Source organism: Ceratotherium simum, chromosome 33 (assembly GCF_057802395.1).
Source record: "Ceratotherium simum simum isolate JZ-2026a chromosome 33, ASM5780239v1, whole genome shotgun sequence".
Classification (NCBI taxonomy): domain Eukaryota; kingdom Metazoa; phylum Chordata; class Mammalia; order Perissodactyla; family Rhinocerotidae; genus Ceratotherium; species Ceratotherium simum.
This window is the reverse complement of record NC_141932.1, coordinates 22,926,851-22,995,876: the sequence shown is the minus strand read 5'-3', so window position 1 is coordinate 22,995,876 and position 69,026 is coordinate 22,926,851. Positions and strand designations below refer to the sequence as shown.

Here is a 69,026-nt window from a genome sequence, read left to right as displayed (position 1 = left end):
AGGATTCCAAGGAGGAAAATGACATGTTTAAAAATCTGACTTTTTCTGAGCTATAAAGTCCATTGGAAATCTTACAGTTGTATTTATAGATATAGGAGATTGTGCCAATCCAATCACTGCTAATGGTTTGGTTCTCTGTCATATTCGGTTCCATTGATGAACTGGGATCATTAAGCTCTCTTCAAGATTTTAACCTGCCTATGGGATTTTATTTTTGCCTGTTATATATCATATATTTGCATGTATTAAGTTGTAAGTATTCCCATTTTCCAGTAAACTCTGAGCCGTAAGTCATCCTTGTGCGTTTCCGTGCTTGAATTGTAAATACAAGGCCTGGCTCTTTCTTTTCCTCCTCCTCTCCCCTCCTTCCCCTCCTTTGCTGAGCCATGGGGTCCTCCAGCCATCAGGCGGATGAGCAAGCGCCCCTTTTGGGGGTGGTGGGGCCACGGGGGTCTGAGTGGGTCGAGGGGCGCCGCTCTGCCCGGGGGGTGGGGGTGGCTGAGTCCAGCAGGGGGACAGAGTGAGCAGGTGAGGAGGGCGCTCAGCAGAGGCTGGTCCTCAGGGCCCCGGGGTCAGGAGGGTGCAGGACACGGGGGAGCCCCGCCCCCAGCAGGAGGAGGTGTCTGTGCAGGGGTGGGGCCCCCTGAGAGGTGCTGAGCCCGCGGGGCGGGGAGGACATCCAGGGGCGGATGTGGGCGTGGGTGTCAGCGATGGAGGACGAAGCCCCTCTCACTCTCATAGGAGGAAGGTGTAGATACGGAAAAGGGGAAAAGGACCGTGGACCCTGTGAGGTTGGGTTGGAATTGGAGGCATCCGCGTGAACTAATGGTTTCCTGAGCTTGGTTTCTTGTTGTTTTATTTGCAGGGGAGCAGATGTCTCTTTTTAAAAAAAAAGTTTTTGTGTTAAAATGGTAAATAACATAGTATTTACCATTTTAACCATTTTTTAAGTGTACAGTTCAGACACTAAGTGCATTCATTGTTGTGCAGCCATGGCCGCCATCCCTCTCCAGAACTTTCCACCTTCCCCAACTGAAACTTTGTCCCTATTAAACGCTAGCTCCACATTCCCCCATCCCCAGCCCCTGGCCACCACCATTCCACTTTCTGTCCCTATCAGTTTGTCTACTCCAGGTCCTGTAAGAATGGAATCATACAGTATTTGCCCTTCTATGAGACATGAGTTTTATATACATATAAAAGAAATAAATATAGATGTAAATCCGTGTGTCTGTATGTTGGTGGATGACAAATATGCCACCCCAAAATCCTTGGCATAAGGATTATTTTGAGCTAAAGGCACTTGCAAGACAGCAGACGCGTGAAGAACATTCTCATCTCCCTTTTCTTCCTGAAAACAGGGGATAAAATCTCCGTGTGAACGATGCCTTCCCTGTACCAGAGGGAAAGTAACATTCTTATCATCGGGTGGAGACCTAGAGAATTCTGTACCAAGAGGCCTTGTTAAAATAATTCTTATTTTCCTTTAGCCTTCCTACATATTAGTTTAGTTACTTTTCCACAATTGCTTCTATCGTTCAACTGAATAAAAGCATGTAGGGTCAGCCATTTCTTTGAGTCTTCATTTCCTTATGGTGGTTCCAGTGCCACGTAAAACTGATATAAATGTGTGTGCATTTCTCCCATTAATCTGTCGGTTTGATACATCAGTTTAACTCTCAGGCTCAGCTGAAAAATCCTGGGAGGGTGGAGGTAGCATTTTGCCTGCCCTACAATGTATAGACACGTCTGTACTCATGTGTCCCCTACCTCCATCCCTGAGAGGGCCAGGGAGCAAAGACACCTGAATAGCAATGGGCACCCCTGTGCCCAGATCTTGGTTCCTAGGACTGTACCTCTCTGGGCTAAAGAACTCTTGTGGAAATGGCTGTTTCCAAGGCTCGGACTGGGAAAGTAGAAGACGGGGCAGAACTTACTGTGTCAGAGAAGAAGGGAGTGTTCACAAGGTGCTGGGTGTGGTGGACGGCTGCTAGGTGAGCTCGCCTGAAGGACTCCCACAGGGAATCTGGGAAGTGGGGTCCCCCATGACAGCGCCAGGAATGAAATAGGAAGGTATGAGTCTTACTCTGTTAGGGCTGCTGTAACAAAGATGCCATCAACTGGCTGGCTCATAAACCATAGAAATTTATTTCTCATGCTTCTGGAGGCCGGGAAGTCCAAGATCAAGGGGCTGGAACATTAGGAGTCTGGTGAGAACCCGATTCCTGGTTCATAGACGGCCCTCTTCTCACTATGTCCCCACGTGGCTGAAGGGGCACCAGAGCTCTCTGGGGTCCCTTTATAAGAGCACTCACCCCACTCATGAGGGCTCCACCTTCATGACCTCATCTCCTCCCAAAGGCGCCATCTCCTAATCCACTGGGGATTAGGTTTCAACATGGGCATTGGAGGGGGCACAAATATTCAGTCTATAGCAGCTGTGAATAATGAAATGATAAAGGTTTGATGAAGAATAGGATATTTGCATAATTTCCAAGCACTTCCCCACAAAATGCTTATGAATGACAAGGGACAAAAGGGTAACTTCATGGTGGAGAAGCCTGGCAGGGACCACTGATCACGTGATGCAAGTCAGCATCTCCAGCATCGGGACACGTGGAGGGCGTGGGCAGCTGGGTAGGGTGCACAAGGGTCACTTCCGCAGATCTCCTCCCCGAAGTGCATAACCTGAACCTAATACAAGGAGACATCAACCCGTGACCTTCCCAAGTGTCAAGGTCATGAAAGACAAAGGAAGACTCAGGAGCCATTCCAGACTGAAGGAGACAGAAACCAAGATGACATGACAACCAAACCATCACCTGGCTCTGAACTGGATCTGCTACAGGGGACAATATGGGACAACAGGTAGAACTCGGATGGGGTCTGAAGATCAGATGGCAGTGGGGGCTCAGTGTGGAATTCCTGATACGGACGTGTAGGCAAATGTCCTCATTTACAGAAAATACTTATCAGAGTGGTCAGGGCTGATGGGGCTTCCTATTGACAACTTACTCACAAAGTGCCATATTTGCAACTAATCTGTAAATTTGCAATTGTTTCAAAATGTTTAAGTGACATGAAAATATAGTGAGTCTTAAGTACTTTTAAATGTTCCACTACTGTTTTTAATGTAATAGGAATCATATTTTTAAATTAAATTCATAAGTCTAAATCATTACTCAATTACTATATACTTTAAGTTGGAATCACCAGGCTACTCATTTAGCTATTTTAATATGCCAGAGTTCTTTAAAACATTATATATACTTAATACTTCAAAGCTAACATCCTTTTTATGAATCATTTTATAATCATCCCACTTGAATTACTATAATAAAAAAGACAGAGAATACACTAAGTAATAATAAGTATAAGTAAGGATGTGGAGAAACTGGAACTCTCATACTCTGCTGATGGGCATGGTGCAGCTGCTGTGGAAAACACTCAGGCAGTTCCTCAAAGATTAAACATAGGGGCCAGCCCCGTGGCGTAGCAGTTAAGTGCATGCACTCCACTGCTGGCAGCCCGGGTTCAGATGCTGTGGCGGCGTCCTATATAAAAGTAGAGGAAGATGGGCACAGATGTTAGCCCAGGGCCAGTCTTCCTCAGTAAAAAGAGGAGGATTGGCATGGATGTTAGCTCAGGGCTGATCTTCCTCATAAAAAAAAAAAAAGATTAAACATAGACCTACCAAAAGACCCAACAACCGCACTCCTGGGTATATACCCAAGAAAAATGGTAACATATATCCACACAAAAATGCATACATTAATGCTCATGGAAGCATTATTTATAATAATCGAAACACTATTTATTATAAAATGTGGAAGCATTCCAGTTATATATCAGCTGATGATGGATTAAAAAAATGTTGTATATCTGTACAATGGAATATTAGCCATAAAAAGGAATGAGATACTAATACATGCTAGAACAGGGATGAACCTTGAAAGCACTATGTTTCGTGAAAGAAGACAGACACAAAAGATGACATATTGTATGATTCCATATGAAATGTCCAGGAAAGACAAATCTGTGGAGACTGAATGTATTTTGTGGTTGCCAGAGGCTGGGAGAAGGGGAGAAAGGAGAGTGGCTGCTAATGGGTATGGGGTTACTTTGGAGGTGATGAAATATTTGGAACTGGATAGTGGTGATGGTTGTACAACTTTGTGAATATAGTGGAAACCACTGAATTGTGTGCTTTTAAAGATTGAGTTTTATGGTATAGGAACAATGAATAAAAATAAAGATAATATGGGAGGTAGAAGGTGGGTGGGCATGCAGATGGGGCCAACTTGGCTGTGGTTTGGCAGGTGCACTGGGTGAGACGTTTGGGGGGGCTTCATTACACTATGCTCTGTCTATTTTTGTACATGTTTCATAGTCTCCAGAATAAAAAATTTTGCAGATATAAACAATTAACTGAGAAAAAAATGTTCCCCATGATAACAACAAAGTGCATGATAAAAGCCTGACCACACAGCCAGATAAGACAAGATGTGTAGACCCCAGTCAGATGTCATTGGAATATCTATAAGCATTGTGGCCCTGCCTGGTAAGAAAAACAGGAAAGGAACTCAGCTAGACAGAATAGTACATCAAGCTGATATATGGATCAGGCAAAGAGGTCCTCTGAAGGAATGTGGCTGACACATCAAACTTGAGCTGGTGTCATTTGAATCCAAGGGACACGGGCTGAGGATAGACTTGGAGACTCTAGGCTTCATCAAGGAAGGTTTGAGAAATGTGGCAGACTGTAGTTTCCAAAGATAGCTACAATAATATCTCCTGTCCCACAGGCTCTTTCTCATCGACTGTGTGTGTGGGGCTTCTAAGTCTCCTCTGCTTGAATCAGGGTGGGCTTCTGACTCATTTATAACCAGTAGAATGCAGCTGAAGTGATACTGTGTCAGAAATGGCTGCCATCTTGTGACCTGGAACCCTGAGCTGCCATGTCTGGTTATCCCGAGGCAGCCATATTGTAAGGAAGCCCAAGCCACCTGGAAAGTGTAGTGTCCACAGGTCCACACAGCTGAGATCCAGCCGCCTGCAGCATCAACTTGCAGATGCACATGTGAGTGAAGAAGCCTCCAGATGATCCAGCCCCAAGTTTTCACATCACCTCCAGCCGTTGAGTCTTTCCAGCTAAGACCCTAGACGTTGAGAAGCAGAAACAAGCCACCCCCACTCTACCCTATCTGAATTCCTAATCCCACGACCCTTGAGCAAGATAAAATGGTTATTTTAAGTTTCTAGGTTGGGAGTAATGTGTTAAGCAGCAATAGTGTGTAATATGTCTCTCTTCCTAAAACCCACTGACAGTAACCACTCACATGCAGATGCCATGTCCTGCCATGTGTCACACGGCTGTGGGCACTTTACCAACATCAACCCTTTAGTTGAGGTAGGGACTCCTGTTATCCTGTTTTGCTGATATAGAGAGAAAAGCACTGTCTTCAGATTGTGCAGCTAGGAAATGCAGAGCCAAAAAATGATCCCAGACTTCTTACCCTTAACCACCATGTTTCACATGATGTTTTTTAAAGGGGTAAACCCTCAGGGACAAAGAAAAGGAGAGAGAAGACAAGTTTAGGTACTGGACAAATAGACCCCAGAAATTGAATCCTAGGCTGGAGGTGGGAATGTAGAGAAGAAACTCGTTTAACCCAGAACCCCAAACAGCTCAGGAATCCGTGGCACTGGGCGCTTCTGGAGGTGGGACTAAAAGCAGGAGGATGAGACGTGGAGGAAATCCCCAGGATGGTGGTAGAAGAAGAGTGAGGATTACAGCTGCCTGGGGGCTCCACCTTTCCCCCAGGCAGAAAATGGAGGGCCAGCACAGGGGACAGTCAGGGGCAAAAAGTGAAACTGACAGAACTCCAGATGCTTCTGAACATGTTGAGAGATTTAGTCAAGGAACAGAGAGCCCAGGATTCCAATTCATGAGAAGTACAGAGAAAACTATACAAATACAGAACAAGATGATCATTAACTCCAGGGAAAATATAAAGTTATGCAAGAAAGGAGAAGTCATCACAGACACACCACATGGCTGGGTGGGGAATGGTGCTAATGGCGCAAACATAGTGACAGGGAGGTACACACTGAATATCGATCTAACGAAAATGACTTTGTAACTCTATTGGCGAACGGTGGGAGCGAGGAGGTGAGGAGATGAAAGAAAGCTACATCCTCTTCCTCTTTAGTGGAAGTCAACAGACAATGCCCCAAATAGAAAAATCCAGAAGTAGCACTAAGTAGATTATTTAGAGCCATGGAGGAAAAGATCCAGCTAAAAGTGTTTTACCTTCCCAGAGTGGGGAATGAGGAGGTGGGGTGGGGAGAAAACTGCTGTTTTTCACCACAAGCTTTGTAAAATTGTGTCTTTAAATGTTATGCACGTATGTTTCTGGCTATATTAAAATTGGAGGGAAAAGAGACTCAGCACAACCTCTGTGGGCCATGACAAAAATTGGGTGTCTTCAGGTATAAGTTTTACTTCCTGACCCAAATTTCTGACCATGGTATGTTCCAGACAAGAAGAATGAGTAATATGGAGGGTCAATGACCCATGGAGGAAGCTGACCCACTCTTCCTCGGGTGGGTCAGTTTCCTGCAAAGAACTTTCCAGAAGCCCCCCCCAGAACATCCACTTACACGCCGTTAGCTATCTGCAGGTGCAAAGGAGGGTGGATGTTGTGATTTTAAGATACATCCACCAATTCTTCAGCACTCCTGTTGCCTTGAGGTGGGGTCTTGAACGCAGGCCAGCCTCAGTAATTCACTCACTGCAAATAGAACGTGGAAAAAACGGATTTGGCATGACTTCCCGGACCAGGTCAGAGAAAATGAGGCAGCTTCACCTGGTGAGCTGAAGGGCACTTGCTTTTGGAGCCCTGAACAGCCACGGAGGAAGCCTGGCTACTCTGAGGATACCCAGGCCTCCTAGAGAGGCTACGTGTGGGTCCCAGACATGATGTTTCCCAGACATCACGGAACAAAGACAAGCCATTCCCACTGTGCCCTGTCCAAACTCTTGACCTACAGAAGGCATAAGCACATACACATAAAATGGCTGTTTTAAGCTGCTAAGCTTTGGGGTAATTTGCTTTGCAACAAATGTAACTGTAACCGGGAAATGTAGTAAACATATTGCCACTCTGCACTGAGTCAGGAGTCTTTGACTAAGAAAGACAGTGGCAATGGATATTGGATGGTCAACTTGTGCTCCCTGTTACAGTCCACCCCTTTGGCTACAATAATACTCACATACACTCTTCCTCCCCGTACCCAGAGCACACTACCCCAGTCTTCCAGTGGAGACCATATTAAGCCCCGGTCTGGTTACTGTGTCCAGATCAGAGTCCAGGATTTAGGAGGAAGACACAGTCCTCCTCATCAGGCCCAGACGTGGCTGGCCCAGGACACCCAATAAACAAAGGTGGAGAAAGAATTCTTGTTCAGAAAAGGGGGAGAATGGAAACACACAACAGACAGTTGCCTTTAGCAAAGACTAAGCCCACTGGACGTGAAGAGCAAAGACTGGTTCTGGTCCTGCCTCCAGGGAGGGTCTTCTTTGTCTCCATGGCTCTCCATCGCCTTGTCTGGGGGTGGGGATGTTGGAGCGGATGTTCTTTTCTTGGGGACTGCATAATTCCTGATGATGAAATATCAGGAGCTCAGGTTTGGTTTAGATTCCCCAACGTTTTGAAAATTTTCACGCTTATAGAAAAGTTAAAAGAATAGCACAATGAACACCTGTATAGAAGTCACCTAGGTTCCCAGTTGTTAATATTTTGCCACGTCTGCTATTTCTCTCTCTGTGAACAATTGGAAGGCAAGTTGCAGAGATCATGACACTTCACCCCTAATTACTTCAGTATGCATTTCTGAAGGAGAATTCTCCTGTATAACCACAATACAAATCACACCTCAAAACATATTTTAATCATATTCAACTTTTCTCAATTGTTCCAAACATAACCTTCCTAATGAACCATAATTGACATTGACATTTTATTTTTGAAGTACAAAGGTTTTCTTTCAATTTTTACTTCCCCTCCCCAATTCAGTGGTTTCTAGTATCTTCACAAGGCTGTGAAACCATCACATCACCTCTTCTATGTTTAACCTTTTGAGGAGCCACCAAACTGTTTTCCAAAGTGGCTGCACCATTTGACATGCCTACCAGCGGTGTAGGAGGGTTCTAATTTCTCCACAGTCTCGCCAACACTTGTTATTTTCCAATTTTGATTATAACCATCCTGGTGTATTGAAATGGTATCTCATTGTGGTTTTGATTTTGATTCTCCTGATGACTGATGATGTTCAGCAGCTTTTCATGTGCTGATTGGCCACTTGTATATCTTTTTTGGAGAAATGTCTCTTCAAATTCTTTGCCCATTTTTAATTATCTGTCATTTTATTGTTGACTTATATAGCACCAAACTTTTGACACCATGGCTTCTGATTTCACTCATAACTCTGTACTGAATTCTAAACCTTCCCAGGGTTAGAGACATTTATCCCCTATGTAAGTTAATTATATCTTCCCAAGTAATTTGGTAACCTCCCCCTGGAGGTTGGCCCACACAGCATCCGCCTTATTCCCCTTCTGGTATGCCTTGTCGAACTGGAAAACGAAAAACTACATTTTCCAGACTCCTTTGTAGCTAGATTCACGTATGGCTGCGTTCTGCTAAATTGATTTTGCACCCCTGCGAAACTTAGAAGGTGGAACTGAGATGGTGGTTGTGGGGACAGAGATGAGCCCCGATGGCAAGTTTGGTGGTGGGGATGTTTGTGTTTCTAAAGCAGGGAGAGAAGCGCTGGCAGCAGAGGTTTCTCTAGATCAATCTTCTGGCTTTGTAGCGTTGAAGCTCGTTCCCTAGTCCTACTTAAAATTCTGTAAGTGGGTTCTGTTGCCTCCAATCAGGATCCCTGAAAGCCACAATTTGTGGTAGCAGAAGTGGTGTGATGCAAGTAGCAGAACTTAACATGTGAAATTAGTCAAATGGAAATAGAGGAGAGGCAGATATGAAGGACTCGGATATTGCAGAGTGGGAAGCTGGCGACCCTTGTTATGTGGTGACAAAAATATTTAATCAAACTGTCACCTGCTGTAGCAGGAAAGGCAGATCATGAGCTGGTCGAGGCTGCAGCGTAAGGAAAAATGGTAGAGACGCTTGACAATGGTGAGATGTTGTCGCTCCTTCCACTCTTGGAAAAGTCCTCGGCAGAGGACTAGAGCCTGTGAAAAGAAACGGAAGGAATTAATAGATCTTTCCTAAGGGGGGGGCGGTTCTCTCGCTGCACACTGCAAACTGGAATGGCCTGAGGGTCCTGTAACTTGCAGCCTTGAAGTGTTGAGAAAGTAAACTACTTCTACTCTCCAAACTGGAGCAGGTACTGCGATTCATCTCTCGAGTCTTTTGGTTCCCAGAATGAGATGAAGGAGAATGTAGACAGTGAGGGATTCCTGTTCAAGTATTTCCCTGGATAACTGGGGAGTGGGCAGGAGATAAGATGGTGGCAGTGAGCCTGTTTCAAACCCCTTAGCAGATAAGGACTGGGAGACCACAGCAAAAGCCAGATGAAGAGGGTTGCCTTTCACTGGAGCCGATTATCTCAAATGGTCTCAAGGTAAGCACCAATAATTTCATGATCAGGAAGGATCAGCAGGTCATGGAGACCAGTAAAGAAAAAAACAATACCATTCAGATCTATAAACTATTTCTAAGCAAGCTCATTGTGGAATAGTCTGGAAGCCTACTACGCTTTTGCAAGATCTGAACTACCAAAAATACCTCAAGTCTGGATGTCAATCCTTAAAAGCAAATTGTATTACCCTTTTGCAATCCCAGTCCAAGAATGGATTCAGGCAGCTCAAATCACTGGGTGAAAGATGATAAAAGACATAGTTTCAAAGTGGCATCCACAGATTCCTTACCAACTGCAAATGGGAAAAGGTACCTTTAAATGGAGAAATCTGGTGGTCGAGACCTTAATGCAACAATGAAACTTATCACAAAGAGCGACACAACCTGACATCATGTGCATCCTGATGTGAACATAACCACGAGGACACAACCAGAAATTGGGACATTCTACATAACTACTGCTCTGGAGTTGTTTTTAAAACATCAGTTTCAGGGGCCGGCCCCGTGGCTTAGCGGTTAAGTGCGTGCTCTCCGCTGCCGGCGGCCCGGGTTCGGATCCCGGGTGCGCACCGAGGCACCACTCCTCCAGCCATGCTGAGGCCGCATCCCACATACAGCAACTAGAAGGATGTGCAGCTATGACAGACAACTATGTACTGGGGCTTTGGGGGAAAAATAAATAAATAAAATCTTTAAAACATCAGTTTCATATAAACCAAAAAGGGTAAAGGACTGTTCCAGACACAAAGACAATGACAAGACAACCAACCAAAATTTATTAACCTTTATCGGCTCCTGAATAAGTGATGACGGCCGTGATATCAGTTCCCTTATGTTAAACCCAGCATATATGGGGTTAAAACCAAAACCACTCATCTCCTTTCCCTGCTTTTCTAAGTTACACTCATATGTAAATATAGATTTTTTTATCCTTTGTATCCCTGAATTTCACAAGGCAAATGGAAGTAACAAATTGTTAACGTGCATGTGGCCTCACACTGGGGCTCACACTGAAGTTCAGCTAGTTATGGGTCCTTTGAAGTTTTGTTACAGGGAAACTGATATCCAGAGAATATCAAGCTTCCCCAACTCCTTGGCTTCCTGATGCAGACATCCGCCATTCATCACGGAGGCAGACAACCAAGGACACCCCCTCTACAATTCCCTTATCTCAGCCAAACGCAGGCTGGTGGGCGGGCACCAACCTGCAAAGCCACAGCTCCCCCTTCCCTATCTAAAACCTTGTAAACTTTGTAATTATTAACTGGCAGTGGTTTCCTTCCTCTCCCCAGGGCCCAATTTCAGGTGGTGAGGGAAGATTGATCAATGGAGCCCTGGACCTCTTGCTGTAAATATCGATAACAGCTGGCCCCGTGCCAGAATGTCTGGGGCCCTTACAATATTACCGCCACCAAATTGTTACAGTCACATAGACAACACATTCTTTCCCATAGATTTTCCTTTAAAAACCCCAACTTCTAATGTTTCAGGAGGACAGTGGGCTTTGAGAGGCTGGTCTCTCACGTCCTCATTTGGCTAGCAAAATTAAAAATTACTCTTTCTTTTCCTCAACTCCTTGTCATTGTGTTCACTGATACAGCTACAGTAACAAGGTCCTGGTTTTTTGGCAACATAAGGAGGTAAAAAAACATGGCTATATAAAATATTTTGGGCACCCAGCAATTCTACTCCTAGGTTTACAATCAAGAAAAATGAAAATGTGTTCATACAAAAAAATTGTACAGAGAATATACAGAGCAGTATTATTCATAATCGCCATGGGGTGGAAACAACCCAAATATCCATCAACTGATGAATGAATAAACAAAATGTATATTTGTACAATAGAATATTAATCAGCCATAAAAAGGAATGAAGTGCTGATCCATGCTACAACATGGAGAACCTTGAAAACATTATGCAAACATTATGCTAAGTGAAAGAAAAGGTCACATATTTATGATTCCATTTATATGCAATGGCTAGAACAGGCAAATCCATGGAGACAGAAGTGGATTAAAGGTTTCCAGGGACTGGGGAGAGAATGAGGAGTGATTATTTATGGGTACAGGCTTTCTTTTCAGGGTGGTAAAAATGTTAAAATTACATAGTGGTGATGGTTGCAAAACATGATGAACATATCAAAACGCGCTGAATTGTATACTTTAAAAGAGTGTATTAATGGTATAAGAATAATATCTCAACGAGCTGTTATTAAAATGATGTTAATTTTGATGCATTAAGTATATGTAATGTTTTAAAGAACTCTGGCATATTAAAATAGCTAAATGAATAGCCTGGTGATTCCAACTTAAAGTATATAGTAATTGAGTAATGATTTAGACTTATAAATTTAATTTAAAAATATGATTCCTATTACATTAAAAACAGTAGTGGAACATTTAAAAGTACTTAAGACTCACTATATTTTTATGTCACTTAAACATTTTGAAACAATTGCAAATTTACAGATTAGTAGCAAATATGGCACTTTGTAAGTTGTCAATAGGAAGCCCCATCACCCCTGACCACTCTGATAAGTATTTTCTGTGAATGGGGACACTGTCCACATCAGGAATTCCACACTCAGCCCCCACTGCCATCTGATCTTCAGACCCCATCCAAGTTCTACCTGTTGTCCCATATTGTCCCCTGGAACAAAGGATCCAGTTCAGAGCCAGGTGATGGTTTGGTTGTCATGTCATCTTGGTTTCTGTCTTCTTCAGTCTAGAATGCTCCCTGAGTCTTCCTTTGTCTTTCAAAACATTGACACTTTGGAAGGTCACGGGTGATGTCTCCTTGTACTAGATTCAGGTTGTGCACTTCAGGTAGGAGATCTGCAGAAGTGACCCTGTGTGCACCCTACCCAGCTGCCCACGCCCTCCACGTGTCCCGATGCTGGAGATGCTGACTTGCATCACGTGATCAGTGGTCCCTGCCAGGCTTCTCCACCATGAAGTTACCCTTTTGTCCCTTGTCATTCATAAGCATTTTGTGGGGAACTGCTTGGAAATTATGCAAATATCCTGTTCTTCATCAAACCTTTATCATTTCATTATTCACAGCTGCTATAGACTGAATATTTGTGCCCCCCCCAATGCCCATGTTGAAACCTAATCCCCAGTGGATTAGGAGATGGCGCCTTTGGGAGGAGATGAGGTCATGAAGGTGGAGCCCTCATGAGTGGGGTGAGTGCTCTTATAAAGGAACCCCAGAGAGCTCCGGTGCCCCTTCAGCCACGTGGGGACATGGTGAGAAGAGGGCTGTCTATGAACCAGGAATCGGGTTCTCACCAGACTCCTAATGTTCCAGCCCCTTGATCTTGGACTTCCCAGCCTCCAGAAGCATGAGAAACAAATTTCTATGGTTTATGAGCCAGCCAGTTGATGGCATCTTTGTTACAGCAGCCCTAACAGAGTAAGACTCATACCTTCCTATTTCATTCCTGGCGCTGTCATGGGGGACCCCACTTCCCAGATTCCCTGTGGGAGTCCTTCAGGCGAGCTCACCTAGCAGCCGTCCACCACGCCCAGCACCTTGTGAACACTCCCTTCTTCTCTGACACAGTAAGTTCTGCCCCGTCTTCTACTTTCCCAGTCCGAGCCTTGGAAACAGCCATTTCCACAAGAGTTCTTTAGCCCAGAGAGGTACAGTCCTAGGAACCAAGATCTGGGCACAGGGGTGCCCATTGCTATTCAGGTGTCTTTGCTCCCTGGCCCTCTCAGGGATGGAGGTGGGGGACACATGAGTACAGACGTGTCTATACATTGTAGGGCAGGCAAAATGCTACCTCAACCCTCCCAGGATTTTTCAGCTGAGCCTGAGAGTTAAACTGATGTATCAAACCGACAGATTAATGGGAGAAATGCGCACACATTTATATCAGTTTTACGTGGCACTGGAACCACCATAAGGAAATGAAGACTCAAATGGCCAACTCGACATGCTTTTATTCAGTTGAACGATAGAAGCAATTGTGGCAAAGTAACTAAACTAATACGTGGGGAGGCAAAGGAAGATAAGAATTATTTTAACAAGGCCTGTGGGTATAGAATTCTCTGGGTCTCCACCTGATGATAAGAAGGTTACTCTCCCTCTGGTACAGGGAGGGGATTTTTTTTTTTTTTCAGGAAGATTGGCACTGAGCTAACATCTGTTGCCAATCTTCCTCTTTTTTTCCTTTTTTTTTTTCTCCCCAACCCCAGCACATAGTCGTGCATCGTAGTTGTGGGTCATTGTAGTTCTTCTATGTGGGACACCACCTCAGCATGGCTTAATGAGTGGCGAGTAGGTCCGCGCCCAGGATCTGAACTGGTGAACCCTGGGCCATTGAAGCAGAGTGCAGGAACTCAACTGCTGCGCCACCTAGCCAGCCCTAAGGAGCCCATCTTTCACACGGAGATTTTATCTCCTGTTTTCAGGAAGAAAAGGGACATGAGAACGTCCTTCACCCATCTGCTGTTTTGCAAGTGCCTTTAGCTCAAAATAATCCTTATGCCAAAGGGGCATATTTGGGGTGGCGTATATGCCCCCTCCAACATGCATACACAGATTTCCATCTATATTGATTTCTCTTTCATATGAGTATAAAGCTCCTCCGTCATAGAAGGGCAAATACTGTATGATTCCATTTTTACGGGACCTGGAGTAGGCAAACTATCATGATAGGGACAGAAAGTGGAATGGTGGTGGCCAGGGCCTGGGGATGGGGGAATGAGGAGCTAGCATTTAACAGGGACAGAGTTTCAGTTGGAGAAGGTGGAAAGTTCTGGAGAGGAATGGCGGCCATGGTTGCACAATATGAGAAAGTACTTAATGCCACTGAACTACACTTAAACCTTTTTTTAAAAAAGAGACATCTGCTCCCCTCCACAGAAAACAACAAAAAAAACCAGCTCAGGAAACCATTAGTTCACGCGGATGTCTCCAATTCCAACCCAACCTCCCAGGGTCCACGGTCCTTTTCCCCTTTTCCGTATCTACACCTTCCTCCTATGAGAGTGAGAGGGGCTTCGTCCTCCATCGCTGACACCCACGCCCACATCCGCCCCTGGATGTCCTCCCCGCCCCGCGGGCTCAGCACCTCTCAGGGGGCCCCACCCCTGCACAGACACCTCCTCCTGCTGGGGGCGGGGCTCCCCCGTGTCCTGCACCCTCCTGACCCCGGGGCCCTGAGGACCAGCCTCTGCTGAGCGCCCTCCTCACCTGCTCACTCTGTCCCCCTGCTGGACTCAGCCACCCCCACCCCCCGGGCAGAGCGGCGCCCCTCGACCCACTCAGACCCCCGTGGCCCCACCACCCCCAAAAGGGGCGCTTGCTCATCCGCCTGATGGCTGGAGGACCCCCTGGCTCAGCAAAGGAGGGGAAGGAGGGGAGGAAGAGGAGGAGGGAGAGCCAGGCCGTGTCTTTACAATTGAAGCACGGAAACGCACAAGGATGACTTACGGCTCAGAGTTTATTGGACAATGGGAATACTTACAACTTAATACACGCTGACATCTCACATGCAGCTTAAAATATTGGGAGGAGGGTTTAATGATCCCAGTTCATCAATGGAACCAAATATGACAGAAAATGCTGCCCCTTTGCAGTGACTGGATTGGCACCATCTCCTATATTTATACATACAGCTGTAAGGTTCCAATGGACTTCACAGCCTACAAAAAAAGTCAGATTTTTAAACGTGTCATTTTCCTCCTTGGAATGCTCGTTTACAAAACCAAGGGGCCTCCGAATTATCTTCACTCTGCACAAAATACAACCCAAAGTCACCAAGAAGCTGGCATTGACCGAGCCTGAGATTTCAGTTCCTACAACCACGGTGGGCGCAATTAGTTGCTTTTCAGTTGAATTATTTCCTGAAGGAAGACAAAAATCAGCCAACTCAGCCTGCCGGCCATCCCTCTTCTTGATTTTCATGGCAAATGAACTTTGTGGCTCTGAAATGCTGGGGGATGACTGGTTTCCTGGGGCAGGTGGAGGAGGGCTGGCTGTGTCCGGGGCTCGAGGAGACTTGATGGGGGTGGTGAGTGCACAGCTGTGTGTGTTTGTCAAAACTCATCGAAGTATTCTGTTAAAATCTGCACAATTTATGAATGTGAAATGTGGCTCGAAAACAAGAAGAATAATGGGAAATAAATACATTCACTAATTAGTAGGAAATGTAAGAAAAATGCTCCTGAAAAAATTATTCCAGGACTGATAAAAGGATAATCACCACAAATGAATAAGGATCCATCAAGGGTGAGCATGTGTGGGTGAAATGAACCTATAATTAAACTGATAATAGACTGAATGCGAACATTTGGCCAAACACCGAAGTCGAGTGTGGACTTGCAGGTTGGCAGCACGTGAAGAAATATCCAGCCACAATGAAGAAATCGGGGAAAGATGAGTCACGGGGATGCAGCAGTGATCCACAGAATGAGGCCTGAAACAGTGACAGCCTTCTCTGTGAGAGGAATGGAGGCAATCATCCTAGGAAAGTCCCCACCCCCCGGGGGCTCTCGGTGTTATAAGCTCAGACTCACTGTCCTCTCTATTTCAAGTCCCAACGACGACGAGCCCTTGGCACTCAGACCCGACCTCCAGCCCAGGCCCTGGCCCCTTCCTTGCTGTGTGGCTTTGGCTGAGAAGCTGCCCCTCCCTGAGCCTCAGTTTTCTCCCCTGCAATATGGGCATGTTTGCATCCCCCACCTCAATGCAGCTGCCCGGCCTCCCTCTCCGAGGCCCTTGCTCCCTGAACTGCATCACTGCCAGGGGAGCCTCATGTGTGGGGGGCGTGGAGAGAGTCTGGGAGGCCCCGGGGGTGGTGGGGCGGTAGATCAGGTTCTGAGTCTGGTGTTTGCGTCCAAACTTTCCATTCCCAACCAGCCCCTGCCCCAGGCCTCTGCCCTCTGTGGGGTGGGCAGAAATAGGGGTGTGGGAGGCGGGAGGGGGAAGTGGGGAGCAGGGCGGTGAGGCTGCTAGGAGGGGATTCTGTTCAGAGCCCCCACCCTCCCACCTCCCTGCCTTCCAGAACCATCTTTCAGCATGCTCCCTCTGACCCCACCCTTCCTGGCCTGGACTCGTCTTCTGGAGTCTTGGGCTCCGGGCGCTGGAAATGGGCCTGGGAGGAGGATCCCCCTTTGTTCTCTTCCTCAGTCTGGGTGGGGGGTGGTCCTAGGACACCCTCTACTCCACCCCTGTGTCCTGAACACCAGGTGGGAGAGGAGCAGTTCTGGGAGGTGGGACAAGAGAGAAACAGGAACACGTGATGGACAGAGTCAGAGACAGGGGGAGATGGAGACAGAGGGAGAGACTAGGGCATTCACAGAGAGGGGATAAACAGAGAGAAACTTCCAAAGACGAAGAGAGAGAGAGTCACAGTCTCCAGGCTATTGCACAGCTGTGCGCTTTGGGAAAGTTGCTTCCGCTTTCTGAGCCTTGGTTTCCCCGTCTGTAAAATGTGGGTGCTAGATGCCCCTCCCTCACGGCCCGTATGGAGCATCCGTGATCTCTGGCATATCCGAGGCAGGCCCAGAGGCTCCATAACTGGCGGCTGTTGTTATTTCCTATCCTTCTCTTGCCTGTATTTCCTGAGCGCTAACTATGTGCAGGTGCTGCTCTCAGCGCCAGGAGACGGCGGGGACAACAGGCACAAATCCTGCCCCTTGGAGGCCCCTTCTCTGTTATGACTGCTGTTGCCGTGGTTATTATTCTATGACAGAAGCATAAACCGGAATTTCCGGGGAGACACCTCCTCAGCTCGAGGCAGCAGGGCCACACCTGGGAGGGGGGTCCGGAGCTGCAGCCCCCGGCGTGGCCTCTCAGACCCACGTTTTCCAGGATCAAATGGGCACAAGAGTCTATTCTCTCTGCCGGGCAGCGGGAAGGAGGGCTGGTGCAGGGGTCTCAGCGAGCCTCCTCTGCTGCTGCTGTTGTTGTTATTATTATTATTATTATTATTATTTTTGCTGGGAAAGATTCGCTCTGAGTTAACATCTGTTGCCAATCTTCCTCTCTCTCTCTCTTTTTTTTTTATCTCCCCAAAGCCCCAGGACATAGTTGTATATTTTAGTTGTAAGTTCTTCTAGTTTTTCTGTGTGAGCCACTGCCACAGCATGGCTACTGACGGACGGGTGGTGTGGTTCCGCACCTGGGAATCAAACCCCGGCTGCTGAAGCATAGCACGCCAAACTTTAACCACTAGGCCATCAGGGCTGGCTCTGTCATTATTAGCATTAACTGTCCCCATCATTTTTAGGTCAAAGGATCAGGCAGTCTGCCTGGGAGCCCTCAGTGAGGGGCAGGGGTCAGAGGCCCCAGAAAGAGGCTGCGGGGCCAGCCTGGCCCCCGGGGTGGGGTCTGTGCCAGGTGTGGGCGGTGGGTGTGGACGGGGGGAGGTGAGTCAGCAGGGCCAGCCACACCCTGCTTTTACTTAAGGCCCCAGCAGCCATACTGCCACCACGTTGCCTGTGCCACTGTCCCAGCCATGGCAGGGAGCTCTGTGAGTGCCTCGGGGGCTGGTGCCTAGGGGGTCTTGAGCCTCAGGCTGCACCCGAATGGGGGAGGGGCTGGGGCCTGCTGAGGTCTCCTGTCTCAAGGGAGAAAGGGGTGCTGGGTGTGCTGTGAAGTGTGGGTGGTGGCTTCTGGGTTGTGCAGACCCGTCCCCAGGCTCCCAACTCCTCTTGGTGCCTTCCTCTGGGTTCCCCTCTGGAGATTTTTCTGTGGATTCTTTGTGTCTCTCTCTGCAGCTCTCTCCCTGTCTCGGGCTCTCTCTCCTCGCTGTGCCCTTCTCCCTGATTCTGCTGCTCTGGGTCCTGTTCATGGCCCCCTGGGGCTGACCCATCAGTCTCCCTCCTCTGTCACCCTGTTCGATGCACCCCCGGCCCCTTCCCCGCAGGACGTGCACCACAAGACCCCGCTGCCCGAGGGCATCCGAGTCGGCACCGTGATGAGGATTCGTGGTGTTGTCCCCAACAACGCCAACCGGTGAGACGCCGGGTCCCAGTAGGAAGGGGTGGGTGGTCTCCAGGCTCAGGTGACCGCAAGTCCAGAGGTCAGGGCCCCGGAGCGACCTTTGCCCACCAGGGTCTTAGAATCCCCAGGCCATTTCTGACCTTCTGGAATCTGATGTCTTCCCTTTTTGCTCCCCGACTGTGGAGCTGGGGTCCCCATGTCTCCTGACGCGTCTGGGGCTCCAAGGCCATCTCAGGGCTCCTAGTCTTACGGCTTCCAGTCTGCGTCCCAGGAACTCTGGAGGCACGCCCTGCGACCTGGAGGGGCCCTGGCATCTGGGAGGCCTGGGCCATCAACCCTGTGACTTCCTGGGTCCGGGAACTCCAGGCTTCCTGGGAATCTGGGGGCCTGGAAATATTGGGTCCCTGGTATTGTTCCTAGCCCCCTGGGAACTGGGGGTGCCCCGGGAATCGGGGTACCCTGGCCATCGGGGCACCCTGGCCATCGGCACCAGGAGTCCATGGCAACTCCCAGACTCCAGAAATTAGGGGACCCAGGCCATAGCATCGTGGCCCCCTTGCAGGCCCCCAACAAGATTTTGGACGCCCTGGTATCAGGGCTCCCTGGCCACCAGTCCCCAAGCCCTCCTTCGGTGGTGTGTGACATTCTCAGGTCCCTGTAAATCTGGGTGTGCTCTGGCAATGGCAAGTCCTGTCCACTGGCCGCTGATGTCCATCCAACACCCCCTCTCCCCCCACCACCTACCAGGTTCTTTGTGAACCTGCTGTGCAGCGAGGGGCAGGATGCTGAGTACGCCCTGCATTTCAACCCCCGGCTGAACGAGTCCACAGTGGTCTTCAACACCCTGGAGCAGGGCGCCTGGGGCCCAGAGGAGCGGGGCAGTGGCATTCCCTTCCAGCATGGGCAGCCCTTCGAGGTGCTCCTCATCGCCACGGAAGACGGATTCAAGGTGTGTCTCTCCCTCAGGGGTGGGCGCCAAGACCCAGGTTCCTCTGCAGTTGGGGGAAGGCCCTTGGTGGAGGTGGCCAAGGCTGGGCACGTGTCCCCAGGCCCTCTCCCTCCCTTGGCACAAACGCATTAGTGTCAGAGGGCAGGTGTGTGGCAGAAGCGGGACCAGCGAGCAAGAGCCAAGTGCCCAGAGGGTGGGTGTCCCGGCAGGGAGGCGTGGCCCACACTTCTATCCAGACCCCACTCCCTGTGGTTGGTGCTGAGCTCAGGGCTCTGCGGCGGGGGCGAGGCTGGGCTGGGAGACGGGCCCAGACACAAGTCCCTGCGAGGGGTGGTCGCCGCAGACCCTCCACCACCAGGCCGTTCCCTACTTTCAATCTGCGCGTCAGGGGTGGGGCCGTGGACGCCGTAATCGGGGACTCACAGCCCCGCCGACCCTTCAAAAGCCCCCTGTGCAACAGTAAGCTCCCTTATCCTCCGACACGGTTAGACTGGACACCAGCCCCCTCTTCCCATGGGGCCTGGGGCCCGGCGGGCTCCGAGTGGCCCAGGTGACACAGCGTGGCGCGGGGTCGGGACTGACCCGCAGTGCCTCCGATCCTGAAGCCCCGATCCCCCCGCAGGCGGTGGTCGGGGACTCGGAATACCACCACTTCCGCTACCGCATCCCGCCGGCGCGCGCGCGCCTGCTGGAGGTGGGCGGGGACCTGCAGCTGGAGTCGGTGAAGATCTTCTGAGCGCCCGGGGCGGGGCGGGGGCGGGGGGATGCGGTCCCGGGGCCTCGGGTGGCAAATAAAGTCTGAGCCCCCTCCTCTGTCTGCGTCTCCTTCACTTGACGAGGAAAGCAGGTTCAGAGAGGTGAAGACACTGACTAAGGGGCACACAGCGACCCCGTGGCCGAGGCGGGATCCGGAACTGGATCTCCGAGGGCCATTTCTGTCCGCGAGGCCTTAGGAGGGTCGCGAAATGGTAGGGGTGGGACTTTGGCTCGTCTTCACGCCGCACTTTGCACAGCAGCCTGGGGCCATGCCGCAGGGGTGATGTGATGGGGTCTGCAGGCGGCTCACGCCCTCCCTTGGTGGCCCCTCCGCGGATCTGTGGACCTCGGTTCCCCTGCAAACAGGGGAACGAGTGCGCCCCCGCCCGGTCCCGTGGAGACCCCCTCCCCGCGGCGATGGTGCCGGAACCGTCTCGGGCTCCTGCGCCCCTGCCCCCCTTCTCCCCTCTCCCCCTCCCCCGGCCTCTCGGCGGGAGGCGGCCGCGCGGGGAGGCGCTGGGAAGCGGCTGGGGCGTCGCCGGCCTCCCCGCCCGCCCCCGAGTCGGGACAGGTCCCCGCTGGTTCGCGCCCCGGGGCAGACGCGCACCGGAGCGGCAGCTGGCCCGCGGAGGGGACGGGGACGCGAGGGGCCGGGCTCCCGGGTCCCACACTCTGCCACCTCCGCTCCCCCGACGGCCGAGCCCCCGGCCTTCCCCGGGGATTCTGGAGCGGGCGCGCACACCCAGAGGCCCAGTTCACACCTCACTGCCAGGCAGTGATTTTCTGGTCGGGGGGCAGTAGGGTCGCAGGGTCGCCACTTCATTGCGGTCGGCTGGGCGGAGCCGGGACCACGCGCGCCTCCCCAAGCCCCGCACCCTCCGCGAGGGACCTGCAGAGGCCTCATTTCTCCGCTGTGGGATGGAGCCACGGCAGGGGTCAGCGATCCAACCCCGCACGGTGTGTTCGGGTCCCGGTCTCGGGAAAGCTCGGGGCCTCGCCCCTGGCGGGACATGCCCATGCCCCTCCTCTGGGCCGCTGCAGACTTTGCATCTGCACAAAGGGAGGCGCAGTGAGCTCGGGCCGGGTCCCCACTTAACCTAAGCAGAATCCAGGGCGGTGGAAAGACCGGGCCCTGCCGGGAGGCTGAGCCTGTTCAGGTCCCATTTTTCTGTCCCTTGAGACTCTTGGGCTGAAGCCACCCCACCTCGTGCCCTACCCTTGAGAGTGTATCTCTGGGTGGGCCGTGGAATGAGGGGTCCCCTCTCCCAGTAGAGGACCCCGGAAAGTCTGAATTCCCCTGGTCCCCAGCACTCATTTTTGCATTACTTAGTTTTCATTTTTATTTGCCTGTGTCAAGTACCATAAATATTTTTTTAAACTTTTTTAAAAGATAGCATATACATACGGTACAAATTTCAAAAATGTACAGTGCGAAGTACAGTCACGGGCACAGCTGGTGTAGGTGGTTGGGGTCGTCGGGTTAGGCGGTAATGATCCCTCCATCTTCATTTCCTGATTTTCACTGTGGCCTTACAGTGGACATGCAAGAGAATGTTCTCATTTGAGAAAATAGGCAATAAAGTATTTGAAGGTCGTGGGGAGCCATTTTGACAACTTATTCTCAGATGGGTGTAGGAAAAACTGTTTGTACTGTACTTATAACTTTTTGTATGTCTGCCATTTCAAAATAAAAAAATGTACATACTTATATATGCAAAAGAAAGTCCTCCTTTATGAGAGTAAACTGCTGTTACCCGTGTGTTCATTTCTTATCTATCTTTCCAAAAATCTCTATGCAGTTCTAAACACAGGCATATGCGGGTTTTTCCCCCTCCTTGCATAAACGGTAACGTCCTCCACCCACCAACCTCGTTTTGTCACCTACCAGTATATATGTGTCCAGGTTCATTCACTTCACTGGCTGCCCAGTGCCCCACGGTAAGGAGTAACACAACGAACGTCACTTGAGCCCTCCTTGGTGTCTGTTGGTGTCACATCATCCACTACATCCAAACAATGCTGCCCGAGTGTCCTCGGACCCACGTCAGCCAAGAGCTTTTCATAATCTCCGTTCTGATTATAAAATGTAAGCATGCTTATTCCAGAATTTTTTTTTTCTTTGCTGAGGAAGATTCGCCCTGAGCTAACATCTGTTGCCAATCTTTCTCTTTTTGCTTGAGGAAGATTCGCCCCTAGCTAACATCTGTGCCAATCTTCCTCTATTTTGTATGTGGGTCGCTGCCACAGCATGGCTGACGGGTGATGTAGGTCCACACCCAGGGCCCAAACTCAGGCCTGAAGCAGAGCACTCCGAATTTAGCAACTAGGTCATGGGGCCGGCCCCCCGAGAATTTTGAATAACAAATTTAAAATCACCCACAATTTCATGATCCAGATAATAATCACTGTTAGTATTTTAGTGTTTTCCTTTCTAACCTTTTTTCTATAATAGTTTGCATACACTACACATTTGGGGCAAAACTAGAGTATATATATACGTATATTTGGATATATATATTTTTTGAAATATAAATATTTCCAAATATTGTAAAATTGGAATATATATGTATACCCATATATATCTGTCAATAGCTAATATTTCCTGAGTCCCCACTAGATGTTGGTCACTGTGCTAACCATTCTTTCAATCCTTAACAGGACCCTCTGGGGTAGATCCTCTTATTATTCCTACTTTGCAAATGAGGCATCTGATGCTCAAGAAAGTTCAGTGACCTGTTCAAGGTCACACATCATGTAGATGGTAGAGCAGGGACCAGAGCCAGGTGAACGTGATCTAAAGCATTGGGAAATCATGTTTCGTTTTGTTTTTTAATATCAACTCTATTGAGGTTGTTTTTAATATCAACTTTATTTATATACATAGAATAAAATCCACCCTTTCTAGGTGCACAGTTCCAGGGATTGTGACAAATCCACACAGTTGTGTGACCAGCACCACAGTCCAGGTCCAGGACGTTTCCATCCCACCTTTCCAAGCACACTCCTCGCACCTGGCAGCCACTGATCTGCTCTCTGTCATCATATTGTAGTTTTTCCTGCTCTAAAACTTGGTATAACAGTACAGGAATGCTCTTTTGTGTCTGGCTACCTTCATTCAGCATAATGGTTTTCAGGTTCATTCATGCATTTGCATGTCGTAGTAATTCCTTCCTTTTTGTCTGAGTAGTATTGCATTGTATGAGCAAACCACAGTTTGTTTATCCACTCACCTGTTGAGAGACACTTGAGTTGTTTCCGTTGGTGATTATGGATTAGAGGTGTATGAACAAGTTGTTATGAAATGAGTCTTTAAGAAATGAGTGTGGACTAATTTCTTATTACATGATTTTATTTTCTGATATTAAACCAACCTTGCATTCCTGGGATAAATCCCACTTGGTTATGATGTATAATCATTTTTGTATGTAGCATAGATTCAGTTTCCAAATATTTTGTTCAGAATTTTTGCATCTATGTTCATGAAAGATGTTGGTCTGTAGTTTTCTTTTCTTGTGATATCGTTGCCTGACTTTTGTATCAGGGTAATATTCATCTCATAAAATAATTATGGAATTGTTCCCTCTGCCTCGATTTTTCTGGAAGAGTTTGTATAGCATTGGTATTACTTTACTATTTAATAGTATAGACTGGTTAAACTGTCTGGGCACGGGTTTTTCTGTAGGAATATTTTTAAATTACTCAATTTCTATACCAGCTATAGGTCTATTAACATTTTCTAATTCTTCTCTAGTCAGTTTAGATGATTTCTGACTTTCTAGGAATTTGTTCTTTTCATCTAAGTTGCCTAATTGGTTGGCCTAAACTTGTTTATAATATTCTTTTGTATTCTATTCTATTTTCTGTAGAGTCATGAGTGGTGTTCCCTCCTTCATTCTTGATTTTGTGTCTTTTCTCTTTTATTTCTTGGTGAGTCTAGCTAAAACTTATTAATTTTGTTGGTCTTTTCAAAAAGCCATCTTTTCGTCTCATTGATTTTCCCTATTGTTTTTTTTTTTATAATTTTATTTTATTTATTTTTTCCCCCAAAGCCCCAGTAGATAGTTGTATGTCATAGTTGCACATCCTTCTAGTTGCTGTATGTGGGACGCAGCCTCAGCATGGCCAGAGAAGCGGTGCATCGGTGCGCACCCGGGATCCGAACCCGGGCCGCCAGCAGCGGAGCGCGTGCACTTAACCACTAAGCCATGGGGCCAGCCCGTCCCTATTGTTTTTATATTTTCTATTTCATTGATTTCGACTCTGCTCTTTATTATTTTCTTCTTTCTATTCACTTTGAGTTTAATTTACTCTTCTTTTTCTAGTTCTTGAGGTGGAAACTTAGATTATTGATTTTAGGTCTTTTTTCCTTTCTAGTACACACATAAAGCTACAAATTTCCCTCTAAACACTGCTGGAGCTGCATCCTATACATTTTGTTATGTTGTATTTTTTGTTTTTATTCAACTCAAGGTACTTTCTAAATTCTCTTTTGATTTCTTCTTTGACACATGGGTTATCTAGAAGTGTGTTGTTTAATTTCCACATATTTAGAGATCTCCTAAATGTCTTTTTGTGGTTAGTTTCTAATTTAATTCCATTATTATTGGAGAACATACTTTGTATGATTTCAATTTGTGTAAAGTTATTAAGACCTATTTTATTGCCTAGCAATGGTCTACTCTGGAGAATTTTCCAAGTGTGTTTGAAAATAGTGTATATTCTGCTTTTATTAGGTGGAGTGTTAGTTACTAGGTCAAACTGGTTGATAGTGTCTATGTTTTCTATATCCTTACTCATTTCTGTCTGGTTGTTCTATCAATTACTGAAAGAGGTGTATTGAAATTTATAATTATAATTGTTAAATGGTCTATTTGTCCTTTCAATTCTGACATATATTTTGGGATCTGTTGTTAGTATACACTTTTACTTGATATATATATTTAATAGACACATATATATCTGATGTATTGACCCTTTTATCACTAAGAAATGTCCATCTTTGTCTCTAGTATAATTTCTTTTAACATCTATTGTGTCTGATATTAATTTTGTCCTGTTTACATTCTTCTGGTTACTGTTTGCATGTATATCTTTTCTCATCCCTTTACTTTCAACTTATTTGTGTCTTAGATCTCAAGTGTGTCTTCTGTAGAGACAGCTTGGATCTTGCTTTCTTATCTAGTCTGACAATGTATTAGTTATCTATTGCTTCATAACAAATTACCCCATAACTTAGCACTGTAAAATAATGAATATTTATTATATTACACAGTTACTGGAGTTAGGAATCCAGGAGTGCTTACCTAGATGGTTGTGGCTCTGATTTTTCATGAAGTTACAGTTAAACTGTCAGTGGAGTTGCAGTCATCTAAAAGAAAGTTTGGCAAACTATGGCTATGGGCCAAATCCATCCATTGTCTATTTTAGTATATGGCTCACAAGCTAAGAATGGTTTTTACATTTTCTAAATAGCTAAAAAAATAAAAAAAGGAAGAATATTTCATAACACTTAAAACTGCATGGAATTCAAATTTCAGTGTCCATAAAGTTCTGTTGGAACACAGCCACACTCTTTCATTTACGTATTGCCTAATGGCTGCCTTTGTGCTTCATCAGTGGGGTTCAGCAGTTGTGACAGAGACTGGATCACCCACAGTGCCTAACACATTTACCATGTGGCCACTATAGAAAAAGTCTACAACCCCTGTTCTAAAGGCTTGACTGAGCCTGGAGGAGCATCTTCCAAGAAGGCTCACACACACAGCCCTTGGCAGGAGTTTCCAGTTTCTCGTCACATGGACCCTTATGTAGACTGTTCCAGAAGTTACTGACTCCTACCAGAGTGATCCAGGAGTGAGAATGCAAGAGAGCAAGCCCAAGACAGAAGCTGCAGAGTCTCCCATAACCTAGTCTGAGAAGTGGCACACCATCACTTCTGCCATAGTCTCTCAGCCATGCATTACCAGCCCTGGGACAGTTTGGGAAGGGACTACACAAAGGTGTGAATATCATTGGAGGCCACTTTGGAGGCTGACTACCACCAACAATCTCTGACTTTTGATTGGAATGTTTATTTCATTCACATTTGATGTAATTATTGATATAGGTGGCTTTATGGCTGCCATTTTGCTATTTGTTTTTACTATCTGTTACTCCTTCACCTACCTTCTTTTGTGTTAAACAAACAATTTTTAGTGTACCATTTAAATTCCAACTTTATTTTTTCAATTGTGTCTTTTGCAAGTTGGTTTTTAAGTGGCCACTCTATGGATTACAATATGCAGCTTGTCATAGCCAACTTTAGGTTAATACAGATTTAATTCCAGTAAAATATGGCAGCTTTGCTCCATCATATCTCCATTTCCTACCCTCTTTTGTGCTATCATTGTATATATATATCACATCCATGTATGTTATACACTCTGCATTATAGTGTTATAATTTTCACTTTGTACAATCATATTTCTGAATAAATTAAAAGAAGAAAAATATATTTATACAATTTAAAAAATATGTATCCACATTTTATAGTTTCTGGGGCTCTTCATTTCTTTTTGTGGATTTGAGTTTCTGTTTGATGTCATTTTCTTTCAGTGTGAAGGACTTCCTTTAGTACTCCCTATAGAGCAGGTCTGCTAGCAATGAATTCAGCTTTTGTTTATCTGGGAATGTCTTTCTTTTGCCTTCAATTTTGAAATATAGTTTTACTGTATATAGAAATATTGGTTGACAATTTTATTTTTCTTTTAGCACTTTGAATAAATCATTCAAATGCCTTCTGGCCTCCATTGTTTCTACGAAAAGTTAGCTGTTTATTGTGCTGCTGTTCGCCTGTACGTGCAGACTTGTTTTTCACTTGCTGCTTTCAATGTTTTCTCTTTGTCTTTTTCTCTTCCAGCAGTTTGACTATAATGGGTCTAGACATAGATCTCTGTATTTATCCTAACTAGTTCATTGGGCTTCTTGGATCTATAAATTAATGTCTTTCATGAAATTTGGTAAGTTTTCAGCCATTATTTCTTCAAACATTTTGCATCAGCACTAGAAAACTAAACATGATCTCTCCAGCTCTTCCAGGGCCTCGACCTCTGAGAGGAGCTCTAGTCTCAGCCCCTCTCTCTGGACGCTTTCAGGCTCTGTGACTGATGTGTCTCCCCTCTGCTGTTCCTGGGATGCACCACCCTGGTCTTCAAGTGTCTGGTGAGGGAGGGGGGTGAAGAGGAGAAGGAGTCTCCCCTCCCATGTGTCCCAGAAGGAGGAAAAGAACACCTCAGACTGGAGGCTGCCCAGGTCAGCCCTCCGCCCTTCCCGACCTCCTCAGGATCCATCCTGGGTCTCAGGGCCCTCAGAACATCTTTGATTGGTGTTTGCCAAACCTGTAGAATCATCTGGAGAGTTTAATAAAAATATTGATGCCCAGGACCCACTACCGACTTACTCGGCTAGAACATATGAAATTGTTGATATTTTATCACTTTTAACCTACAAAAATGGCATTTTTATATGGTTCAACTTGATAATGGTCTGAGTTGGGGTCAGGTATCGATATTTTTTAAAAGCTCCCAGGTAATTGCAATGTACAGCCAAGTTTGAGAACTAAACTAGATGAATGAATGCAATAATAAACAGAATGAATGAATGAACAAATGAACAGACATTGACAAATGACTGAATAATGGATATGTGAACAAGTGATTGAGTGATGAAGTGTAAATAAGTGAACAAATGGTTAAATCAACCCAAGAGTAACTTGATAAAAGGATGGTTGGATGGATGGCAGATGATTAGTGGACAGACGGAAAGATGGAGAGATAAATGAATGGATGAATAGTTGGAAATGGATGGAGGAGTGGAACATGAAGAGATAAATGGATGACTGGATAGAAACAGAATGGAGAAATGGATAGATGGCTGAATAGAGGGAAAAATTATCATACGGAGGACAAATGGATGGATGGATGTGATGGAAGGCAGAGAATTGCATGGACAAATGGAGAGATGAAGAGATGAATGGATGAATGGAAGTTGGATGTAAGGATGGCTGAATGGATAGACAGATGGACTAGTAAATAAATAAATGGTTAGATGTTTGAATGGATGGATGGTCAGATGGATGGGTGAAGGGTTGGATGATGAAAGGATGGACAAAACAGCTGGATAAATGGAGAGCTAGATAGACTGGTGAGTGGATGAATGGTTGGATGTTTAGATGGATAGATGAACACAAGCTTGGATGGGTGCTTGGAGACACTGATGGATGATGAGATGGATGGGCCGAGAGATAAATGGATGGGTGGCTGGATAAAGGGTTGGATGAAAGGATGGCTGGACAAACAGATGGATAGATGAATTGATGAGTGGCTAGATGGCTGGATGTTTGCTGAATAGATGGATGGACTTTTGGTTGGATGGATGCATGGAAAGATTGATGGATGGTGAGATGGATGAGTGGAGAGGTGGATGCATGAATGGATGGAAGAACAGGCTGTACAGTGGTGAAGTGTGTGGCCTTGGGAGCCAGACCACTTCAGGATTTGAATCCCGGTTCTTCTGTTTATGGGCTGTGTGACCTTGGGCAATTTGCTTTATTTTTCTTTGTCTGTTTCCTCATCTTTTACAGAGGGATGATGATAATAGTTCCTACCTCTTGGTGTTTTTGTGAGGAATGAATGAGTTGATACACATAAAGCCCTAAGATCAGAGTCTGGAGCATACCTAGATTTATTATGATGGGAGGATGGATGGACTGATGATTGAATGGCTGAATGGGCATTGCATGGTTGAACCAAAGAAGGAAGGAACAGTGAGGGAGGTGAATGGAGTCACGAACACTCATGAGACACCCTCAGGCATTTTATTAGGGGCTTAGAAGGAATCTTACAGGATCTTTCTTTCTGCTTTCCCAAGGATTATAGCCCCAGGAATAGATCAGACCTGGACGTAGGACAACGTGACATCACCCTGGATCTCCAGCACATCCACCCTCTGGAAGTCGGGAAAGCGATGGGAGAAGTCAAAGAGGTGCTGGCCGTTGACATAAACCTTGAAGCGATCCGTGCCACAGCGAATGGACAGCTGCAAGGAGAAGGGCGGGCATGAGGCCAGGCCCAGGACAGAGGCTTTAGAGGGAAGTGGCAAAAGAGACCTCAGACTCACATCAAAAAACTGTCCAGCACCAAACGGGTTGTGGGAGATCTTCCTCTCCTCGGATCCCCAGGAGCCGTTCAGAAAGCTGTTCCGAACCACAACGCCCTCGGCCACGCGGGGGTTAATGTGCAGAGCCACATCCCCTGAAGATCCCGCCTTGAAATTGATGACAAATCTGGGGGCAAAGAGGGAGAGAGGTCAGAGGTGGCTGGGAGCCAGCACCTGGTTCTCCAAGGAAGGAGGAGACGGGGGCCTAGATTCCTGGGTCCCTAATGGAGGAAGAGGCTGAGGGCCCAGACTCCAGGGTGTGAGGGAGAAGGGGAGCTGAGGATTCCCACCTCCATCTAGATTCTGTACCTCCTGCTTGTGGGGGGTACAAAGCCCTTGATTATGATGGTTCTTCGGGGTGTAAGCCCCCCTTGCAGTCTCCTCATAAATGGCACAGGCTGTGGGAAGAGAGCATGGGGTCCCACCATCTCTCAGATCACCAGAAGCCAAATGCAGGGACAAATTCTCAGAGAGGGGAACCCACTCAACCTAGGAAATGTCCCCAACCCCCATCCCCTTCCCACTCTGACCACTCCTCCACCCTCTCCCCACCTCCCACCCCAAACACCTTCTGCCCACTCCATTTCCTACCCTCTCAGGGCTCCCCATGGATCAGGGCCCCCTACCCACCACTGGCTCCTGCTTCCCCACAAATCGCCCACCACAGGGCCCTGAACTCTCGCAGGAGGCCTTACCGGGTTGAAGGCCGGGGGGCCCTCCATGGTCTGTGAAGTGAGGAAGAAGAGAGATTATTCTACAATACTGGACAAACATTTCCAGCACACCTACTACATGCAGGTGTATCTCTGGGTGCTGGATTAGCGCAACCTCTCTGACCACCCCCCCCCCCCCGCAATTCTCGCCACCCCCCCCCCCCCATGGCCACAAAACCCTCGCACTTACAGGCAGGACATTCTGATGGTGGTGGCCATGTCCGGGGGGACCCTACATGGACAGAAGGAAGGCAGGAATGGTGAGAGGAGCCAGGGATCCTTCTGCTGTCCAGAGAGACCTCCTCCCCAGCCCCCAAACCCCCACCCTAAGGGGAAGGCCGTCGCCCATGAGCAGGTACTTACTGGGTGTGGCGGAAAACCCCTAGGTTGCTGTGGGCACAGAGGGAGAAGGAGGTGATGAGGGGGACATCAAACTAGGGCCTGGAGGGTGTCAAGGATGCCTGCCCCGGGGCAGCCCACCACCACCGCCTGAGAGAACTCTGCGGTCAAAGATGGTTCATTGATGAAGACGGACTTCCTGTGTTTAGGGATCTCCAGGGCACAGTGAATCTCACTCCTTCCCTTTAGGACAAGCCTGGTACATTCTATTCTCGTACCCTCCCCTATCATGGCTTCCTGCTGTCTCAGGATCCTCATGTGCCCCCTCCTCCCCCCTCAACCCAGAAACTGCGTGATAAAGTGTACACTCCTCAGAACATCCCCCCAGGCCCCCACGATACCCCTGCTCACCTTATCTCTAACTACGATTTGCCCCTCACTCCACGTGCCCACCACTGGGGCAACTAGGAGTCCTTGGACCCAGCCGAGATCCTATCCCTCCCTGTCTGTCTCAGGCTCTCTTAGTCTGTGTGTGAGTCTCTCTCTCTGTTTCTCAGTCTCTGTCTCTCCCTGTCTCTATCTCTGACTCTGTTTCTCTCTCTCATCCACACCTTCTCACAGGTAGTTCCCTCTGCCAGGAACACCCTTCCCTTCCTTAGATAACTTATATTCACTCTCCTTCTCTCTGTCTCCTCCTCTTCCTAATGAACTCCTTTCTGCCTCGACTTCCATGTTAAGTCAGCTATTCTGAAGGCCCTTTGAAAATAGCTTTATTGGGGCTGGCCCGGTGGCATAATGGTTAAGTTCATGCACTCTGCTTCAGCGGCCCTGGGTTTTGCGAGTTGGGATCCCGGGAGTGGACCTACACACTGCTCATCAAGCCACGCTGTGGCAGCGTCCCACATACAAAATAGAGGAAGATGGGCACAGATGTTAGCTCAGGGCCAATCTTCCTCAGAAAAAAAAAAAAAAGTATTGATGAAGCACGATAGGAAAACGAACACCCGTAGGCCCGTGGCCGCCTCACGGATGAAGACATTCCCGATGTTTCCCATGCCTGCGTTTGATCAGCTCTGTGACCTTGGGCAGGTTACGTAAGCTCTCTGTGTCTCAGTTTCCACATCTGTAAAAGGAGGCTGCTGATTGTCAGGGACTTTCCCTGTGGAGGCATGGGGGGCTTACAAGTTGGGCGTGTGGAGCCCTCTGCTAAAGGACGTGTCAGGAGTCTGGGGTTTGGGCTTCTCCAAATAGCGCTGTTCTGGGTACCCAGTGTGTGTATTTTGGTGCCCATTCATTCACTGTGGACCTGGGAGTGGGGTGTGTAGGGTGCTGGGCGCATGTCTGTTCAGCTTTCACAGACGCTGCCCAGTCATCTCCCACAGGATGGGAGTGTCAGCCAGGCCACAGTCCCACCACCCATTGGCACTGTGTGCCTTCTCGTTGGAGCTCTGCTGGCGGGTGTGTGGCTGTGGCATCACATCACTGTGATGTGATGAGTTTCCCAGGGGACTAACAATGTTGGGCAACTTCTCTTGAACTTTACTATTCCTGTGTTTTTTCGATTCTCCTTATCTTTACTTCCTGACTCAGCTTACACACCTCCTCCTCCTCCAGGAAGCCCTCCTCCCCCAACCTCCCACATGTCTCCCAGCCTGGCCCTGACTGCTCGTGGCCAACACCATCTAGTGACATGTCTGTCTTGCCAGTGGACTGTCTTGGTTGCCTCTGGGTCCACGGCCTTACCCAGCAAAGGGACTGGCACAGAGCAGGAGCTCAGGAACTAAATGACTATGGGAATGCACTAAGGAAGGGGGCAAGCCAAGAAGAGAGGGAGACCCCACACACCTGGTGTGGCGGGGGCTGGCCTCCGATGAAGTTGATTGATTGAAGCTGCACATCCCCATCCACTTGCAGGTGGGTGACCATCTGGAGGGGGAGCCGGTGCCTGAACTCATAGAAGGGACTTCCATTTACCACCACCTGGAGGGCAGGCAGGGGTGAGGTCAGAGTCGGCACTCACAGCCTTGGGAAAGCAGAAACAGGAAGCAGGGAACAGGGATCTTTTTAACATGGGGTCAAAAGTCTTGGGGGCGAGCTTGGATGACCTCAGACTCAGGAACCTTGGAGACCACAGGTCAGAAGTCAAGCCGGGGTCAAAAGTCAGCTCCCAGAACCGTGGATGGGAGATGATAGAGAATTTCATCTGGGGTTGGAGATCAGAAGAGAATCGAGTCTGAGTCCAGGTCTGGGCATCAAATGAGTTGGGTCGGAGGTCTAGCTCTGACATGTCTTGGCTGTGCGACCTCAGGGAAGTCACATCACCTCTCTGAGCCTTTGTTTCCTCATCTGTAAAATGCGGGCTCGCTCTGGGGTTGTTGGGAAGAGGAAAACCCAGCAAGGCGTGTCAGAGGCATTGTGGAAAGCCTGGGGAGGGCCCTGCCTTGGGATCACAGCTCAGAGGACTTGAGGTCATCACGGTTCTAGTTAGAGTGGACACGGGGCTGAGAACCAGATCCGCAGGACTGAGTGCTCCCCATGTGCTAGTACTTTCCATGGTAAGATCAACGTGGTGATTCTCTCAGCAGCTCCATGAGGCAGGACAAAGGATTGTCCCTGCAGTTCAAGAAAGTGGAGGCTCCAGGCGGTAGAGTGACCAGCTCAAGGTCACAAATGGGGGCGTGGCAAAGCCCAGATTCCATGTCCAACCTCAAACCATGATGTCAACCTCAGTGATGAGCTTAGAAACGTGGTGCCCATCTGACCGGGCAAGAGAAACAATAGAAAAAATAAACAAATGGGACTACATCAAACTAAAAAGCTTCTGCACAGCAAAGGAAACCATCAACAAAACGAAAAGACAACCTAACAATTGGGAGAAGATATTTGCAAACCATACATCTGATAAGGGCTTAATCTCCAAAATATATAAAGAACTCATGCATCTCAACAACAAAAAAACTACCAACCCGATTAAAAAATGGGCAAAAGACCCGAACAGACATTTCTCCAAAGAAGATATACAGATGGCCAACAGACACATGAAAAGATGTTCAAAATCACTAACTATCAGGGAAATGCAAATCAAAACTACAATGAGATATCACCTCACGCCCGTCACAATGGCTATAATTAACAAGACATGTGTTGGAGAGGATGTGGAGAGAAGGGAACTCTCATACACTGCTGGTGGGAGTGCAACCTGGTGCAGCCACTATGGAAAACAGTATGGAGACTCCTCAAAAAATCAACGATAGAACTACCATATGATCCAGCTATTCGACTGTTGGGTATTTATCCAAAGAACTTGAAAACACCAATTTGCAAAGGTACATGCGCCCCTGTGTTCATTGCAGCGTTATTCACAATAGCCAAGACTTGGAAGCAACCTAAGTGCCCATCAAGGGACGAATGGATAAAGAAGCTGTGGTATATATACACAATGGAATACTACTCAGCCATAAGAAACGACGAAATCCAGCCATTTGTGACAACATGGATGGACATTGAGGGTATAATGCAAAGTGAAATAAGTCAGAGGGAGAAGGCCAAATACCGTATGATTTCCTTCATTAAGTAGTAGATAATAACAACAATAAACAAACACATAGGGACAGAGATTGGATTGGTGGTTACCAGAGGGGAAGGGGGGAGGGAGGAGGGTGAAAGGGATAATTCGGTACATGTGTGTGGTGATGGGTTGTAATTAGTATTTTGGTGGTGAACATGATGTAGTCCATGCAGAAATAGAAGTACAATGATGTACACCTGAAATTTTTGCAATGTTATAAACCAATGTTACTGCAATAAACAAAAAAATTAAAAAAAAAAAAAAAAAAAAAAAGAAATGTGGTGCCCACATGAGGGCGAGCCAAGTCCAGGGAGGTCCCCCAGCCCTGCAGTCCCCTCTAGGACGCTCCTCCAGTGGTGCATGTGGGCACAAATGTGCACCAGGACACCCCCTGCAGTGTCATTTATCAGAGCCAGACGCTGGGACGGAGTGACCTCAGAGCAGGGACGAGGAGGCCTGCAGAGCCATCAGCGGGCGCAGACCAGGTGTGATAATGGCATCGTGACTGTGTTTTTATAAGCAGAAACATTTCTGAACGAAATGATCTGGTATCTGGGATTTGCTTTTAAATACTCTGGGAGGGGAGGAGTGAGATAGAGAGGAAAGCAGGGTGACCGCGAGCTGACGGCTAGTGCCACTGGCCCAGGAGACGGGCTCACTGTCCCGGTGCGTGCATCCTCTGCGTGAGCTCAGAGTTCTCTACGAGAAACTGCAAAACTAAACACTCTAGAGAGCACAGAGGGACAGGATGATGGACATTCAACGTACAAGAAGGGTCTCTGGGGCCGGCCCCGTGGCTTAGTGGTTAAGTGCCCGCGCTCCACTACTGGCGGCCCGGGTTCGGATCCCGGGCGCGCACCGACGCACCGCTTCTCCGGCCATGCTGAGGCCGCGTCCCACATACAGCAACTAGAAGGATGTGCAACTATGACATACAGCTATCTACTGGGGCTTTGGGGAAAAAAAGGAGGAGGATTGGCAATAGACGTTAGCTCAGAGCCAGTCTTCCTCAGCAAAAAGAGGAGGATTAGCATGGATGTTAGCTCAGGGCTGATCTCCCTCACAAAAAACAAACAAACAAACAAACAAACAAAAAACACAGTTAAAAAAAAAAAAAAAGAAGAAGGCTCTCCGCAGCAGAGGAAGGGGAGTGGGAAAAAGGATGAGGGAATTTTGTCATAGGCAGGAAAGAGGGATAAGAAAAGAAAAGTGAGGTAGGAAGGGAGGGGAGGGGGAAGACAGAGGGAAAAAGAAGGAAGGGAGGGAGAGAGAGGGGGAGGAGGGAGGGAGAGAGAGGAAGGGGGGGTGGCGGCGCCCAGGGGCTCCGACCTTGTAGTGCTCCGCCTGGACCATGAACACCAGCTCGAAGGGGGCGCCCTTGTGGAAGGGCATTTCCCTTTTCTTCTCCTCTCTGCCCCACTGGCCGCCCTGTTTCGCATTGAAGACCACCTTGTCCAAGCCATCAAAGCGGGGGTTGAAGTGGAAGGCGACGTCCGACTCCGGGGACTGCCCCACCATGAAGTTCACGAAGAACCTGGCAGGACAGGGAAGAGCTGGTCCCCGGCCCCACCTGCCAGAGCAAGGGGTCCCCCTCCGGGAAGCCCTGTCTGTCCCACCCTGCTCCAGGTTCCAGATAGAGGGCGACCTTAGCACAGCCAGGGGGACCCTGTGAACACCCAACTCAGCACGCACATTCCACACCTCTCCTCACGCCAGCATCCCCAGAGTGATCTTATCGGGGCAGGCACACATCTGTCACAGGGCCTTTGCACTGGCTGTTCTTTCTGCCTGGAATGCCCTTCCCTCAGATACACCCCAGGCTCCCTCCCTCACCTCCTTCAGGTCTTTGCTGAAATGTTCCCTTCCCAGGGAGGCCTTCCCCAGCCACCCTGTTTAAAGGGACAATGCCACACCTCCTCCCCACATCCACTCCCCATCTCCCTCCTTATTTGTTTCCATAGCACTTATCACCATCTGACATATTATAGACTTGATTTGTTTATTTTTGATCTCTCCCCTCTACCAGGATGTCAGCTCCACGAGGACAGGGATCTCGGTCTGTCCTGTTGACTGCTCTGCCCTGAGTGCCCAGGCACAGAGCGGGCACTCAACGAGCAAAGAAACAATGAACGAAGAAACAAAAATCCTATGAGGTCAGTTCAATATGTATCACCATTTTAAGGCAATAAAAAGGCTAAGACTTATTACAGCACTTACTTTACGGTCCTACATCTTATACACGTGGAATCCTCAAAACAGTCCCATTTTACAGACGGGAAACTAAAGCACAGAGAGGTCCAGCAGCTTTCCTAGTCACACAGCTGGTAAATGACGAGCCGGGATGTGAACTCAGGGGGCCCTGCTCTAGCCTGTGATCTTAATTCATGCTATCACACCCATCAATTCCAATCCAAAGTCCCAACTCTGGGGCCACCTCTCATGGTGAGCGTCCCTGACCCCTCCCAGCCCCCAGGGTCCCCCTTCTGATCTGATCACCAAGCCCTGGACTCCCCAGACCAGGGCCGCTCTTTGGCCATTGGGGGCCGTGACATAGAGCCCCTCCCCAACCAGGGTGGAGGAAGGGAAGACGGCCTTCTGCACCTGGGCCAGAAGCCCCGGGTTCATAGCCCCCTCCTAGCCTGGCCTGGCATGGGGGAGAGTCTTACCTCCTCATGTGCTCGCTAGGCACTCCTTGGATGTAAACGGACATTCCGACGCTGAGACCGCCTGGGATGGGCTGGTTGTAGGGCAGCGTCTGGAGAAGGGGCCGGGTGAGGGGCCTCGAAGGCCATTCGCCTACTGCAGCCTTTACCCTTCATGGCAAGCCCCCCACTCCTTTAAGCGAGGGAGCGGGAGTAAGAGGTGAGGGATCCATGTGGGGATGACGAGGGTTAGGGATGACATGAATGGCCCGAGTGTCAGGGCGGGATCAGTACTGGGAAAATCAGCCCAAGGGTTGGGTGGGTGACTCCAAGGATCAGGCTGAGGGTAAATTGCGTGGGGGTCGGGGTGGAGCTAAGCCAGGGCCTGGGGTTAGGGCCTGGGCTGGCATCTCACCGGGTTGTAGGTGGGCTGGTAGCCTGGCGCAGGGACAAAGGCCATCCTGAGAGGCTGGGCTGGTGGCTCGTCCTGTGAGAAGAGCGGCAGGAGTGGGGAATGGTGGCAGATGACAGTGGTGGGTGGCTCTTATACCTGCGGGTAAGGGAGTGGCTGACAGGGCAGGGTCCACGGGATCCCTTTTCTAGGCATCCCAGGCTCACATCTTACCTAGGGCATCCTCTACACTCCCTTCTCTTACCAGCCTCGCTGATAACTAGCCAGAACCCAGGTCATCTGGACCAGGCCTGGGGGCCTGAGCTCAGGGCCCCCTCCTCTAGGCCTTTCTGCAGAGGAGGTGCTGGTGAACTTCGGCCCTGCCAGGGCCTTATCAGAGCCCATAAAACCCTGCCCGGAACTTTGTTAGCAGAGGGAGGGTGAGGTTGGGCGGGCTGGGCAGGGCAGGGCTACAGGAGTGGCCCAGGACAGATGGGCAATGGAAGCGAGAGAAAGCAGGGCAGAACCGGGTGCTCTAGACACTCCCAAGAACTGTGAAAGGGCCTAAATTTATTGCGCGCCCACTACATGCCTTTACCATGTACATTAATTATATACATGGTGGTTCAGATCATTGACTTCTGCAGCCAGAGGTTCTGGGTTCAAATCCTGCCTCTGCCACTTGCTGGCTGTGTGATCTTGGGTCAGTGCCTTAACCTCAATTTGCTCGTTTGCCCATCTATAAAATGGGGATATTAATAGTCTCAACCTCATAGGGTCCTTGAAACGAATCACTAAGTTAATAAATGCTCAGAACAGGACTTGGCATACAGAAGGCCCTAAATTAAGGCGTGGTCTCTTGCACTCATCCCAAACATAAATTCAGGAGGTTGGGATTATATGTGGATAAGAATACCCGAAGCTTAAAAAAAATGAGGCAGCGGGCCCAAGATTGGGTAGCAATGGAACTTTAGCCAGCCCCCTGCGCCGGATCCCACTCTGCTGAGCAGTGATAAGGCGCCAGGCACGGTGCACACGGCCCTCGAGCCCGGAGCAGGCAGACCGTCCATAGCCTTTCAGTCCAGAGGGAGCCCTGTGACTTTGGCTCCATCCCCGCCCAACTTTCTATTGGTCCTCGCCGGCCCACGGCCAGCTCTGAATGGTCGTCACCTGCGTGGCTCCCACTCTCATTGGTCAAATCTCTATCCCCGACCTTCAGTGCAACTGAGGTCGTTGGGGCTCCCGGGCACATCTTGGCTCCTTTCCGCCTCTCCTGTCTCCAATAAGGGCACCAGGTTCTTTACATTGCTTTATTGTTCGTAAGGCAAAGATAAGATGAGGAAATCAGTGTCATAAAGTTATAAACGGGGAGGGTGGCTGAGAAGGCGGCGAGGCGACCATCTTCACCAGGCCTTCCTCTGTGGATGAGGAAACACAGGCACGAGGTGGATCAAGGCCAGACCCGGGGTTAGGGCCGGCGACGCGGGGGCTCTCAGAGCTTGGAGAAGGTGACGCTCTTCAGTTCCTTCTTCTCCATCGCGGCCTGGACGGACTTAACGATGTCCTCGGTTTGCAGCATGCTCATGTTCCAGGACGCCTGCATCGAGGGCGGCGGGGCACGCAAGACAGGGGACGATTGGAGTTGGACCAATGAAAAACGGGAGGGAGACAGCAGCGCACCAATCAGAGGGCAAGGCCTGCAGAGGGCCGCTGAGCCCTGATTGGTCGCTCTGGGATCAGACAAGGGCAGGGATTGGCTGGGCGGAGAGCCTCACCATGTAGTTGAGGCCTTCGGCCACCGAATGGTCACGGGAGTAGAGCAGGTGGATTTTGGTGCCCTGCACCGCCACCGGGCTCTTGCTGGAAATCTCGGCCGCCAGGGCGAAGGCGGCATCAAGCATGGCCTCCTTGTCTGGGAACAGCCGGCTGCGGACGGAGGGAATCAGGTTCTCTCCCCTCCCGCCCACGGATGAAGAAGTGGCCAATCACAGGAGACAGCGGGAAGCAGCCCCCCCCCCCCCCGAAATGGACCAATCAGTGCAGGGCACTAGACTCCAGCATAAAAAGCTGACCACCCAGAGAGAGGAAGCCACTTGGATCCGTGAGTGAGGAGGCACGGAGACCCAGAGAGGCCCACCCCCAGGCCTGGCCGCCCTGAGCTCTTGACCAGCACGGGCCTTGGCCCCTACCTGACCAGCCCACTGCCCAGGGCCTCGTCAGCCATCATCTTGCGGGCGGTGAAGGCCAGCTCGTTGACCAGGCTGCAAGAGGGCGGGGCGTGTCAGGGGACGGCAGTCATCCCCCGTCCAGGAGGCGCCTGCGGCCCCCTCCCCTGGGCTCCCCACCCACCTCTGGTTCCCAATGACTCTGGGCAGGCGCTGCAGGGTTCCCACATCGGCCGCCAAACCTATGTCCACCTCCTGCGGGGAGCAGTCATGTCAGTGCTTGGTTTCTGCCGAATATTGTCCTCCGTGCAACATCAGTGCCGATGAAATTCGGCAGAGGTCCCACTCCACCCCCACCTCAGAGACTCCCCCCAAATACCCCATTTCATTCCCATCCACATCCTTTCGCCCCTGTAGGTTCCTTCAGTCTAGAATAGAGCCCACCCCACCCAATTCCTCTGCCCTCCCAATTCTTCGGGGTCAGCCACGTCTATCTTCCTAGGGAAGCCCTCCAACCCTGCCCATCCGACCCCCTTCCTGCATCCCTGGGCTCCATCCTACCTCCCGCCCTCTCAGCACTGACCCCCTCCCCATCCCCCGCATCATCCCTGCTGCCATGCCTTTACTCACTCCTGACCTCGCCTGGACTGCATGACCTACCCTTGACTTCCTCCACGGCCAAGTCTTACTTTTTAACGTTCATTTCTGAGTAACTCTTCCATGAAGCCCTCCGGGCTTACTCCAGGACCTCCCTCCCCACCCCCACCCCTTAGCCTGCCCTGTCTCTGCTTCGCCCCCGCTCTGCTGCTCATCGCCCAGCTATAAGCAGGTCCGGAGGCAGCAGAGCTCGGGAGGATGGCTCACCTTCACCTGGAAGAAAGCATCCTGGGCACAGTAGCGGATGTCACAGGCAGTGATGAGGTCCACGCCTGGCAGGTAGAGGCCAGGGACACTAAACAACCACAAGGACCAACCCCTCCTCCCAGGTGCTGGGGAGGCACCTTGGGACAAACTCTAACTAGCAACAGATCTGAGGCTGGAGGCCATTGGCTGAGGAGGAAGGGCAGCAGCCAATAGGCGCCAGCCAGTGAGCATCCGGAAGGGCAGCAGCCAATAGGCGCCCAGCCAAAGTGGGCGCCCGGATGGGTGATGGGTGGCTGCAGACTCACCTGCGCCAATGCAGCCCCCGTGGATGGCTGCGATCACCGGTTTGGGGCACTGGAAGGGAACAGGAGGGGCGGGTCAGGGCTGGCCCAGGAGAGGTGGGCAGGGGGAATGCCCTGCCAGCCCCCCGGAGTCACCTTCTCGATGACGCTGAAGGTCTCTTGGTATCCGGCGATGAGCCTGCGGAGGTGCCAGCTGATGCGGGCCGCATCTTCTCCCTGGGGCTGAAGGAGGTCCGAAGCGAAGTCCGTGAGGTCGATACCTGGTGGGGAGGCGTGAGGAGGCACCTAGTCTCCCAGGCCCCACTCTTTGCCTCCACGAGAGGTCAGAACCCAGGTTCCACTGATTGGAACCCCCAAACCACCACAGTGAGAAAGCAACTCACACGGGACTTAGCGAGGGATTGCATATAGGCTGCGAAAGAAATACCAGCTAACGTTTATTGAGTCGTTACTCACTTAATCCTCACAACCACCCATGCTTTGCACTATTAGGAGTCAAAGTTTTGGGCACAAGCAATTGAGTCGATGGTGGTCCTGTTTCCTGAGGTGGGAGGACGGGATGGAGCAATTTTTGTGGATCCAACTGCAAGAGAATCCCAAATCTGATCTTTCTCCCACAAATCATTCTCCACGACCCTGGCTACCATGGCTTCCCCTGGTCTCCCCACTCCCACCCCTGCCCCTGTCCCAAGACCTTGCCAGCCCTGCACCAGCCTCATTTCCAACCCATTCCTGTGGGCACACGGCCTCCAGCAGTCGTCCCGACAACACAGACATTCCCTTCCCAGAGCCTTTGTGCCCACTGCCCCCTCTGCGAGAGCACTCCTTCCCCCTGCGATGGTGAAGCCTGACTCTCACTCTTTAGGCCACAGCTCAAAGGTCACCTCCTCACAGAGGCCCACTCTGGCCGCCCTGGCTAAATAGTGGCCCCATCACCCTCTATCTCCTTTCTCTGCCTTATCTCGGCTGCTCTCTTGTTATCACATAATTATGTGCTTATCTCGTTTAGTGCCTGTCTCCCTTTCCAGGATGTGAGCTCCATGAGCGGAAGAGGTTTTGTCTTTTTGTCCACCACTGTATCCGCAGTGCCTAAACAGGGCCTAGTATACAGTAGGAGCTCAATAAGTGAGCAATACGGACAACAATCCCTGCCCTCATGGCGCTGCCCTTGAATGAGTAAGAAAATAGATTCTGTCAGGTGGTGACAAGTGCTGAAAGAAAATTAAAAGAGAGAAGTGGAAGTGGAATGGAGTGTGCGTGTGCATGTGCGTGTGCATGTGTGTGTGTGCACGCACGCAGTGAGGGCCACTGCAGGATTAAATGGGGGTGGTCAGGGACCCTCTCACTGAAAAAGTGACATGTGAATGAAGATCTGAAGGAGGAGAGGGAGGGAGCTATGGGGATATCTGGGATGAGAGTGGCAAATGTCAGGAAGAGCCAGTGCAAAGGCCCTGTGGTTGAAATGCACCCGGTCTGTGTGAGGACCAGCAAGGAGGCCGGCACAGCCGGAGTGGAGTGAGGGAGGCAGCGAGTGGGAAAAGCCCAGGTGGGAGACATGACAAGGGCAGATCGTGTGGGGCCTCGTGGGCCAATAGGAGGACTTGGGCTTTTACTCTGAGACAGTTCTGAGCAGAATCATCCTTCACTTTCTTCCTCCTGGGGTTAATCATTCCCATCCTTTTGCCTGTCCTCTGAACAACGCCTGAAAAGTCATTCCCACAGTCGACCACACCCCAACTCTCTGAGGCTTCGTGGCCTTCACGGCTTGTTTAAATAAGCGAGACCACAGGAGTGTTGGCTCAGGGTAGAGCTGAATTTGTGCAGGTTAAATACTTGTAAGATGCGACCCTGGCCGGGCCACTTTGTCCTCTGGGCCTTGGGTTTCTTCTCTGTAAAAAGAGAGCCGATGGGGCTGCACGGATTCACAGAGACAGCCCCAGAGGCCCCGGCGCAGTGCCGGGCGTGGGGTGGCGTCGCGACAGTTACTGTTATTATATGCTCCACTTCAGCGAGGCCGGACCGGCCTAGGCCAGCCCGCTGGCGTCTGCTGGCTCCACACCACGAGCCACGCCCACTCCAGGACACGCCCAGCTTGGCGCCTTGCCCCCTCCGACTGCCTTTTCTGGTCTACCTGCCCGACCTAGACCTGGGGACACCGGCGTCTGAACCCCTTGAAATAAAGGGCCCCCGACCGGGGTACAAGGTGCCCCCTCCCGATGTTGCAGAAAAGTCCCCCACCTTGTTCCCCTGTGAACCTCGAAATGTTTCAGACATCATTCAGAATCATAACTAAGTTATTTGTAATCATAAATAACATCTACATCAATAAAAGTTTTACATGGGTTAACGTTTCACACGTATTAACTCATTTAATCCTCACAGCCACCTGATGAGGCAGGTCAAGTTGATACTATCTCCATTTTCTTCGGATGGGAACCGCAGCACAGAGAGGTGAAGGGGCGTTCGCAGGTGGCAGAGGTGGGAGGTGGGTGGCTGCCCGGGTCAGAGGCCCTGCTCTGATCTGGGTCACAGTTCAGGACAAAGACTGCAGCCAGGCAGCCTGAGTTTAAAATCCCACCTCTGCCACCTACCAGCTGTGAGAGCTACGCAAGTTTCTACCTCTCTCTGGGCCTCGGTTTCCTCACCTGAAAAATGGGGATGATCCTTGACCCCATCTCGTAGGGCTGTGGTGAGAATTAATTAATACGTGTAAAGCGCTGAGACACTCCTCGAATGCTAAATTTCAGTGTGGGCTATTTTTTTTTTTTTAATGAGTAGTTCCATTCTATCATTGAAACTACTAATTAAATTGTGTTTCTTCTTTTTGGCTTCAGGGTCTCGCTGTTGAAAAGGAGACGAGACAGCCACAGTGAGCTGGGAGCCAAAAGATGAGGGTCCCAGGCCTGGCCCAGCCACAGAGGAGCCTCATCTTTCACTTCTCAGGCACGAGTCCCATGAGGGCAAGGGTCAGACGCAGGGGCTGCTTCCTGTGTCTAGGTCCCTGGCACCCAGGAAGAGGGCTGGCACTGGAGTGCCCTCGATGAATGTTTGTTGAATGAATGAAAGGAAAACAGAGAGAGGTGTAGAAAGAAAACATGTGAAGATGTGAAGAGAGGAAACAGAAAGAAATAGATTGCTTATGTCTGTCGTCCCCACTGAGTTGGGAACTCCATGAGGGCAGGGCCCCAGGCTGTCCCAGGCAGCTCTCAGTCCCCAGCACTGGCCTGGGCCCTGCGCAGAAATCAGCGTATGTGACACTTCCCTTCTGGTATGGACCCTCCCACAGATGACAACTCCGTGCTCTGGTCGGACAAGACACAGCGACCTGATGGCACGGGGCAGATTCTGGAGGGAGTTATCATTTAGAAGAAAGGACTGGCACCAAGTGAGTTGCCTATTTTTTTTTTTTTTTGCGAGGAAGATTCGCCCTGAGCTAACATCTGTCCAATCCTCCTCTATTTTGTATGTGGGACGCCACCACAGCACGACTTGATGAGTGGTGTAGGTCCGTGCCTGGGATCCGAATCCATGAACCCTGGGCCGCTGAAGCGGAGCACCCGAACTTAAACACTACACCACCAAGCCAGCCCCTAGTTACCTATTTTTAAAGCTTTTAGCCTGAGGCCAGCTGAAGTTGTGCTTGAAGAACCACAGCATAGAGTCCAGGGTGACCCTAGCTGCTGGAAAGTGAGGGGGGAGAGTCCAGAAAGGAGAAAGCCAGAGGGGAAGCCCCAAATTCTGAGTATAAACTCTGCCCAAATCTCTTGCTGGCCCATGAACCATGCGTGGAGCCCAGCAAGAGACTGAAAAACTGATTCCAACTAAGTTGCTAAGACAGGAAACTCAACACTCTTTGGAGTTGCATAACAGGATCCAGAGTTTCCACATCATCTTCCCACATCCCAGTATCCAGGACACAATACAAACTTATTCCAAATACAAAGAAACAGCAAAATAAGACCCATCTTTTCAAGAGATGATAAACAGAGATTGACCCCAAGGTGACCCAGATGTTAGTATTAGGAGACAAGCATTTTAAAGCGGCCATTACAACTATGCTCGATTGTGCAAAGAAAAATATGCTCGTGATAAATAAAAAGACATGAAACTTCAGCAGAGAAATGGGAAATAGAAAAAAGAATCAAATGTAGATTTGAGAACTGAAAACTACAATATCTGAAATTTTATAATGGTTAACAGCAGAATAGAGATGACAAAGGAGTTGGTGAGTCTGGTCACTGGAAATTATTCAGGCTGAAGGACAGACCTGTGGGGCAATCAAAAAATCTAACAGACATGTAATTGGAAATCAGGTCACATGTGTTGAGTAATTGCACAAAAGCCTGTTCTTATTATAACACACTTTACCAACACATTAAAAAACAGACTCGGAGAGGTGAAGGGGCTCCATCAAGGCCACAGATCCGGGATGGAAACCCAGATTTCAGAGCCCATGATCCTGTCAAGTTCTGTTGGACTAATTTCTGTATTTGAATGTTTTAAGTTAAAAAAAAAAAATACTAAAAGTGGAAGTTAGAAGCTACTTAAAACCCTAATTAAGAAGCACTGCTCTCTTCCCAGAAGCAGGGGAGAGAGGGGGGTGGGTGTGGGGAGCCCCAGTACCTGCAGTGAAAGTTTTTCCTGAACCAGAGATCACCACAGCCCGACAGTCAGGATCTTGCGCTATCTTGTTGAAGCATTCCACCATCTCCCTGTGGAGGGGCAAGGAGGGAAGGGCCGTGGCTGGGGTGGGGATCCCCTGCCCACATGTGGATCTGTCTCCCACGCCCCACTCCTGCCTCAGCCCTCAGCCCCTGCCTCCTCCCGCAGGCAGGCCTCCAGGATCTGCAGGCGAGACCTCCAGAAGGCCTTGTTCATGGCATTCCGCTTCTCGGGCCGGTTTAGCTGCACGTGCAGAATGTGTTTCTGGGTAGCTGTCACTCGAAGGGACTCATAGCTGTGGTCTGGGGCTTCACTGGGTGCTGCTCTGGAGGACTTCTCTTGTGCAGAGGAGCCCAGAGGGCGAAGGCTGAGGTTGAGACCCAGGTGGGTGGGGGCTGTCAGTCCTGGGGAGACAAAGGAAGGAAGAGCCTTTGGTGACCCAGGTTGGAGACACAGTCCCTTCAAGAGCAGGGGGTACACATCTCAGTGACGTTAGACTGGGGACCACAGGCCCCTTTGAGACCTCCGTTTAGGGGGATACAGACTCTAAGATTAGGGGTGCATTTAGTGGCCTGAGTCTGAGGACCACTTCAGACCCTTGATCGTGAGATGACCCCAGGTTGGGGACTCTGAGCCGTCAGCGACCCGATTTTAAGACACAGGCCTAGAGAACTGGGGAGCCCTCTGAACGAGAGCACACGGATTCCTGAGTTTAAGGGGCTCGGACCCTGCATGACCCGGGACAGGCCTCCCCGTCCTTCCGTCACTATGACAGCACGACAGTGCAACAGACCCCCAGAAGTCAAGAGGTGACTCACGCCGCATCAGTAGGTTGCGGAGTCTGAGAGAAGCCGCCATCGCCGCCGCCATTGGGACAGAATCGCCCAGTCGCCGGACAGGAGACAGCCAAGGGGGCGGGCACAATAGGCCGCCATGTTGAGCGAGGGCATCAACGCTGCAGCTTGACCGCGGTGACGCCGGTCTTTCCGCCATCTTTACTAAGGGCAACCGGAAATCAACTTCTTGGTTCGCCTCCTGCGTTATAGACGCCTCCTGCGTTATCGAGCGGCTTAGAAAGGACCCTCTGGCCCAGTGGGAACCCGGCCTAAGAAAATAATTCATACGGCTGCTGGACATGCCTGTAGAAAGTTCATCACAGCGCTGTTCTATAATTGGACAAATTGGAGACAGCTGACATGGCCAAGGACATGACGGCTGAATAACTCCAGTCCTGCAAGTTTGTAACCCTGCACTCTACCATATTAACTAGAAAGAAAAAGTTAGCTAGTACTGAGTTTGCTCACATAAGGGAATGAAAACATAAACGGGCCAACATGAAGTGCTGACTGTATAATCTGAACTCCCACACCACCACGAGGTCCTATTTTCCATTGTACACAGAGGAAACCGGCTGGGGAGGGCAAGTCACTAGTTCAAGGTCGCTGGGCTTCCTGAGTGCTGAAGAGGGGGATTTACATGGCTCTGAGGGCCATGTTCTTCAAATAATTTCTTCAAAAAATGAAACCACTTTGGAAAAGGCCAGTTAACCAAAGAACATAAACAGTGTTGTAACACTTTTTAGTTATGCTCCTTAGGGAGACGTTCGCCAGCAGGTGAACAGATGTCTCTGGGCACGCGGGACTGCAGGCAGTACCTCGCCTCATAATGGGACGGGTCATAGCCGGGTAGGCTCTTTCGGGAAACAGAACCAGTGACCATCCATCAACTGTTTGGTTATCTCTGCCATGGAAAACTGAAACCGCGATGCAGATCCCAAGATACAGATCCCACGGTATACACATGGAGTATCGCTAGGAGACTCAAAACTGTGATAACCCATGAACACTGGGCGCTGGGTGACAAAATGGGGAAATTTTTTTTTTACCCCCTTGATGGGCTTAGAAACAAATCCTAGTAGATTAAGTTTATGGCTGCAAGGTGACTAGTTTCCCCTTCTCCAGAGGTTGTCTGCAATTTTCCCTGGTGAAGCAGTTTGTTCCTCTGATAAATGCCATGTGACTTGAGTAGATGCTAATCTGAGTTTAAAAACTTCCTCACAGTAAATTCCCAAAGTGGGTTCTTTGTCAAGTGCACACACATGAATAAGGCCTTGTACTTTTTGACTGGCTTCTCTTTGCAGGCGGCCTCTTCCCTCCAGTATGAGCCAAGGTCCTGAAACAGGCTCCTTCCAGGCTATCACCCCCCACAGCCAACCCCAACCATATGCAGAAGTTCCCGCCTACAGCTGGGGACTATCTGTCGTGCTGCGACTGTACGCATCCTGTAACTCAGCAAGTCCACTGCTGGGAACTCACCTCCAGATCACCATCAGGAAGCCGGCTGTTTGTACAATGACATACATCATAGTACTGTTTGCAATAGCAAAGAATTGGAAATTACCAGCTAAAGTAAATTATGACACATCCACACGAGATACTCTGCAGGGGGGTTAAAGATAAGGAGGTTGCTCTGATATGACACAGAACATTGTACAGTATAAAACAGAGCCATTTGCTAAAAAAAAAATATATACATATCCACTTAGAAGTTTCCATATGGAAAAAAAAATCACCAAAGACTTAAAGGGACTGGGAGGACAACTCACTTTTATCTGAGCTTTTATTTTCCAACCCTGAAAGCAGGTTGTTTACTTTGCAGGATTAAAGCTTTTTTTTTCTCTCAAGTCTTTAATTTCTTCAACATCACTTATTTTTTAAAGTGACTGTCCAACTAGACTGAGCCTACTTTAGGCAGGGCCCATGAAGACCACCACCAGGTGTCCCCGATTTCCCCCAGACCCCTTCATTCCTAGCATCACCCAAGGTCTGCAGCCCTGGCCCAGCCTGCTCCTCTCAGGGCTCGGCCCATATTTCCCAATGGCCCACAGCTGCGCCCCAGCCTGCCACACCTCTTCAGCAGACACACCCTGGAATCCCAGAAAGTGCTGTTTATTTTCCAAACAATTTTATTGAAATGTGCAGAGTACATGGGCAGCACAAATGTATGAACAGGAAAAAAAAAAATCACATGTACAATAATTTTTAAAAAGTGAAGGTTAATCTTGGGAGTATCAGTTTCCCTTCCCCTCCCCCTCCAGACTTCCAGCATTTTCATTATGGTTAAGCCTCTACTAACCTAGCATTAAAAAAAAGGAATACAGGAACTTTTGCCAAAAAAAATGCAAACAAACAGCATAAAGGAAAGAGAAACGTTTTCCTGCTCAGAAGGGACTCTTCTTAGGCACCTAATTAGGAGGCGTGCTGAGCGGTGGAGAAACACAACTTCAGGGTGTAAGGGTATGGACCATCTGCAAAGGAGAGAAAGAGAGGTTCGGCTGGGCCCCTTTCTAGAGGCTCCTTCCACCCAGTTCCCCTCATTTTGCACACATCTCTTGTTTTCTACAGTTCAGCTGCAGAGGCCTAACTGGTCACTGCCCAATGTGAGACTTAAATACAAGCCAAATACACAAGCTATTTCTTTCTCCTTTTCTTCCTTCAGTCCCACGGAGAATGCCACTCCTAGCTCCTCAACTGACCCCGGGCAATAGGCCCACCCCAGGAACTGGGGGTGGAGGGGGGAGATGTTCCCTGCTGGGTAGTCTACCCCCTTTCCTGGTACTATCGAGCCAGCCCCTGCAACTGACACTGCTAGGCGTTTACTGGCATCTTCCGACACAGAGAGAATGCCAGCTCCCTGGAGGACGAGCCTGAGCGACTCTCCAGCTGCCAGAGCGGGCGGCAGCAAGCAGCCGGGCTGGCCCTCCCACGGGGAACACCAGGCTGCTCTCCTGATGAGCAGCTGCCGCCTGCCTGTGTCAGCGGCGAGGAGAAAATCTCTGGAGCCCTACCTCCAGGGCAGGAAGGACGGCTCCGGCCTGAAGCCAGCCAACCCCTTAGGCCACGAGGGGAACAACTGCAGGACACACAGACACTCACTTGGGTTTTTCATCTGGTAATGGTTCAGGAAGCCCAAAGTCTCCAGGGCATCGCTCTTGGATTCCCACTCCAGCAGCCCAGAGGAGCTGCGCTCACCTGCTCGGAAAGCAAAGGCTGCAGGCTGACCCCAGCAGGACCCCGGAAGCCCCCACCTACACCCAGGGAGTGGGGGAGGAAGGCGGGGCAGCTACTCACTTTTGCCTGAGAACACTTTCACAGAAGATGGCCGCTTCACTCCTAGCTCGTCGCAGATCTGCGAGAGAGAGAACACAGACTCAGAAAGACACAGAGTCCACGTGGCAGAATTCAAGCAGATCACAACTGAGAGCTTGAGTTTTTCTGGAGAAAGTGTTTCTAAGCTTTTATCACACACTCTAGGTGTCCTTGTGACCCTAAGAAGGTTTAGAAACACCACTCAACTATTATGTTGCCAAGGATTGGGCAAGTGCTTTTTAAATTTCCCATCTTCACCTGCTGTTTGCGTGTGTGTTGGCACTGGGCAAATGTTTGCTGAACTGAACAGCAACCTCTCAGGTGACAGCAAGGTCCAGAGTCCACCCTGCCACTCAGGCCTCCTCCCCTCCCCAGGTGCCCCACTTCCCTCCCTCTGCCCCCGCCCGATGGGGCCCTCCCTGCTGATGTTATCTCGGCACCTGAGGCGCCGACTACCCCAGCGCTCTGAGATTGGACTCTGGTCCACCCCCGACAGGGAGGACTCTCCCAGCACATGAGCAGCCACCCGAGCTCACCAAAAGTGGAAACAGCACAGCAAACTCCACTGCTGCTACAAGTTGGGTGCCATTCTCAGCCTGTCTGTCCTGGTCCCTGCTGTGTCCCCAGCACCCATCCCAGGGCCTGGCAGAGGAGCTCAACAGACATTTACCAAAACACTAAAAGGAACGGCCTCCTCAGAGAGCTGTGGTGAGGGGCTGAGCCCCAGCACCCACCTCGAAGAAGTTCTCCTCGGTCACCTCCAGAGGAGCGTTGAAGAAGTGCAGCACGTTGCTCGGGTGCTGGATCCGGTTCTTGGCAGCCTGCTCCGGAGTGGAGAACCGATTGTTCCGTGATTCGCTGAAGTCTTTGTAACTGCAGGACCCGTCTTCAAGCCCATAGGACTGACCGGGCATGATGGCCGGTTGCTTGGAGACACTGCAGGAGGGAAGGCGAGCCCTTCGTCAGATCTCAAGTTGTCCCCCAAGCCCTCCACTGTGGCCTTGTGCCCGTCTGAGCACGCTGTGCCCTCAGAGGGCGCTGCTCCATAGCCGAGCGGGGTCAATGCTTTCTCCCACTGCTTCAGAGGAACATCTGGGAACATACCCCCCACACCCCACTCCAGCCTGGAGAAGCACCTCAGCCTCACGGTGCTCCCCTGCAGAGCCCTGTCCAGAGTGGGCCCTCTCCCCTCCCCAACGCTGCCCAGCCCAGGGAGACGGGGCACCTACCAGACTTTCAGCTTCTGCCCGAACATGAAGTTGTTGTTGAGGTGAGTGATGGCCCGGTCCACAGCATAGCCATCAGCCATCTCCACCATGGCGGCCCCCGGCTTGCTTTTCATGAATTTCACCTTGAGGAGAGCAGCTGCGATCAGCACCACTGCCCAGCTGTCCGGGACCCTTCTCCTGCCCCTTCCAAGTTAGTTAGAAGCAAGTAACTCCTGCTCTGGACCTAGGCTTCCATTTCCTCACTTGTGAAGGGGGAACAAGGAGAACAGAGAAGCAAGCCTAGCCCACAACAAGTGCTCAGCCCAACAGGCAGTATTTTTCTAACGGCAGGACACGACCCATGAGTGCGTCACGTCTTGATGCACAACAGGAAAGAAACAGTGGGCATAGTGCTTGTCCATTACACAGACACACGTATCCACGGATACTGGGTCACAACACCAAGTATTTCTGCATGTGGGTTACAGTATAAAAGCACTGAAAGAACAGTGCAGGCGCTGAAGCCAGGCTCTCTACCTCTGAGCCCTGCTTCCACGTGAAGGGACAGGAACCTGGGCAAGCTATTCGCCCTCCGCGCGTTTCCCCTACTTGTGTCATTAAACATTCTTGTGAAAATTAAACAAGTTACTACAAATAAAGCACTTTTAACAGTGCCTCATACATACGAAAAACACTCACCATGTATTAGCTACTACCACCATTAAAAATGAGCCAAGCCAGGGCTGCAAACTCAAAGGCTCCTGAGACCCAGATGGGTTTGCTACAAGAAACCACCTGCTCTGAGGGGGACCGAGACCAGCCAGCCCCAGCCAACTATCCCAACAAGCGAGGCAGGAAGGCCTGGCATGGCCAGATCATCTTGAGTTTCCCAGAGGACATCCGTGTAAAACGATCTTCAACCACAATGAGTAAATTTTATAACGCATAATATTCACGTAACGTTAAGTGTTAGTACTTAGTACTTTTCTGTGATAAACCCCTGATTTTTTATTTTTATTCTTTTTGTTTTTTGTGAGGAAAATCAGCCCTGAGCTAACATCCATGCCAATCCTCCTCTTTTTGCTGAGGAAGACCAGCCCTGAACAAACATCCGTTGCCAATCTTCCTCCCTTTTTTCCCCTTTTTTCTCCCCAAAGCCCCAGAAGACAGTTGTATGTCGTAGTTGCACATCCTTCTAGTTGCTGTATGTGGGATGCGGCCTCAGCATGGCTGGAGAAGCGGTGTGTTGGTGCGCGCCCAGGATCCGAACCCGGGCCGCCAGCAGCGGAGCGCGCACACTTAACCGCTAGGCCACGGGGCCAGGCCCAAGCCCTGGTTTTTTAACATTGGAAATTACAAAGCCACCAAAATAACAGAACACCTACAGTGAGGACCAAACCAACCCTGTCCGCAGCCCATCATGCGACTAATCAAGTTACCCCCCTGGACCAGCTTGCCTCCTAGCCAGGCTCCTTCCCCCTCCTCGCCAAGTTGGCAAGCCATGAGGCTCAGGGCCTCCCCGGGGCCCACCAGGTCTAAGGAGAGCAGTGGATCCAGCAGCAACTCACCTTCTCCACATTGCCATACAAGCAGAAGACATTGAAGACTCGGTCACAGTTCATCTTGGACTGATCCAAGCCATAGACCATGAGCACAGGGCTGTCGGCGTGGGGGCCATACTCGGGTGGTGGGGGAGGGGGTGGGGGGTGCCCATACTGGGGGCCATAGCGACTTGGGCCCCGGCGGTGACCCCCCACTGGTGGGCCCATCCTTCTCCCTTCGTAGTGAGGTGGGGGGGGCCCGTAGCCCTCATCATGGTAATGGCTGTGGTACCCACCGTGGGGCCCTCCTGGGGGGTGGGAAGGAAAGAGAGGGAGGACGGGTGAGAATTTGCGCGGCGGGCAGCGGGCAGGGGCACATGAGCCACTGGAGTCCACGGAGGGGAACCCCCTGCCCTCACCATATTCTGCGGGGTGATCTCCCAGGAGAGGGGGCTGTCTCTGGCGTTTGTTAGGGTTGCTGCCAGGGTCACCTGCGGACAGAGAACACAGTTAGAGCCTAACCTGGGAAAAGGGGTGTCTCTCTCTCTCCTGACTACAGAGGCTAATCTTGAAGGCCCTCAGCTCCCGCGAGCTGGATGCAAACCCTTCCTTCCTCACCAGAGCTGCCAGGGCCTCCTTCCTGTCGCCTGGCCCAGGGTGGGCATGAAGCCCAAGCCTCAAGGCTGGAGCCCGCATCCCCGCCCCCCCCGCCCCCCCCACACCAAGCAGGCTTGTTTCCTTGCTCTGTGAAGGGTGAAGCCGGGTTCTGGGCTCGCTCTCACCTGGTCTGGCCCTAGTGGGAAGCCCAGTTCTTGGGCCCTCTGGGGAACCTGCAGCTGCCGTGAAAGCTGATACGCTTGCTCCGGAGGCCAAGAACAGCTTTCTAAAATAACTCCCGATGAAGGGAGAGGAGCCAAGAGCAGGAAAGCAACCCAGGGAAGGGCAGAAGGAAGCTATAATTTGGCCCGCAAAGCCCCCAGGTGCTAGGAGCCCTAAGCCCCCTCACTAGGCCTCTCTATCCCAGTCCCCAGCATCCCCCCACTCATCACATCCGACACGAGGGACTGTAGGAGAGGACAAGCAGGGCACCACCACGATCAGTTCCGATGAGCAGTTATGTACAGGCATCGACAGTCTCAGACCCCGACAATGGCGCAGATCCACCCCGACCCCAGCTGCCGTTCATAATCGTTACCACTAATTTAGCGCTCGAGTGGCAGACACTGTGCTGAGCGCTTTACACACATCAGCGCTTCTTCAATTCCTCACAACAACCCTATGAGGTAGGCACTACTTCAGCCCCATTTTACAGATACGTGAGCAGTTAACTTTTAACTGAGCAGTTAAAAGACAATTTGGCCCAAGGTCACAAAGCAAGTTAGTGGCTGAGCCGGATCTGAACCCAGGTCTGGCTGACTCCAAAACCCAGGGCTCGAGACCACCGCCCTTTCCTGCCACCCAGCCTGGGTTTCATTTTCAACAATCAGTCATTACAAAGATGGAAAAGGGCTACTTACAGCAGAAGTACAGAGTACAATGTCCATTTGTCACAAAAAACAAATCTGTCTTTGCTCTTACCATTGGACGCTTCAACAGTGAGTTAGCACAGTTCTGAAAGATGGCGTCCCATCAAACATACACTGCGACCCTGCATCACACGGTTGTACAGTCATAAATACAAGTTACGGCACACATCCGCTACAATCTTTTTTTTAAAAGTCAATCTTTTGATTAAATCACAAATGGCTCACAGATGTTCTGTCCTCAGAAGATACCAGAAAAGTGGACAATAAAGGTGTATGCAGTGGGTAGTGTCCCTCCGTGTTGTCACTCCTCACTGTGTGCTCAGTGCGGTGGTGCGGTGCTTCTGGCTGTGTAGCGCTCCGTGTGCGTGTCTCCTGGTTATGAAGTGTGCCAGTGGCCCCACTATGCCCGCGCTTTTGGCCTTGGGAGCACGCCCGGTTACCCGCCAGCAGGTAACTGTGTACCTCTGAGCTGTTTGGCTGTCTGGTTTTAGGTCTGTTTTGGTTTTTTTGGTTGTGGTTTAAGTTTTTTTTTTTTTTTGGTTTCTGATCTCCAGTTGGTGCAGATTATGTTGGCAGCCGGTGACTGCAGAAAAAATAAAAATATCACAACAGAAAAGAAAAAAAGGCCCTCCCCAAACCAAAGGACTTAAAAAAAACCAAAACCCATATGGCGAGGAATGGAGAGAGGATCCTATTGTCTTGGAGGCCCATGGAATCTACTTCAGTCTATGAACGTTCTCCGAAAAGAGCGCCGCTGGCTGGCTGGCTGGGAGAGCTCTGTTCTCTGTGTTTCCTACTTCTGTGTACATTCTCGGGTTCGAGTTTGCTTGGATTTTGACTTTTTTTTTTTTTTTTAATGTTTAATAAAAAGCAGTGTCTGCTGCCATGTTGCGTCTCTTTCTTTGTCTCTGTCTGCCTCTGTCTCTGTGCTTGTAGCTGTTCCTTGGAGCGCGGTGTGGTGTTCTTGATGTAGTGAGCTCAAGTCTGCGGCTGTTCTGGGGACGTGGTGCAGGCTGCATGTTCTGTCCTCTCCAGGAAGAGCTAGTGGTTGCTACCCTGTGTGTTGGTGAGCAATGTGCAGAGGCAGAGCCGCTGAAGTCTGGTTCCCGAGGGGGTGGCGAAGCACCGCCCTCACTCCAGGTCACCTCATCAGCTCTCGTTTTTGACCCCCGGCTTTGGGGCGGCCAAAGCTGAGAGGCATCAAACCAATGCACAGCCAGCCCCTGCCACTAGCCCCTGCCGGTCTGCACATCTTCTAGTTATGTTCCTTGGAGAAGAAATGGTTGGTTGGCATGTTTCTGTTAGCAGTCATGTAATGCCATTGCCCGCTCTGGTACATTCACTTGGTCACCAATTTGCCTCTGACCTCTGGAGGGGGCAGCCAAGCCCACAGCGCCCATTGTGAGGGTCCTGGGGAGAGTCTAGCCCACCCTGCCCACTGCTTCCCAGCTGCAAGGGCAAGCAAGACAGGCCTGCTTAGGAATGGGGGCCTCTGGCCTCCCACGGCCTGTGAGACGCCAGGCACCAGCCTCCTCCCTCAGCCCGCGGCCTGGTCCGACGTTATCAGACCAAGACAGACAGAGTTGGACGGTCTTGCTGAGAGAGTGCCGCTGATTTTCAAAGGTAATCCTCCACCTCTCCCTCCTATCCAAGGCAAATCATTCTTGACAGATTCTAGGAAGGGGTCTGTCCATTTGGGCCCCCGGCAGAGATGTTGAGTCCCCTCTACAGTTGAGGTGAGGCGTGTCCGCCCTGCTCCATTCCAGGGTGTCTCACCTCCACAAGGTCAGCTTGCTCAAAGGCTTTGCTGCAAGGGCCCGGGAGCCCACATCACCCCGCAATCTGTCCCCCACCACAAGCAGACTCTCTCAATAGTGGAGAGCAAGGGAACCACTCCTGGTCCAGTGAATGGAGAATCACTGACACTAAGCAGGCTCCCAGAAGGGAAGCAGCAGAATCCGTCTGGAAGCTGCTACTGGTTTACAAGCCACCACCGTGCCCTGTGCTCAGTGAGGCCCTGCTCCCCACCCCGTCCACACCTCTGCCTCGACTGCACCCTCAGCCACATCAGAGGGCCGCAAGCAGCAGCTAGGACCTACAGAGGCCCCTCATTCCCCCTCTCCCATGGGAGTGTCTTTGCCAAGAGCTGACCCCAAGGCCCTCTCATGTCCACAGGGAGCCCAATGGCATTACATAACCCTGAGCCCGGGTCTATGAGGTGAGCTAGTCGAGTGAAGGCAAGGTGGTGTGTGGAGAACAAAGTGGCCGCAGGATTACCTTGTCCACTGAGGTTGGGGTTTGTGTAGTCCCAAGTGTCCTGGTCGTTCCTGAACACGTTCAAGCGTGTGGGCTGCAGGGACAAGACAGAGCTCGCTGTCAGCCAGGGCCCGCTCCCCTGCAAGCTGACAGGGGCAGCCACGCCCCAGACCTACCTTCGCGTATTCGATCTTCAGAGTGCAACAGCCCGAGTAGATGTCAGCCCCATTGAGTGAGGCCTTGGCCCGCTGAGCACTCTGCACAGAGTCAAACGTGAGGAAAGTTAAGGAAAGGCCCATCACAGGAGCTCCCTGGGAAGGGCTCCAAGCCGTCCCAGCGAGGGATGAGGACAAGGTAGCCCCCGAGGACTGTGCTGCACGTGGGCTCTGGGGTTAGGTCACTGCCCACAGCCACCAGTCGCTCGTCCGGGGTGCTGCCCTGGGTGAGCTGTCACCTGCAAGAGATCCTTCGTCATCTGCATTCCCACCCCACCAGCCCAGCAGTGGCAGCCACCTCCTCTGCCACCACGCAGGCCAAGGCACCGTCCTGTTTAGCCCAGTCCTCTCCCTTTCATGCCGCGTGCTTTGACTAAGCCCCAACAATCTGCAAGTCAACCAGATCACGTTCCTGTCCCAGAAGTCCACCAGCGGCTCTCCAGCACACCCTGACCTGAGCTTCCCACCACTGTCCAGGCTGCCTTATTAACCTGTGCAACGTCCAGAGCGAGCCCACTCCCCTCGTCAGCTCCTCCTTGGTCGTCAGGTCGTTTGCCTTCTCCAGCACTCAGCTCCTGCCCTGGCAGAGGCTGGCTTCTCCGCCTTAAACACCAGCTCCTAGCTCCTCAGGGAAATAGCTATCACGTCCTCGGATACCTCCCTGGATCCCCTTGTATCTTAAGCATCCCGTTCTCTCCCCGCACAGTGCTTTAACTCCTGCTCTCTCACGCTATACGTCTGATCACTTTTCATCAGCAGTCCCTCCCGTCAGACTGTGGGCTCTGTGAAGGCAGCTGGCACACGACAGGCATGCAGTAGCACACGCTGGTTGAGAGAGTGGACCCTGCTGCGCCCTGTGAGAGCCCCCGTCCCAAGGAACACTGGTCTCCCAGCAAAGGATATTCCACCATGGCCTGTACTCCATTCTTCCGGAAAATGACAATTCTCTGAACAGGGCCACAAGGGTTACAGATAGTGTAAAGAACATCCTGTAAAACGAAAGACAGGCAAGATGACAGGCACTGGCAGGTCAGAGTGGTTCGGAGGAGATCTCACAGAAAAAAGCGCCTGCAGGAGTGCCTGCTGGCACGCACCGTGGTGATGGAGTAGATGGGGTTCAGGATGGTGAAGAGAAGCACGCTGTTGACGCTCCGGGAGTCATCCGAGTCCCCGGGGCGAGAGATCTTCTGGCTGGTAGAGTAGTTGACAAAAGCTGGGTGGCCGGCAATGTAGATTTGGTTGTCAGCTGCGTAGTTCACGGCGTTGCAAGCCCCCAACACATCTTCAAACTCCACCAATGCTTGTCTCTTTTTAGGCATTACCACCACATAGCTGGCAGAGAGAACAGAGGTTTCAATCCTCTCACGGGGGTGGAGACAAGAGCAGAAGGACAGCCTTCAATTTTCTGTGAACTGACTCCTCCCCGCCCCAGACCCCTGTAGACCCTATCATGGTGTCCCGACAGGAAGACCAACGGCCCTAAGTGGCACAACAGGCCGAAGAGGCGGAGCTTGGGCATCACCTCCTCTGGGAAGCTTTCCTCCGACTCCTCCTCACCTGAGTCAGATGCCTCCCACGGACACTTAGGCTTCCCCATCGCCATGCTGACCACCCCAGTTGGGCGACCATCTGGGAGACGTCCACTACTCTTCCCCAGGCCCTAGCATGTGCCAAATACTCAGGAAATACCTGCTCAAGGAAGCAATACTGACTAAAAACTACAAGGCAGAGGAAGGAAGGAAGGAGAAAGAACAAGGAACTTGTTGTAACCTGACCCCAAGGACAATGGCCAACCCCAAGAATAGACAAGCCCCAGGACCTAGCCAAAGGACACTGGACAAAATGGCCATGTCACTTCCAGTCAGAAACTGGTGATATACAGCACGCCAAGGCGTCGACTTCTCTGTACACCCAAGCCCTGGCCTCGAGCTGAGCACCTGATGGGTCCAAACTCCTGCAAGGCCTCCACAAGGTCAGCTTCCACCACACCGTCAATCAGGCCCCGGATGTGGACAACTGGGGAGGCAGGGGTTTTGTGCGGGTCATCGTAGTTCTCCTGAGAAAGGAAACAAACACAAGACTTTATGTCCTGCTGTACGACATGGTGGCCCACTGGCCTCTGTGATGCTGGGGACCCAGTCTAATAAGTCTGTTGAGTGTCACCCAAGAAAGACACACAGGGCAGACGACAAGGGCAGCAACTCAAGCCAATCACCCTGCAAGGATTCTGGGCCAGCAAAGCGGAGGCCCTGAGTGGGCGCCCACTTGCCTACCCGCTCCTGCTGTAACTTCTGAGGGAGGCAGAACAGAAGAGCAAGCAAGTCCCATATCTTACATTCCTCCCTGGACCTGTCTCTTCCCACTTGTCAAGGAAATGGGAAAAAAGAGTGGCTTGGAAAGGGGACACCACTGGCAGGAAGGGCTCGAACGATTCTCTGCAGCAGTCTGAATCACGACATCCGCCCCAGCTTCTGTGCCCCTTCCCTGGTGAAGCACGCTACCTTCATCACCCAGCCAAGCATTATCGTTCCCCACCACTCATCCCCAGGACCCATCAGGGTTAAAATAGCACACGCCTCAGAAGCTGTGGCAGCCAGACCAGTCTGGACCACTTCTAGTCTTTAATCACCCTCCCACCAAAATCCGCACTGGAAAATCCTGCCTAGGCCAGACTGAGGAAATACAGGGTAAGGAAGGTCTTTCAGAAACAGAAACTCCCACCCATACCACTAAAAGCCAATTCCCTCCCCAGAAGAACTCTCTCTCCACCCACAGACAGAAGCCTCTGGGACTTGGGGGAAAGTAACTTTCTCCACCTCTCCTGGGCTCTGGGCCCAGCCTCCTGTCTGAGAACCACCAGGCAGAAGCACATGGAACAGGGGCAGAATTGGATCCTATTTCAGGAATGAACCACACAAACCACACAGGAGGCACACCCAAATGATGGTTACCAGCTCCCCGGTTTAGAGTTCCACAGCCCTGAGTTCTAATTCCAGGCCCTCCCCTCCCGGCTACATGACCCAAAGGAATTTACCCCGACTCGGTGAATCCGGAGTAGGAAGACCATCCCCTATCTCGTAGTGTTAAAGGTTCATTAAGACACCCATAAAACGCGTGGAAGGCGGCCTGTCACAGACTAAAATGCTAGTAAATCAGAGCTCCGGATTGCCACTAAACCCTGGAAAACTCTGCAAGTGGCTGCACGGCAGTTTATGAACTTGAAGGGAGGACGGACCCGGCTCCCAGCCAGGAGGAACAACTGGTGGTCTTCCCCCAGTAGAAGGCTAGAGGCTGAATCCCTTCCAAAACCGGAAAGGCCCACCCTCAGGGAACATTCTGGTTCATCTAACCCACTGCACCCAGTTAACCCTCTGAAACTGTAAGCAAACTTGCGATGGCGCCAAAGCCTGGCTCGACTCCCAAACAGCTAAAAAAAACTTTTCACGAGCCTTTCTTCCGGTTCTCAATGGCCACAAACACGGGGGACATATTCTGGTCTAGGTGAATATCCTCAAATAAATCAGTCTGTATCGAGACAAACCATGACGCCATCAACATTAAAGATCGGACAGAATTCCCCACTCAAAGCGCTAAAAACTGGGGCATTTACCGCCCACCCGTTCCCGCTCACGCGGTGCCCCCCCCGCCGCCCACGAGGCCCGGGCGGGAGAAGTGCGCCTGCGCAAAAGGCCAGAGGAGAAAACGATCAAGGGAAAAAAACCGGCCCGGCCGCGTGCCCGGCCCGCACACGCCAGCCCGCGGCGCCTGCGCACTGCGCCGCCCGCAGCGCGAGCTTCCTCCTCCACCCCACCAGCCCGCCGAGAAGAGCGCGCACGCGCAAGCGCCTGTCCTCGCGCAAACCCCGCCGTTTGCCTAACGCCTGCCCCTCCCCCACCCCGTCACGGCGCGAGGGCCTAGGCGCGTGCGCAGAGCACCCCCGCCTCAAAATAAATACCCTCAAGATGGAAAATTTTCCCTCCTTTCCCGGCCGTCCCCGGCCATTAGGGCTCTGGCCTCACCCCGCCACCGCCGCCCGCCGCCCCGGCTCCTCCACCGCCGCCGCCGCCGCCTCCGTGCTGGTCGCCGGCGTTGTCGGTCTTGAGCCGCTTAGGGGCCCGGCCGCCCTCACTGCCGCCACCGTAGTAGCGGCCACCGCCGCCTCCGCCGCCCGCCGCCGCCATCTTCACCATCGCTCCCGACCGCCGCCGCTGCTCGTCCGGCTGCTGCCTCTGCTCCAGCCGCCGACGCCGCTTCTCCGCCCGGGGCAGCAGCCTCCGCGACATGGCGGCGCAGAACCCGCCTCCCCCCGCCTCTCATTGGGGGAGGGACACGCCCGTCACCCGCCGCCCCCACCCGATAGGGGGAGCCACTGGTCCCGCCGCGGGGGGAGGGGGAGCCTCCACATGTCTTGCACGCCTATTGGATCCAGCCCACGCCGTTCTGCAGGAGGGCCCGCCCTCGTTTGTCCAGAACACTCCTTATAGGCGATCGCTTTCTGCCAGTCATTTCGCCGACCCCGCCGCCTTAAAATAAACTCCAATTTGATAGGTCGGATTTCTGGCACTGCCTGGCCTGCCTAGGAGCACCTGATAGGAGCGGCGCTCCCAACTCTTCCGAAAAGTCCCGCCTCCTTCCCACTTTGATTGGTTTCCTCGCCAATCCATCAAACCGAAAGCCCTCAGTGTTCCAGTTACAATGAATACCTTCCCGCGCCACTCCGCGAGGAGACGAGAAAGCCCCTCCCCTTTGCCTCTCTCCAGTGGCTACTGCAGGTGCCCATCTTCTGCGTCTCCACCCGATTGGTTAATGGGTACTGGAAAGTGTCCCCTCACCAGACAGTAGGACTGGTGGTCACTGATTGGGTGAAGAAGAGGAGATCCAAGGCCAGTAAGTGCTCTTTGGTGCAGTCTAGGAAAGGATCGGAGGCGAGAACGCATGCGCGAATGTGCTTTCGGGCGCCTCCGGAGGTGGCGCGACCCTCTAAAGGAGCGAAGGCATGGAGTACCCCGAGTATTTATTGAGTGACTGCTGTATGCAGCGCCGGAAGGCTAGGCCAAGACAGAGGGGCAACTGCCCGTGCACCTCTGTCCCTATCACCATACCCTATTCCTCTCCACCTCTAAACTTCACAATGCCGGAGGAGTTTTTTTAGCCATAATTTGACCCTTTCCGCCAGTATAAAACCATTTGCTGCTGCCGACTGTCTTCGGACTCTGTCCACTTCGGCGGCATCATTTCACCACTCCATCTCTACATCTCTAAACTCAGCCCCAATAACTCTTTTCAGTTTGCACCAGGGGAAGGATCTTTCGCGCACCTCTCGACCTTTGCCCGTGCAGCCCTTGCAGCTGGAGCACTTTCTCCACTACCCCTCCTGCCAGAGCTAAGGAGTAACTCCTCTTGTCCGTGCGGTCTCAGTTCACTCCGAAAAGCCTTCCTTGTCCCTACCAGCCCAGACCCCCGGGCTTCCCCATGATAACCTCTGATCGGTCGGGCCATTGGTTTTCACGCGACAGCCCTGACCACTCTGGGTCGCCACTTCTGGTCACTGTCTCTTTCCTTAGCACGGAAGTCCTGCATGGGCAAGAGAGCGGTGGTCCCTGCCTCGGCCCGCCTACCAAGGACCGGGGACGGCGCCTGGCACAGTGCTCGCGCTCAGCCAAGGGGAGTCAGGGTATTCTAAAATGTGTCCGGCGGGCCTGCTTTCCTCAGGGGCCGGGGAGGGCCACCCTGCAGAGAATGCCCCCCTGCCCCCAAGGTCTCTAGGGTCCAACGACGCCCAATAGCCGGAATCTGGGGGCGGGGTTGGGGACTGCCCCAGGATCCCGCCCTAAGGGCTCTAAGTCGTGAGGCTGCCTGCTGGGGGAACACTGCACTTAGAAAGCAAGGATGGAGTCGAGGGAAATTCCGGGCACGCCCCCAAAGATGCTCCGGAGAAGGGGCTTCCCGAAATCGGGGTCCTCGTGGAAACTAAGTTTGAAATGGGGTCAGTGGCACCAAAAGAGTGGGAGAGGCCTGGCGGGTCCGCGGGTTTGGGGAGAGAAGCAAGTTGGGGGTAGACTGATGGGGATCGAAGCGAGCTCCCAGTCTCCCTGGGAAGATCCGAAAAGGCCGGCAGCACAGAGATGGGGGCGGCGCAGCCCACCACACGTGATCCGTGCAACGGGAGCCAGGCGGCGCTGGTCCCCCCGAGGGGCGGGGTCGCGAGGCCCGACGTCAGAGGAATGCGGTGGGGGGAGGGGAGGGAGGGGCCCCTCCCCTCCCCGCCCCCGCGCCCGGCCCGGACGCCCCTCGCGCCGGCGCGCGCGGACGGGACACGGCGGCACGGTCCCCGGCGTGGCACGTCCCAGGCCGCCCGCGCGCCCACGCCGGGCGACCGGGCGGCCGCGCTGTCTGCACCCCCGCGCTCCCGGCCTCCGCCCCTCCCCCACCCGCGCTCGGGCCGCGGCGGCGGGGGGCGCCTCCTGCCGATCCCCCGCACCCCTCCCCGACCCCTCACCCCCAGCCCCTACCAGCTCGGCGGCGAGCCTGGCCGGCCGTCCGGGATCGAAAAGAGAGCAGACACTGGGAAGTTTTGGGGGAGGGAGGGGCGGGCCTTAAAGGGACCACGACCTCTTTTTCAGCAGGGAAAAAAAATGTGGGGGGGTGGGGGGGAGACCAAGAGTTCCTCCGCGGTTGAATGGAGGAAACAACGCTAGAAAGGAATGGAAAGACTGTAGAGCAACAGCGTTCGGGCTCTGCGTCCCTTTTCCCCAAACATCCTCAACCCCTCAACGCCCCCTTTCCCTCGCAGAAAGTCGCGCAGTTTGGGGATCACGTCTCATTCCTCCTGGTCAGCCAAGTGTCCTGTGGTTGAGGTCAATGTTGGGGTGCACAGTGTGCAGATGGGGAATTGGGCTCAGGGGATGCAAGCGACTAACCCAGGATCGCACAGGTTGTAAGTGGCATAGCAGGATTTGTCTGCCGCCAGAGACGCATGACCACCGCACTGCAGTGCCTGTTAGGGCTTCGGGGGCTGCGACATGCGAAGGAGGTTAAGGGCACAGGCCCTGGGGCCAGACTGCCGGGGTTCCATTATGGAGGCTGCGCGTACTAGCTCTGTGCTCTTAGGAAAGCGATCTAGCCTCTTGGGGCCTCTGTTTCCTCATCCCATAGGAGGTTGGTAATAGCCCCTGACTCGTGGGGTGCTCTTGAGAAAAGCTGGGAATGTCTGGAAGCAGAGGGGACCTCAGGCCTACTACCCCTATTTCACAGATGAGGTAAATTGAGGCACGGAGCTGGGAAAGACCAGTTGAAATTCACCACAGCCGGCCAGCCTCTGAAGGAGCAAGTTGCTCCCCTCCTTAAACACCCCCAGGCAGAATCCAACCCTTGTAGGCCCATCTAAATTCATGCCAACCCCTTTCTACTTGTTCTCCACATGGCACAAACACTGGCTTTCCTTCCGTTCATGAAATGCCCAAAGCTCGTTTCTGACTTAGCACTGGCTGTTCCCTCTGCCTAGAACACCCTTTTCCCAGATCTTTGCTCCTCATTTGACAGACTTTGGCTCAAATGTCACCTCCTGAGCACCGCAGCCCAGCTAGCCCCCATACACAGTTATAATCGTGGCTCCCAGTTTATCTCCCTCTTTGGTCTTATTGCCCTGTGAAAATACTAGTTATTTGTTTAATTTGTGTCTCCTCACTAGAATCCCAGCTCTTTTGGGGCCAGAAGTGGGTATATTTTAATCCATCTAAGGACCCACCCCTGGGGTCATTCATTCAACAAATTTTTATTGAGCTAACACTATTTGAGGCACCTGGGGTAAAATGGTGAACAAAAGATGGAAAAATCGCTCCCTCCTGGGGGTTGCACTCTAGTGCAAGAAATGGACAATACTACATAAGATAAATAAAACATATATTGTATCAGATGATAGCTGCTCTGAGGAAAAGAAAGCAGTGAAGGAGGCTCAGGAGGGTATGAGGGCAGTTTGCTACGCTCAAAAGAGTATTCAGGGGAAGCCCTACAGAAAAGGTGACATTTTAGCAAAGACCTGAAGAAGAGGAGAGAGGAAGTCATGTGGATACTGGGGGAAGAGGGTTCCAAGCCGAGGGGACAGCCAGTGCAAAGGCCCTGAGGTGCAAATGTGCCTGGTATGTTCCAGGAATTGAGAGCGTAAATGGTAAGCGATGCTGTCAGGGAGCTGGGGGAAGGGGCGGTCTGTGATGGGCTCATGTGCCACCCACGGGGAGGACTTTGACTTTGACTCTGAGGTGGAACCACAGGAGCATTCTGAGCAGGGGAGGGCCCTGATCTGGCTCAGATCGTCACAGGAGCCCTGTGGCTGTATGAGGTGGGTGTGAGAAACAGACTGTGGAAGGTGGGGCATGAGCAGGAAGACAATGAGGAGGCTGAGTCAATGAACAGGCTGGAGAAGAAGGTGGATGGCACAGGGTGGGGGCCGTGGAGTGGTGGAAGTGGGTGAGTTGTGGATACACTTTGAAAGGAGAGCCCACGGGACAGGCTGAGAGGTCAAAGCTCTCCACGATTTCAAACCCCACCGGCGGGGCTCATAGTGGGGCCCAGGTCCCCAGCTCCTTTCAGTGCTCTCTATCCACTGTGAGGCGCTGCATTTTTAAGAATCCTTTCTCCCTCTTCCAGGACCAGTTGTCCACTGTAGCGACTGTGGGGGGCTGCAGCAGCCCCATCCAGATGGACACGGGGGTTCCCCTGGCCCATATTCTTTTTTGTAAACACTAAAATTTCTTTCAATTAAAAATTATTACTTAGGCAACACATGAACATAGTGAAATATCAAACAGTATGAAGTAATTTTTGGTGATCACCCCTCTCCCTGCTTATCCGCATCTCCCTCCCCAAGGCAACACAGCTGCCAACTCCCTGAGTGTCCTTCCAGAGGAATCCTAGATCCATACCAGCAGATGCTTCAATACATATGCTGTTTTCACATTCCATACAAAGGTTTCTACTCTTTACTTTTTTTTGAAGATCATTTCATACTCGTATGTAAAGAGCTGCCTTCTTGTTTTCCGATTTTGCTCTTAAAAGTGTTATTAGACAATGCGTATAAACCAAAGCGTTGCTTAAAAATTGTGATAAAATACCCAGGTGTTCACCACTTAGCTTAACAAATAAAATATTAGCAGCGCCTTCGAGTCCTCTCAACGTGCCTCTTGAATTGCATCGCCATCTCTGCGCTCAGACATAACCACTGTCCTGAATTTTGTCTTTCTAAGTCCTTGCTTTTCTGTATGGTTTTATGTATTCCAAAACAATCTATTGTTTTGTTTGCCCAGGTTGGGGACCTGGTAAAAATGGAATCATATTATTTGTATCATATTTTTGAGACTCATCTGTGATGGTAAGAATACCTCTTAGTGAACTCATTGCTGTATAATATTCCATTGTATAGATGTACCGCTTTTTATTGGTTCTACTAAATATTTGGTTAAAAGAAAAAAATGCTTGGTCTCTTCTCGATACTCCAGGGTAGAGGCAGAGTGGGATTTGGGACAAAGGTCAGCCACGACCAAAGCTGAGAGGGGCCCTTGCCATCAGCCCACAGGGCTCCACCCCCAGAAGCTATCTGCCCCCACCATGATAAGGTTCAGTGATGGCCAGGGAAAGGCCTTCTTTTAGGCTCTGTTCCTGGGTTGATCCTTCACAGACTTTTCCCACTTTGAAACTTGAATACAGCTGCCAGGAGGGAACCCAGTAAGTTTCTCTCTTTCTTTTTTTTTTTTTCCTACTTCTGCATTTTATGAAATTTTATATGTCTGTCTTGAAAGAAAATTGGAGCTGCCTATACATGCTTTATTGGGCAAGTGGTCTTGACTGTGAAACTTTCTGCAGTCACAACCTCCATGAATGCATCCACAATGGGAAAATGGAAGATATGATCATCTAATCTAATTTGATTATACCTTATCAATAGAAAGGGAAAAGGTTTTAAAAATAGAGGTTTGGTGGGGCCAGCCTGGTGGCGTAGTGATGAATTTCATGCATTCTGCTTTGGTGGCCCCGGGGATCGTGGGTTCGGATCCTGGGCACAGACCTACACACTGCTGATCAAGCCATGCTCTGGCGGTGTTCCACATACAAAATAGAGAAAGATTGGCACAGCTGTTCGCTCAGGGCCAATTTTCTTCACCAAAAAAAAAAAAAAGAGGTTTGGTGCTCCAGGGTTCAGGTAGTAGAGTGAAAAGTTGAAGACAGAAGTTATTTACAAAGGCCCTGCTGATCCTTTCCAGCATCCCTCTTTCTTGTGCTGGTTGTCTGTTTCTTTCACTATAAAACAAACAGCAAAACAACAGAATACAAGGTATTGAATGTGACACATTTCTTTAGGAGTCGGCTCCCACCAGGCATAGCTTGGAAGACCCAAGTCTTTTCTGACTTTGCCTGGCTGTGCTCTCTGACCCACCTCCTTGATAAAAGTCAGTGATGTGGGCCGGCCCTGTGGCTTAGCGGTTAAGTGCGCGCGCTCGGCTGCTGGCAGCCAGGGGTTCGGATCCCGGTCGCGCACCGCTTCTCCGGCCATGCTGAGGCCGCATCCCACACACAGCAACTAGAAGGATGTGCAGCTATGACATACAACTATCTACTGGAGCTTTGGGGGAAAAAACAAATAAAAATTAAAAAATTTAAAAAAGTCAGTGATGTGAGGGCTGTGTGATTTTAAAAGTGCAGAGAGGGGCCAGCCCAGTGGCACAAGCAGTTAAGTGCACACACTCCGTTGCCGCGGCCCGGGGTTCACTGGTTCAGATCCCGGGCACACACTGACACACTGCTTGGCAAGCCATGCTGTGGTGGCGTCCCATATAAAGTGGAGGAAGATGGGCACGGATGTTAGCCCAGGGCCAGTCTTCCTCAGCAAAAAAAAGAGGAGGATTGGCAGATGTTAGCACAGGGCTGATCTCCTCACACACACACACACACAAATACAGAGAGATGAAATTACAAAGTATGGAGAGACAGTCTCGAAGTTGGCCTTTCTGACTTTTTTTTTTTTAATTTATTTTTCCCCCAAAGCCCCAGCAGATAGTTGTATGTCATAGCTGCACATCCTTCTAGTTGCTGTATGTGGGACGCGGCCTCAGCATGGCCGGAGAAGCGGTGCGTCGGTGCGCGCCCGGGAGCCGAACCCTGGCCGCCAACAGTGGAGCACATGCACTTAACCACTAAGCCACGGGGCCGGCCCCTCTGACTTGTTAATGTTGGCACTTCAGCCACGGGCAAGGTGCTCAGAAGCAGCATTTTCACACGATCAGTGATTTTCAAATATTTTAAAGCTAGCCTTTTTCCCCTCGATATTCGCTATTGTAAGCATAAGGCTTGTATTCCTTCCTACTGGAGCCATTTGTTTTGTAAACAATGTGGAAAAAAAAGAAAAGGTAAAAGTGTTCCTTGGACCTTGCTGGTGTTGTCTTATTGTGCACGTGTGTGGGAGTTTTTGGGACATATGCCTAGGAGAGGGAATTGTTTCCCAAAGTGTCTGTACTGTATGTTCCCACCAGCAGTAACTGAGAGGGTCTCATTCATTTTAATGTGTGGATAGTTTTCCTTGGATGGATGTCTCATAATCTATCTTATGGGTGGCCATTGAGGTTGTCTCCATGCTTCTGCTACCACAAACAGTGCTGCAATGGCCAAATTGGTACATACACTAATTTCCATATATGCAAATGTATCTCTAGAATAAATGCCTAGAAGTGTACATTTTATTGCATGAATTACTCTTCATTATTATGTTTATTATGTCTGTCTTTCTTTGGGTTTCTTCAGCTGTTCTCTTTCAAAACTTCTTAAATTGGAAAAACTCAATAGTTCAAAGCTTTTCTGCTTTTCCAATATAAGCATTTGAGGCTATGAATTTCCCTCTCCATGCTGATTTAGCTGCATCCTACAGCTTTAAATGTTTTGTCATTTCTGTTCTAATTTCTCCTGAACATAGGAGTTTTAGTTATCTTTTTGTTGTTGATTGCTAAAATAATTGCCAGTTGGTACATTTTGCATTTTGTAAAATTTCACCAAATTACCCTCTATTAACACTGTAACTGAGTTCCCAGCTTTACTATATAAAAATACCTGTTTCCCCACTATCTCAAAAACAGAAAATTTTTTTTACATTTACCTTTTTACAATCTAAGGAGTAAAAGCTAGTTTTAATTTACATTTACTTTATCTTGTTGAAAGTGAGTCTGTCATATATATACGTGTGTGTATGTGTGTGTGTGTGTGTGTGTGTGTGTATTCACATGCCATAGGAATAGCTGAGGAAAAACATTCCAGGCAGAGGAAACAGCAAGCAAATGCCGTGAAGTGAGAACTGAAGGAAGACCAGTGTGACGGTGGAGCAAGTGGTGGGGCGTGTGAGAGGAGACACGTTCAGAGAGGTGTGGGGGGCCTAGTGGGACATGGTGAGGATGAGGACTTTGGCATGAAAAGGAACCATGAGAGGGTTTAAAACCCAGAGTGACAAGGGGCTGGCATGTTGGCTTTGATGAGACTGGTGCCTTTGGTTCACATCAGATGGCGCCTGTTCAGAGGCCACAGTGCGTGGGCAGCTGGAGGTAGTGGAGTCCGTCATGCTGGCAGCAGTGTGCATATCAAGCCCCAGTACAGACAGTTTCCCCAGCTGACCAGATCCCAGGTATGCAAGCCAAGTTCTTCAGTTCAACCATGTGGTTCTGGATTCTGGTGCTTTTGGCATGACTCAGATGCTGTGCTGGGTCACTTTCCATATCCAGATCCTTCCCAGTGGATAGATGAAGAATTAGGTATCCATCCCGATAATGAAGACTGAAAGTATAGACTCAACTCTTTACAAGAGCTGGGTGAGAATTTTAAGAAATCATGGGATTCATATTGTACATTAAAGTTGTAAATGGAAGTGTTTTGGTCAAGAATGAAAAAAAAAAACAAGAATGACAAGATCAGACTTTTTTTTAAATA

General features: G+C 50.7%; 4 protein-coding genes and 1 pseudogene across 6 annotated transcripts; 2 read left to right on the top strand and 3 right to left on the bottom strand.

The window, feature by feature from the left end:
* Positions 1–18,127: 18,127 nt before the first annotated feature.
* Positions 18,128–20,311, top strand: LOC101405033 (galectin-7). Its single transcript, XM_004441494.3, has 4 exons — positions 18,128–18,153; positions 18,550–18,638; positions 19,374–19,575; positions 20,198–20,311. The coding sequence occupies exons 1-4, from the start codon at positions 18,139–18,141 to the stop codon at positions 20,309–20,311; spliced, it is 420 nt and encodes a 139-aa protein (XP_004441551.1). The 5' UTR covers positions 18,128–18,138.
* An 8,860-nt stretch (positions 20,312–29,171) lies between these two features.
* LGALS4 (galectin 4) lies at positions 29,172–38,414 on the bottom strand. The gene is made up of 10 exons (XM_004441495.3): positions 37,204–38,414; positions 36,813–36,901; positions 35,476–35,680; positions 32,424–32,558; positions 30,603–30,629; positions 30,430–30,471; positions 30,222–30,251; positions 29,836–29,924; positions 29,488–29,653; positions 29,172–29,406 (listed from the first exon to the last, which is right to left on the bottom strand). The coding sequence occupies exons 1-10, from the start codon at positions 37,246–37,248 to the stop codon at positions 29,260–29,262; spliced, it is 975 nt and encodes a 324-aa protein (XP_004441552.1). The 5' UTR covers positions 37,249–38,414; the 3' UTR covers positions 29,172–29,259.
* Positions 38,415–38,475: 61 nt separating this feature from the next.
* ECH1 (enoyl-CoA hydratase 1) lies at positions 38,476–48,025 on the bottom strand. Its single transcript, XM_004441496.3, has 10 exons — positions 45,991–48,025; positions 45,369–45,576; positions 45,134–45,222; positions 40,646–40,770; positions 40,514–40,562; positions 40,209–40,273; positions 39,529–39,599; positions 39,369–39,440; positions 38,955–39,105; positions 38,476–38,776 (listed from the first exon to the last, which is right to left on the bottom strand). The coding sequence occupies exons 1-10, from the start codon at positions 46,307–46,309 to the stop codon at positions 38,672–38,674; spliced, it is 1,254 nt and encodes a 417-aa protein (XP_004441553.2). The 5' UTR covers positions 46,310–48,025; the 3' UTR covers positions 38,476–38,671.
* An 89-nt stretch (positions 48,026–48,114) lies between these two features.
* Positions 48,115–60,364, bottom strand: HNRNPL (heterogeneous nuclear ribonucleoprotein L). Of its 3 annotated transcripts, none has more exons than XM_087421794.1 (13): positions 60,086–60,364; positions 58,004–58,122; positions 57,161–57,398; positions 56,970–57,055; positions 56,028–56,124; positions 55,873–55,945; positions 52,489–52,560; positions 52,097–52,377; positions 50,550–50,671; positions 50,055–50,256; positions 49,303–49,360; positions 49,108–49,203; positions 48,115–48,479 (listed from the first exon to the last, which is right to left on the bottom strand). In XM_087421794.1, exons 1-13 carry the CDS (start codon positions 60,347–60,349, stop codon positions 48,421–48,423), a joined length of 1,767 nt encoding a protein of 588 aa, XP_087277920.1. In that variant the 5' UTR covers positions 60,350–60,364; the 3' UTR covers positions 48,115–48,420. The 3 variants fall into 3 exon arrangements, with proteins under 3 accessions (XP_087277920.1, XP_087277921.1, XP_087277919.1); XM_087421795.1 differs by lacking the exon at positions 60,086–60,364 and adding an exon at positions 59,101–59,611; XM_087421793.1 differs by having other exon boundaries at positions 52,097–52,560.
* Positions 60,365–68,562: 8,198 nt separating this feature from the next.
* On the top strand, positions 68,563–68,877 carry LOC147912889 (NADH dehydrogenase [ubiquinone] 1 beta subcomplex subunit 2, mitochondrial pseudogene; annotated as a pseudogene).
* The last annotated feature ends 149 nt before the right edge of the window (positions 68,878–69,026 follow it).

Excerpts from the sequence above, each read along its gene's own strand:
- LOC101405033 (XM_004441494.3), top strand. Across the intron at positions 18,639-19,373 it reads GTCCCCAACAACGCCAACCG|GTTCTTTGTGAACCTGCTGT; the intron begins GTGAGACGCCGG and ends ACCACCTACCAG. Across the intron at positions 19,576-20,197 it reads CCACGGAAGACGGATTCAAG|GCGGTGGTCGGGGACTCGGA; the intron begins GTGTGTCTCTCC and ends ATCCCCCCGCAG.
- LGALS4 (XM_004441495.3), bottom strand. The coding sequence starts at position 37,248 with ATGGCCTTTGTCCCTGCGCCAGGCTACCAGCCCACCTACAACCCG. Across the intron at positions 32,559-35,475 it reads TCCAGGCGGAGCACTACAAG|GTGGTGGTAAATGGAAGTCC; the intron begins GTCGGAGCCCCT and ends CCTGCCCTCCAG. Across the intron at positions 29,925-30,221 it reads GCCCCCCGGCCTTCAACCCG|CCTGTGCCATTTATGAGGAG; the intron begins GTAAGGCCTCCT and ends CTCTTCCCACAG.
- ECH1 (XM_004441496.3), bottom strand. The coding sequence starts at position 46,309 with ATGTCCAGCAGCCGTATGAATTATTTTCTTAGGCCGGGTTCCCACTGG. Across the intron at positions 45,577-45,990 it reads CCGCAACCTACTGATGCGGC|GACTGACAGCCCCCACCCAC; the intron begins GTGAGTCACCTC and ends TTGTCTCCCCAG. Across the intron at positions 40,563-40,645 it reads CCTTCAGCGTCATCGAGAAG|TGCCCCAAACCGGTGATCGC; the intron begins GTGACTCCGGGG and ends GTTCCCTTCCAG.
- HNRNPL (XM_087421793.1), bottom strand. The coding sequence starts at position 60,349 with ATGTCGCGGAGGCTGCTGCCCCGGGCGGAGAAGCGGCGTCGGCGGCTG. Across the intron at positions 55,946-56,027 it reads TGAAGATCGAATACGCGAAG|CCCACACGCTTGAACGTGTT; the intron begins GTAGGTCTGGGG and ends TTGTCCCTGCAG. Across the intron at positions 50,672-52,096 it reads TGTATGGCAATGTGGAGAAG|GTGAAATTCATGAAAAGCAA; the intron begins GTGAGTTGCTGC and ends GCTCTCCTCAAG.